At 38.4% G+C, this 61,221-nt stretch overlaps 1 protein-coding gene across 1 annotated transcript; it reads left to right on the forward strand.

The window, feature by feature from the left end:
* The first annotated feature begins 6,198 nt into the window (after positions 1 to 6,198).
* LOC104460677 (thyrotropin-releasing hormone-degrading ectoenzyme-like) lies at positions 6,199 to 39,912 on the forward strand. Its single transcript, XM_010085796.1, has 8 exons — positions 6,199 to 6,263; positions 15,525 to 15,672; positions 17,863 to 17,960; positions 18,446 to 18,553; positions 32,064 to 32,231; positions 32,755 to 32,895; positions 37,782 to 37,863; positions 39,769 to 39,912. Exons 1-8 carry the CDS (start codon positions 6,199 to 6,201, stop codon positions 39,910 to 39,912), a joined length of 954 nt encoding a protein of 317 aa, XP_010084098.1.
* Positions 39,913 to 61,221: the final 21,309 nt, after the last annotated feature.

Here is a 61,221-nt window from a genome sequence, read left to right on the forward strand (position 1 = left end):
GTCCCCAGCCAAGGGCTAACTCATCACATCTGGCCAGGTTTTGTCTACCCCAAAACCACACAGAGATTAAATGAGAAACACATTCCCCACTTCCTTTCCAAAGCAGTTTTATGGTGATCCTGCTGCTTTAGTGGAGGTAACTAATGCCAGAGAACTGTGAAGTCTTTCACAAGATTTTACATTATAAAAACTTGAGTTTCTTTTGTTAACTATGAGCTGCAGTGGGCTGCTGCTGCATTTCTTACTCATGCACTGTGGAAAAAAGTAGTTGAGCTAAGTATTTACAGTGTATACATATGTGCATACATAGATATTACTTATGAGGATATATTCTTCTAACAGGGATATGTACCTATATTGCTGTTTCTTTTAAATCTCTGTATAGACTCCTGTCAGCAGGATTACCCTGAGTACATGCCTTTCAAGGCAGTCTGGAGGAAGGATCTACATTTTTGCAAACAGTAGATTTATGCTCTGTATTTGAAGAGTAGCAATAAGATATGTGGACCTTGCTAAACTTGCCATGTAGGGTATACTTTTTGTTGATATTTTTTTACTTTGTTTATCTGTCATCTTTCCTATTTAAAAAAAAAAAAAAAAGGCCATTATAGTGATGCTGGTTAGTTAGTTAGTTAGAATCACACAGAGCCTTTCAATTTCCTCAGAAAGTCAGTGTTCAGAAGGCCACCGTTAGCCTAAAAGCAGCTTAGCTTTCCCCTCTTGGCTGTGGAGCACAGCGCAGAAATTTGCTTCACTTTCTGTTGGAGCAGTACCATGGTTTGCACATTACCTGCCTTGAGGATGCAGTACTGAGTCGTGTCTGATGCATGTGTTTCTCCCTGCCCATATAATGTTACATGATGGAGAGATTAAATGCATACGCTTGTCTCTGACTGTGACATGAAAAAAGGTGACTAACCTTATTGACCAGGCGTAGAGGTAGTAATTGGTAGTTGAGACCTGACTTCTGAGAAGACTGGCTGTTTTTAAGGGTAATTCAGTCCTCAGTTGCGGTCCCTAGTTGCACTGATGCATTATCTTGTTGTCTACAACTGTAAACACACACATTTTGAGAGACAAAAAGGAACTGTGGAATACATACTTTTATTTTAATCCCTAGCTATTTTTTTCAGTGATAAAGTAATACAAAAATGAAAACATAACTTCTTAAATTGATGCTGGTCCATTTGAAAAAAAATTCCAACATAACCAGGGTTTTTTACTGTACTGAAGAGACTGTTATTCTTCAAAATATCCCATCCTTCTTAGAAACTTCTGAAGAACTTTCTAGTGTGTTGTTGAACTTGATGCAGATAATGTCCACTCCACAACAGAAGGGTTTGACTCAAGTTTTCCACTGTTCTAATATGATATATCCTAATATGATATTTCTGTGTAGATTTACTGCTAATTTATTTTTTTTGTGGAACAAGAACAGGTCTTATCTTCAGTAAAATTTAATAATATTTAGATCTGGAAAAGATGAAAAAATTGCTCATATAAACTAATTTGAAGCACCACTTTTTTTTGTTTGTTTGTTTAAAGGTGTGTTTGATGTAATTCCTCCAAAGTGTTTATTATCCTTTTATTGTCCAGCACAATAATTTCTCAAAAATAAACAATATAAATGAATTGATACCTCCAAAGAATATTTTTAAGCTCTATAACTTTAATTTCATAAAGTTTTGCCCGTTTTATATGGAAATATATTTCTCCTTCTTCCTTCTTGGTGTGTTTTGATTCCATAAAATTAATCAAGCAGAGTTGAATTGGATAATAACAATAAAAGAAAGCTGCAACTTGCCCACTGTGTTTGAATTCTTGCAAGCTTGTTTGTTTTTCAGATTTTTAAGCGTGATTCTGTTCTCAGCTGTGGTGCATGCATGCACCCTGAGGATCTGGAGAGCTGTAGCCTTTGCAGTAACAACATAGAGTAAGGAAATACATGCCCCAAATTCTTGAGCAAGAATAGAACCTTGGCCTTCTCTCTTCCCTTGTTCTTGAATATCCTTTATCTTTTGGGGTTGTTTTATGTGAAATTTCAGTGCAATTAGAAAATATGTTGATTGTAGTAAATGGGATATATTGACTGAGAAAGCCAAGAGAAGACAAATAGAACTTTGGTTCTCCTCTAACCTTAAACTGAGCACAGGGCAGTCAAAATAGGATCATAGAATACCAGGTTGGAAGGGACCTCAGGGATCATTGGGTCCAACCTTTATTGGCAAAAGCACAGCCTAGACAAGGTGGCCCAGCACCCTGTCCAGCTGAGTCTTAAAAATGTCCAGTGTTGGGGAATCCACCACTTTCCTATGGAGATTTTTCCAATGGCTGATTGTTTTTATTGTGAAAGATTTTCCTCTTGTGTCCAGCTGGAATCTCCCCAGGAGCTACTTGTACCTATTACCTCTCATCTTTTCCATGTGACTCCTTATAAAAATGGAGTCTCCATCTTCTTTGTAGCCACCCTTCAAATACTGGAGCATGGTGATAAGGTCTCCTGTAAGCCTTCTTTTCTCAAGGCTGAACAAACCCAGTTCTCTCAGCCTTTCCTCATATGCCAAGCCTCCCAGTCTTGTGATCATCTTTGTGGCCCTTCTCTGGACTCTCTTCAGCCTGTCCACGTCTTTTTTGTGTAGCAGGTACCAAAACTGAACACAGTATTCCAGGTGTGGCCTGACAAGTGATGAGTAGAGAGGGATAATGACTTCTTTATGTCTGCTGGTGATACCCTGTTGATGCAAGCCAGCATCCTGTTGGCTTTCTTTGCACAGCAGCACACTGTTCACTCATATTGAGCTTGTTGTCCACCAGGACCCCAGATCCCTTTCCACAGAGCTGCTACCCAGCTGGGTAGATCCCAGCCTGTGCTGGGCTTCTGGGTTATGTTTTCCTAGATGCGAGACCGTACACTTTGTTGGACTTCGTAAGGTTCTTGTGAGCCCACTCTTCCAGCCTATCCAGGTCTTCCTGCATGGAGGCTCTCCCTTCCGAAGTGTCCACTTCCCCACTGAGTTTGGTATCATCAGCAAGCTTCCTCAAAGTACACTTGATCCCATCATCCAGATCCTTATGAAGATTTTAAACATCATTGAGCCCAATGTGGATCCCTGAGGTACCCCACTTGTGCCAGGTTGCCAGTTTGAAATGGAGCTATTTGCCACCACCCTCTGGGTGCGGCCTGTCAGCCAGTTCCCCACCCACCACACAGACCACTTGTCTGGACCGTAACCCGTCAGTTTGTCTAGGAGGAGGCTATAGGAAACCATGTCAAAAGCCTTGGAGAGATCCAGGTAGACAATGTCCACTGTTTGCCCCACATCCGCCAAGCAGGTTACTCTGTCATAGAAGTCGATCAGGTTTGTCAAGCATGATTTGCCCTTGGTGAATCTGTGCTGGCTTTTCCCAATTGCGTGCTTTGTTTGACTTGTGGTAGCCCCTGGAAGGATTTGTTCCATAACTTTCCCAGGGACTGAAGTCAGACTGATGCGCCTATAATTTCCTGGATCCTCCTTTAAGCCCTTCTTGTAGATGGGCATGACACTAGCCTTCTTCCAGTCTTCTGGGACATCCCTCAATCTCCATGACTTCTCAGAGATTATGGAGAGTGGCCTTGCAGCATCAGCCAGCTCTCTTAACACCATCAGGTTGATATTGTCAAGGCCCATTGATTTGTAGGAGTCAAGCTCCTGTAATAGTTCACATACCAACTCTTCCTTCACTGATGGTGGGTCTGTGTTTGCATCAGCCTGGATTTTTCTTTCCAAGGCCTGGGGCCCAACAGTGCTGGTAAAGACAGAGGTGAAAATGAGTAGTGTCACAGGAAGTAAGAAAGATCCTGCTGTTTCTTGAGAGTGTGAGTAATGTTGTCAGCTTCTCCTGTCTTTCTCTTTCCACAGGATAAGGGCTCAGTTACTGAGTAGGTGAGGTGGGATGCTTCTCACTTTACTTTAGGCATCCCAAAGGCAGACCTGTAAATCTGAGCTTGTTAGCTTGCAATGCACTGCCAGTTAGTGGAAGAGGCATTCACCTGACCTGTCAAAGCCACTTAACCACACAGGGTAAGATAAATTACTCTCCTAATGTCAGGAGTGTTGTACCACCCCTGGTTCTTCCTTGCTGGGCTCTAAATCTTCATATTCACTTCCCCTCATTAAACTGGTTGATGTAATCCAATACTACATCACAGAAATAGGTCTGATTTGTATTCAGTATTATTCAGTGTTGGATCAGATGTAACTGTGGATATCTATTTTACTGTCATCTAAAATAAGTTCTTCGGAAGGGACAATAATGTGTGTGTAACACCCCTTTGATCTTGCCTGCACCATAGTCAGCTCATTGTGTTAAGGTGATAGGAGCTGTGTCAGAAACAAACAATGACCAAAAAATATACCTTCAGAATCATCTGTGAACTGAGCGACTTTGTTGCTGCAGGTGGCCTTCAAGAGAGTTCCTCTCTCTCAGAATTTCATTCAGCAGGTTAAAACCAGGAACCTTGTGCATAGATATGATGAGTTATGATGATTGTTTTCCTGCCGTGAATCAGTTCTTCGCTTGCTTCTTTCCAAGCTGTGAGTTCTGCTGACTCTAGAAAACCAAAGACTGAGAGTAAGGGAAAAGGCAGTGTCAACCTGCCTTTCGATATATAAATCCAGATTCTCTCCCGTGACACAAATTAATCTTTAACAGCTGGTGCATTTGACTCCAAGGTTGATTCCAGAAGTAAAATACCAAAGTAAGCTAATGCTCACTCCAGATCACCTTCTCACCAACTTTAAAAGTGTAGGTCAGTTAAAAAGTAGGTCTTAGTTAACCAAGCATAGCCTTTGGGATCTGGAAAACAGTGTTTTTAGGATCCCTTGGGTTGGTTGTTGGTTTTTTTTTATTCCTTAAAAAGAAAAAGCCAACAAATCAAAGTCGACTCTCCTTATTGCTTAAGTCAGTTCCTGGATGAGTATTGCCACTCAGGCAAAAAAATCTGACCACTCAGCTACCTGAGGCAGCACCCCCCCACATAGTGATTAGCTGATATTATTTCTGGAAACTGAGAGTTGTCCTGTAACTAAGCCTCTAGTTTATACACTTCCATATAAAATCCAGAATTATTACTGCTAAATTGGAAGAATGTTTTCCTGAAGTTTCTGGTGGAAATATGTGCATAACAAAACTAAACTGTGCAGTTCAAGTGATCTTCATTGTTGTTTTCCTTCTCCAGAGATTACGATTTCATTTGTTCTAGCATTTGAAGTCTTACAACATATCTGGGATAACTGGTTCTGTGTTGCACTTGTTTGTGTAACTTAAGGTCCTGTTCAGTGTAATGTCAGGAAAAGTCAATGCATTTGAGGCCCTATTTAAAATTCTGGGGCTGAATAATAAGTAGGTGGCAAAGGTAGAAGTTCTCATTTAGCCCAATTAATGTACTTCAAAATATTTCCAAATTTCACCAGCCACATCCAGGGTTGTTGACCTGGTTTTGCTTGGGTATTCATAAACAATCATATAGGGTCCATTTAAATGAATAAACTGTAGTTTAACTCTAGCCTTCATTATAACTCCTGATTGTATTTGCTGATAGTTCAACACAGAGGCAAACAACAGATATGTTAAGCAGTCCCTTAATTAGTGCCTCTGAGTACTAGCTAAGGGAGTGAGTATTAGATTGATAGTTTGTAACATGCTTGATTAATAGTGCTATAGATTTACTTTAATAAATAAGACCTCATCTAAATTATTTCAGCAGATGCTATATTAACTCTCTTTCACTGGCATGCAAATTTTGGTGATGGTTCACCAGCAATTGATTTAGATATGGCTTACTACAAAAGTTGTTGGATTTTCTTTGACATAAATATTCTCTCAGTGGGCCATAGCAGCTGTGCCTTTTCAGAGAAAACAGAAAGCCACAAATATTTTAATGTAGCTGTCATTCATTCCATATGCTGCGTCAGTCCGTATGTTCTGTGACATATCACAGCCTTGATATCTGCTTTACATTGAGATACACATTTCAGCTAACATTTGCATATGCTTGTACAAGAAGAATCAAATCAGTTCTTGAGAATTAGCACACTAAAAGTCAATTCTGCTTTTGTAGTGTGTATCATATGTGCGTCTGATCTTGTTGCGTAGCCCAGAGCAGTAAAGGAAATTGTACAGCACATTTCGTGGAAGTGCTGATGCTGTGAGAGTATCATGGACCTGCTAAGAGTGGAGGAAGAACTTGGAGAAGACTCTTCAGCATATACAAAAGAGAAACTGTAGGTCTGAGTTCTCTGCAGAGTCTTTAGTGCAGGGGGTGGCTCTTGGTCTAGTATACACCTATACTGTAGAAGTGGTTGATGTTGTTAATCTGCATCTGCACAAAATTTGCCTATTCTTCAGTTATTTCTGGTACTTCTGCGTTGTTATAGCAGTAATTATTTTATCTTGTAAATGACATTAACTCTATTCTTAGAAGAACCCAAATTAAACTGTCAGGAAAACATGACTGTGGTTTGAAGGGAGTGAAAGAATTATTTTTAGCTAATGGTTGTTAGCCCATTGTCTTTTCAACTCATGGCCTTGGTCTGTTATAATTCAAGTTGGTCTCTGAAGTCAGCTTGCTGTGGCTGTGTCCATGTTGCTGTGCAGATGCCAGGGACTGCTGTGTAATGACAGAAGAAGGGAACAGTCTGTGAAATTTGTTTTGGGAACATTAATTAAAACAGGTCTGAATTACACTTCAAGAGAATGCTTAACTTGGAGTTTGAAGTTAAACAAGAGGAGGAAACTGGCATGAGTGGAGCTTGCTGAAGGCTTCTTAGCAACTTTGAGTTTTGGAAAGGAGGCTGAGAGGTACAAATACAGCTTCAGGAATCTGTGTGTCAGTGGGACAGGAGGAAGTCTTCATCTAACTATTCTGTGAGGACCTTGTCCTCTACTTCCCAGCATATTCCGGTTCCTTGTGCCTTCCTCTCATCTATAGACCACTTTTTCTTCACTTCAGCTGCCTGGTCAGCCCTTTTCCCTACCTCCCTCACCTGTTCTCTAACAACAAACAGCTTATTTTCCTCCTTACCTTTATCCCAGAACCCCATTACTTTTCTTTCTGAGGGTCTGGCGGGACTAGTATGGAGAGCAAAAGAACCTGCTGCTGCCTTAGTCAAGGTAGCAGCAGTGAACCACCATGAGAGACTGGAGGTGCTGCTCTAAACACCCTGTCTTTTCCCTTTGTAACAACATCAACAAAGGATACATGAATAAAAGGTAAGAACCAACTTTTCTATCTAGAAAAGACAATGCCAGTGCCTCATCAGCATAGACAAAATAATCTGCTACCATAAGCTACTGACTGTTTTGCCTACTGTTTTATCCTGACTGCACCATTGCTTCTCAGAAATGATCCTACTTTTTGGGCTCATCCAATTCCTGTTGGCCAGCATTGTTATCTAGAGGGGGTCTGGTCTATGTCAGTGTATGCTCTATACACTTAGCAGAATGTACTGCCAGGGTGAACTTTTGAATTCAAAGTGCAGGTTATTTTTTGGTCTTCATTTGGACATTTTATAAAGCAGTTTTAAACTGTAGACTAAGGTCCCTTCACTGGGTAAGATTTGAGAGAAGTCCTGGGAATCAATGTTGTGTTTATCTCCTTCCTGTTTGGCTAGTAGTGTGTTTTACTCTACCCAGAAATCATGCAACAAATAGGAAGGACAATGTTATGACTAAGGCACTGCACAGGGACTAGAGAAACCTGGGATGCTGTTTCTGCTGTAGACTTCCTAGGTGATCTTGGTAAAATCACTTAAACTGTTTGTGTCTGTTTTCTTTCTGTAAAATGGAGATAAGAGAATAGGTGAGGGTTTATGACAATTTCAGAGAGTATTTTATTATAAATATATTTATAGGGAATTGCTTTTACAGAAATAATATCCAATTCTGTAGATATTCTGGCAAACAAAATTCAGATTGTATGTGTATTTTCAAGATCAGGCTTCTGTACTTCCCATATGAAGTTTCTATCTTTTAAACGCATATTTCGTTTGACTGATATGCAAATTATAAACATTAGAGCAGGAAAAAAGAGAGATATGAAAAAGTATTGTGCATAGTAATAAACAAACTCAATTTTGAATTTGCTCAAACGTGCTCTCATAGATACCACTGCCTGTTGACAACTTAAGGAATAGAAGAACTGTTTCATTCTACCCTTCCCAACAAAATCATCAAGAAAATAAATAACACTTCTAATAATTGAGTCATCTGAAAGTGATGTCTATTAGCCCCTGAAATACATTTAAAATTCTTTAGTGAATTGAGTGTGTGAATGACATACCTCTCAAAAATCAGGGTTTCATGAGGATGAAAAACATGACATACCTAACTTGCTGCATAGTTTTAATTTTCAGCAGTAAGATTATTCTTTTTCATCTTGCATTACTCTTTTTTAATTAATTTTGTTTCATATGGGGAAGAAGAGGAAAGGAGAGATACAGAACTCCAGTTTGAAGGAATTTTTGTTGCAGTTTTGCAAACACTGAGGGTTTTATGTTTGGGATTTTTTACTGTTTTCAACAAAGGTGATTAATTCAAATTAATATTAGCCTTTGCTTATGTGGCAACTCTAAAACTGTGCAAGGTAATTTAAGCCAGGTGATACTCTGATAATTACATTGAATTTGAACTATTCTTTGTAGGATGCTTCAAATGCTCTTGTGTGGAGTTGAATGCCACTTGAAGAGTCCTCAAATATTCTGCATGTGAGACAACATAATAATAAGCAGGCTTCACTTAAAACTGTCATACTCTCTGAATCCTTTGATGTTGGAGAGATCGAATGCTGGTTAAATTTAGTACTTAAAATGAGCCAAATTTTGCTGTTGTACTTATCAAAGTATGCATTCCTCTCCTGTTTACATGTAAGTCCATAGCTGGTACACAGCATAATGCCTCCATTGAGTCACTTTGGATGTCTTAGAAAAGCAGAGTCCTTATGTGGTCCTAAATCAACCCAATCCTCGGAGTGGAAGATGAGGTAGATTATTCTTTGATACTGGAGATCACAGGGCCTTTTTACAGGTTGCCCATTAGTTTTCCATGAGAAAAGATTATTTTTACAGTTTCCCTTGTTGAACATGGATGTCAGTCATCATAAATTTTTAATCTTTGGCTTCCCAGTCTTGCAGGAATTGAAGGTGACATCTGTGACTACAAGAGTTTCCCTGTTGCATGGGTTGCCTTGCTCAAAGATTTTTCTACATGCCAGGGTTCAACATATCTGTTTTTACTCAGCTGCCGAAGAACTGCTGTTAAAGCACTGTGAAGAAAGAGTATCCTGAATACATCAGCAGGGGCACCAGTGCTTGGTAGGTCCATAAGAAGTGAATAGGGTTAGAGAAATCCAAATACATTTAAATGTAGATGTTCATTGGCACCAAGTTTCTCTGTGAATGTGGATTAGAATAAATCCACACCCTTGACTTTAAAGGTAAAGAATGAATCAATGAGTAAAGGTCCTAACTTATTTTGAACTGTCCCTTTATGGGTTAACAAGTGTAGTCTAATTATTCATATATTACACATACACAGAAAAAGAACTGGAATTAATCTGAGTTGACGTCTATGTTCTGAAGGGCTGCGTTCTCCCCCTTCAAAATTATCCAGACAAAAAGCTACTCATGTTTTACGTATTTAATAAGAAACAGACAATGCAGGGCGAGTTTTAAAGCAGCAGCAAGTAAATCACCTCATTTCCACTGTTTCAACAATGCAGACCAGTTTGCTGCCAGCTTGGATTTTCTAATTTTGATTTAAGCACATGACTTATAATGACTTTGTTGAGTGGTGGGACTAAGGGATTTATGGTGCACTTGTATGTGGGACTCTCATCACTGTACAGCAACCCTGTCGTTTTTGTGACAGTCTGTTTGACTGGTGCTGGATTTATGAGAGAAATAATTCAGAACAGAGTAATAATTTTCCCTTGGCAATTACCCTACCATTTGGTACTTTGTCCCTAAGGGGAAAATGAATGTGCTGGGATCTGTCCGTAAGTTCAGTGGCTCAGTGTAAAGAACAAATCAAGGTCAGAATGCAGCTGAATACACACTGATGTTTCATAATATAATCTAGATCTCCTGCTTTTATCTGACTCATTAAAAGCTCATGTAATTTAAAGATTATTTTTGATTGCTATGAGATTTTTAGTGGGAATTCTTTGTGAGGGATATTTCATTACCACATTTAGTACTTTCTTTTTCTGTTCATTGCCTCTTTTCTCTGTACCAGTGGCCACTCTAGCAATTTCTTCAGTGTAAGCAGGATAGTACCTAGCTAAGGGTTGGTGCTTATGGTATTATATAATGTCAAAGCCACTTAGTATCTATCTATCTATCTATCTATAAGGTTTTAAAGGTCTTTTTCCACCTCTGCCCTTGTCGTAAAAATGGGAAATCACCTTTTCACCACAGTTCATCAGCAGCCTCTTTAGACATGAAAAACCTGCTGGACCAGGATGCTTGTCTAGAGGTAATTTGTTTAATAACTGAAACAGATCTCTTTGCTAGTGTGTGTTCCTGTTCTCCTGTTCTCCACCTTAGTACAGCAGGCAACTGTGAAATTAGGAACACAGATGATAAGACAGACCTCATGTGGTGCCGTGTTTCTAATACATGTTTGTTACCTGGTTTCAGTATAGCCCATAATCAGTTATTCCCCAAGTAGTAGATGGTATTTCAATTTTCCTCTGAGATGGCTAAGCTGGTGTGCTGGTTTTGGCTGGGACAGAGTTAGTTTTCTTCATAGTAGCTAGCATGGGGCTATATTTTGGATTTATGCTGAGAAGAGTGTTGATAACACAGGGATGTTTTCATTATTGATGAGCAGTGCTTACATAGAGTCAAGACCTTTTCTCCTTCTCACACCACCCCACCAGCAAGGAGGCTGGGGTGCACAAGAAGATGGGAGGAGACACAACCGGGACAGCTGACCCCAACTGACCAAAGGGATATTCCATACCATATGACGTCATGCTCAGCATATAAAGCTGGGGGAAGAAAGAAGGGGGGGACATTCGGAGTGGTGGCATTTGTCTTCCCAAGTTACCATTATGTGTGATGGAGCCCAGCTTTCCTGGAGATGGCTGAACACCTGCTTGATGATGGGAAGTAGTGGATGAATCCCTTGGTTTGCTTTGCTTTGCTTGTTCGTGCAGCTTTTGCTTTACTTATTAAACTGTCTTTATCTCAACCCACCAATTTTCTCACTTTTACCCCTCTGAGTCTCTCCCCATCCTACTGGAGTGGGGGAGTGAGCGAGCAGCTGGTTGGTGTGTATTGCTGGCTGGGGTAAACCACAACAGTTGGAAAAGAGCCGTGTCTCTTAGCCCTGGCTCTCATGCATTTGGACTTTGGCAGGCAATATCTGATAGTAGTTTTGCTGGTCTTTAAGGATAGCAATATGATTGATGGCTAAAAAGACATAAGAAAAATAAGGTTTTCTGTCACTGACCTTCCAGTGACATTTTTAGAAGGGTGATAAATAAAGCTCTGTGTGTAGAGTATGTACTAATGTTATATTCTATAGTGCCTTTGAATAAATTTTACCAATTGCATGACAGGGAAATTATTTTACATTTTTCCCTTTGATGGGAAGGTTGCTACTGTTACTTTTCTTATTGTTGTAATGATAATTGTTAAACATTTCTGTTTAGTGTTTCTCCAGGTCTGTGGTTTTCCATCAGAGTTTACAGAGTTATTCAGAAGAGACTCATTCTTTGTCCTGCCTTCTTTCCTTGTCTTGGTTGCTATCCTGCTTCATAAATGACACAGGTGTTCTCAATTAGCAGTTTTCATCAGCTAGTGGTGTATGTTTGTCACAAGTTCTGTGACACTCATGACCATTACTTCTTACTTTGCTAGTTGCAAAAATTTTGCTTTTCCTGATCAGATCTTGTGTAACAATCTTTGAACCTAGTTCTTCCAGGCTAGTGAAGGAGAATCCTAGAAGCATGCCAGCACCCCTTAGCTGGTGAGTGAGTTTGCCACTGTTTGAGTGAGCCAGTACGTCTTGCTGGATGCAGTATCCCCTGGGAAAGAGGAGTCTTGAAATCACTCCTAGCACTGGACAAGCTTTTAGTGTAAAGTAAAAGAATATGATTGTACTCTGAAATACAAAGCTTAAGAAATCAATTGCTCAGATGAAGAATACTAGAGCATAGCTCACTGCACAGACCTGCTGCTTTGGCTAGTTTCTGACTTCTGCGGATCTGGTTCTCATGATAGTCAAGCGACTTCCAAGGACAATACACACAGCTCCTAGACTTGTGATCTGTATTTTAGGATTTTTTTTAGCCGTATGTGGTTTTGTGGTTCATGGTTTATCTCATTTATGATTCAGGATGAGAGCTTCTCCTTATATCTTGTTTTCTTAGCTATGAATATCAAAAATTACCAATCTTAGTATTTAGCATTGCTATTATTGAACTCTTTGCTTTCTTTCTGAATGAAAATATTCGTCAAGCTTTTTAAGCTGTAGTATACATTTAACATTTTCTAACATATATGTTATACACCACATTTTACACAAAAAGGTAAAACAATGAATGTATTTGTCAGTACTTCTTGACCGAAACTAGTGGCAAATAGTCTGTGAGTGCAGTGTATTTGGAGTAAGAGGTTCAGAACATGGCTTAGTGGCTGAGGGTGAAAGAATTGAGCTATCATGGTTTTCTGAAGGCATTCATACAATAAAACAGTGTAGAATAAATAGAACATTTTGTGAAGGTAAGGTTCCTGAAGCACTTCTGTTTTCTCCAGGGAAGTGCTCCTATCTTGACTGCCACTGTAAGAGGATTTTACAAATGTCTCTGCTCAAGCTCCCTCAGAGGTTCAGCCTTGCAGCTGTACATGAAGCACATCTGAGCAACATGTGTTGACAGAGTTTAACATTGATTGTAGCAGCCATGACCCCTTCCCTCAAAACCGTGATCCGAAGTGATGAATTTGTTGTTTATATAATAGTGTCATCCACAAGGATCTCCCCTCATCCCTGTCCCTGCTCTCAGGACTGATTCTGTTGATGTGGGGGGTTGATTTTGATGATACTGTGCGTAAGCTCTTCAAGGGTCATACCCAGAAAGAGAAGGAAGTTCAGGAGTGAACAGGAGAAGCTCAGACTTTGCTAGGATCTGTTTTTGTGAGAAAGAATATACCCTTAGGGAAACATTGGGAGAAGTGGGGAACAGAGGAAAGGCAGTCAGAATCAAATGTGCTGATAAATTTGGAAGTTAGAAGCAGTGAGTGACGAGAGTAACAGTTTCTACTGTGAGCAGGATAAGTATCATCAGCTAAGAATCATGATTTTGAAACTGATTAGGAAGGCTGGAAGCTCAGGAATGAGTGATAGATCTCTCTGAGTTCTCTTCTTACTTGTCTTTATGGAGAAGTTAAGCTTGAAAAGAAATAATGTTTGTTTTGCAGTGATGATTTCCCTTCTGTGCTTTAGCATAGAGAGGTTTAATTTCAGAAGCATGATCCTAAATGTCGATTAGTGCAGCTATAATAAACATTTGTCTGTTTATTCCTTAAGCACCACTTTTCCTAGAGCTATTCCTCTTGTTCCTTATTCCACACTTTCTCATGTCAATCAAATTATCAGTAACAATAATCACAAATCCCATTAGGAACTAATTACATTTATGCAACTTCAAGCTAGTTTACCTCTTTGCTAACATTATCTCCAAGCATCTAGCTTGCTTCTGGCTCCATTAATTATGGTCACACATCTTTACAAAGTATTAAAGACCTAGAACTCATCTTGATGGTATTCTGCTGCTTCAGAAATAAGAAAGACCTATCAGATAGAGTAATTTATAGTTATCTTACTTTTTCTGTCTTCAGATGCATGGAACTCTGTCTGCCACCCACTCTCAGAGCATCCCCGTTCTAGTTTTCATATCTGCTTGGTTCCTGAGTGAGCTCCCCAAGTGATCTTGTTTTTCTTGCTTGACTATGTGCTGTAACTGGAGTTGAGAACAAAGATGACAGGAAGCAGACTAGAGAGTGGGTCATCATGTGGTCATGTGATAGATGCTTTTGAAAGCTGTTACATGAACTTATTTTTTTCCTTAGAACATGAAGGAAACAGGGTGTAATTCTTCCTATACAGAGTGCGAAAAACAATGGCTTGCATGGATGTGGTGCACCTTGCAAGGAAACTGTGGTCTTGGACCATACCAAAAATAAAAATATATTATTTCAAATATTTTAGCAAAGTAGGTTTTATCTGCTGTTACAACTGAGATCAACATTTATGTCAATATGTATTTATAGGTTCATTTCCATAGTAATCTGTGTAATTTTCTTTGCTATATGCATGCATCTCTTCCCCAGACAGTGATGGAAATTAAGGGGAACATTTGCAACCAACAAGGAGCAAAAATTGTCTATGAAGATATATCATACTGTAGCCTGTGTTGAATTGAAGCTTGTGGATTCCAACTTACTGACTTTTAAGTGTTTAATGAAAACAGAATCATTATCTCCTTTCTGGGCAGGTAGAGAACTCCTTTGGGATTTAAACACATGCATCAGGAGAATAGACCTGTGTGTTTCTGGAAAGTTCACACCCACAGCGTTACACTTGGTTTCTGCAGTCTGGATAGTAAAGAGAAAATGCTGTTCTGAAAAAGAACATGAGCGCAAATCCTAAAGCTTGATGTTTCCAGTACTCAGTTTTAAAAAGCAGCTTTCAAATGCTTTTGTCTGTGTTGCATTTTACTTGTTTACTTTTAGCTATTAATTTAAAAAGCCTTCCTGAAACCCTGCTAAACTCTTTCCAAAGAGAGGTCCTTCATGAGTGTAAAAGAATAGGGCAAAATTCTAGCTGATTGATTTATAACTGCCTGAAAAAAAACATAGTTTATGTGGAAAGTGGTGAAACATCCTTAACCAAAGAGATGTCACTGAGTGCCACTTCAGCTTAATAAAATAAGTCATGCCAAAATGACTTAAGGTAGATAGAAGACAAGGCAACTCTAAAGGACAGAGAAAAGAGTGGGGAGGAGAACTGTGAAACTAAAGGATGCTTCTTCTCCATTAGTTCTTACTAATTGCCCGTGCCCACTAGAAATGTTCTCTGAAGCAAAATGCCTTGGTTTCTTGATTTTACATCTTACAAATGATCAAAGCAGCACCTTCCTTTCGGGGTTTTTGTTTGTTTGTTTGTTTGTTTTTCTTAAAGTCAGTTACTTCATTGTTCATGTCTTTTATAGCTTCAGGAATCCTTAAAAAGTGGTATAACTTGTCCAGTTTTCTTTCATATGTCTTCATGCCTGCCTTTGTTCAGTAACTGTGCTTGCACATGTGTTGGGAGAGACCGTCAGTTGCCTTTTTTTATAAGGTTGACTTTGATGTCATTAGAATGTAATAAGCTTATTGTGTTTTTCTGCCTTTTAATTTAATTTGGAAAAAAAAGTAATTTTTGTCTCATCATATATCTTCTGCAAAAACAATTTAATAGTAACTTCTTTTATTTTGCAGAGCTGGTTATTTGCCTCAGAATATTCCTTTGGAGATTCTCAGATATCTTTCAGAGGAGAAGGATTTTCTGCCTTGGCATGCTGCCAGCCGAGCTCTTTATCCTCTAGATAAATTGCTGGACCGCACAGAAAACTACAACATCTTCAATGTAAGAGCTCCCCTTCTCCCCTTCTTTCTCCTGCTTTCCCTTTCTCTTCTTTGTTTTATCTCTTTCTTTGCTCTCTTTCTTTTATCTTTCTTTTCTTACTCTTTCTCTTCCCCCCCTTTCTCTCTCTCTCTCTGCCAAGAGTTGAACTGTTCTCCAGTCAGATATAGTAAATAACCTAGGGTTATTAGCTTTCTTCCTAATTATTCTTTATTTAAAGATAGCAATTGTCAAGCTTTGGTTCATTTGCATCTGAACAGTGATAACTGTTGTTTGAGGCATATATGATTAGTAGAAGGAAAAGTAATTATTTCTCCTATGAAATATTATGACAAATAAAGTATTTCACTAAAAAGAGCCAAAGTAATCTATTTCCAGATTTTCTCTTTTGAGGATCCCCGTGGCGATATTTAGATTGATGGCCAAGCACAGCAAGGACACCAAATGCAGGCACAACTGAACAGGATGCATGCAGCCGAAGTAAAGATTTGTAGTCATTATTGCATCCAAAAAGCCATGATGAATTCAATGCAGTTGCCTTAAGTAACAAGGATTAGATCAGCATTGAGTCAGAAGCCCATTCATAATTGGGTCCGAAGGGACAGCAGTAACAGCTAGCAGTTGATAATTAAGATAGACAAGACAAACATTTTAACATTTTACCTAAAGTAAAAAAAAAAAAAAATCCTAGCTACGCTGAAGCATGTTTGATGAAGTACATGGGATCTGATTGCAGCCAGTGACAATTTTGAACTCTTGGGGTTTTTTTAATTCACTATGAATTTCATATAATCTGCATCTTTTCAGTGGCCAACATACTGTAATTTTATGGAATTTTGTAAAGCCTTCAAATGAAGGAACTCTCTAAAGCCTGAAATTCTTCAAGGTGCTTTTATCTTCTTAAACCTGTATTGGCTTGTGTGTGTGTCCAGAGACACACATGCTTAGAAAGCAGGAAGCTAGAGGTGGCTAGATGTATGTGTATATGTAGAAGTATTTAGATATATGTGTGTGTATATATATACTCACATACGCAGAGCTACCTGCTCACATGGGAAATTATTTTTGTGGGACATATACTATAGATTAATAAAGACACATTGAGATTCTTTCTTTATGAACCTACAGTGTAAGCCTACATGCAAACCAGAGCCATAATATAAAATGATGTGAAAATAACTTGCATGCTAGGTCTGTTGTTAACTGCACAGAAAAATTCTTACAAGTCTGCCGTTGTTATTTCACTCTTAAACATGGCTGTGTAATGAAAACACAATTTTAATAAATGAAACCAGTAAAATTCATGGCTGGGTTGTGTTTTATCACTACTGATGAGAACTTTGAAAGCAGAGGTGATAGCAGGGGAAATAAAAAGTCTTTTTAGTCACTGAATAACATATCTGCTAGAGAAAGCTGCACTATGAATCTCCTTTTGTGTTGACATCGTATATACATGCCCGTGCATCCACAATAATAAAATAGATGCTCTCCTATGCGGTTTTTATATCTCATTTCCCTTTTTCTAATCAGTAAATTCCACTGGCAAAAGATTACGCTGAATACAATGACAGTGGTTTTCTTCACAACTGACCAGAATATGTAAATATGTCTCCTGTATAAAAAGTAAAAGTAAGCTAAAATACATCTTGGGCTTGTTTTGTTCTTTAAGCACACTGAGAATGTAAACTTAAAACATAGTGTCATTAAATGTACAAAGCTTATTTGCATCCACATTGTTTGGTATTCTGAAGTCAATTGACTGTACTTAAGTGATGTTTTTGCCATGCCTATGGATATTAAAACAATACTCTTTTGAAAGTGGACATGTATGGTGTAGTCGAGATTGGCCATAGAGTAGAAATTGAGCTGTTGATGCTCTTGCAACTTTTTGGGCTGGTATTGTGAGTTCAAAATAGCATGTAGGAAACTCTTCTTAAATTGATGAGGTGTATAACAGTAAATTGTCTTATCCTAGGCATCTAATCAAATAGCTGTTCTATAGATTACTTACCACTATAGCAGTGAAGGAGGATTATGTGTGGACAAGTTGCTTTGCTAAATGCAAATCAAAACCTTTGAAAAGTAGGACATTATTTGCGGGTAAAAAAGAGAGAAAAAAAACTCAATAGTTTATTTCAATTTCAAATAAAAAATAAATATTAACACTGAATATATTTTTCTTTTCCCCCTCAGGAGTATATTTTAAGACAAGTTGCATCAATGTATCTCAAGCTTGGATGGCCAACGAATAATTTAAACAAATCGCTTGTTCAAGCATCCTATCAACATGAGTACTGTTATTTATTTTTTTATTATTGTTTGTTTGCAGGATATAGTTGTAATAATGCAGTTTCCTAAAATTTGGTTTAATCTTTAGCATGTCATACTTCCTAGCTTTGTCTTCCTTCTGTTTTTCCTTTCTGGGTTAGAAGGAGAGGAGCAAGATGCTGTGAGATTAATTCCTTTTTCCTGAATTTGGAGAACATGATTTCCTAAGCCTTAATTTAAAGTTTGACTGCACTAGATATTTAAGAAATTGGATTTATGTGACCACAGAGGTCAGGAAGAGTGCATAAGTGTAAATGGGGGCTGGTTTTGGTTCACAACCTTTCTTTAACTGTTGCAGCAGCTGTAGGCCTTAAGTGTATAGCTGGATTATCTTTGATATATTGCCCAACTATCAGTTGCTGCCATTATTATAAGAAATAATTTCTTGTAAACATTCAAACACATTCATTAATTAATGCAGCCTTATTGCTTTCTTGAATTTGGACAGAGAGTTGCGTCGGGAAGTCATCATGTTGGCCTGCAGCTTTGGTAACAAACACTGTCACCAGCAGGCTGCAACATTAATCTCGGATTGGATTTCTAGCAATAGGAACCGGTAAGTGGAACTGAAATATATATTTCTCATTTCTCCTACTCAGAGGCAACACAGCTGTCATGCTCTTCCTCTCCTGCCCGTGCCTCATCCACAGTGGGAGCCCAGTTCTGCAGAATTGTACAGGAGGAAGCAGAGGTCACTGGCTATTATTTAAAAATGTCTGTGGGGCTTCAGAATGAATTATTTGACTTTGCATGTATGAGAGGGTGGAAGGGACACCCATGTAGCCTCTGCCCACTCCTGATAAATTGCTGTCAGATAATTATATGCTGGAAGGTGAGAAGAAGGGTTTTAAGGAGAAGTTTAAAGGAAGAAAAATGAGTGAACACTTAATTGGCAGACAAACATGAAACCTGTGTCGGGGCAAGAGGGCAGAAGGTGCTAAGTGATTAAAGAAGTGATGGAGGTTAGAGGCAGAAGAACCAAGAAGTAAGAAAAGAGGTGAAACAATGTATTTAAGGGAAATGTTATGAAGTACTTAAAAGTGAAGACTTGGAAATTAATGTGATTCAGGAATACATGGAAAAGCTCATGTAATGTTTCAGAGAGGGGATAATGTGATAGCTGATGTGTTGAGCATTAGCAGCACTGTAGTGGTTTGACAGCAAATATGTAAGTTATGCTGTCCAGACACAGCTTTATTCAGCTGAGCCAAGGGAACACAGGCTGTGGATGGTGTATGAAGATTATCTTTTAAAGGCAAACACCTAAGGAAATACAAACATTTGAGTGTGTAGTGATCTATGGACAATGAGATGGGTACAGAGTATAGGTTAAGACCATGACTTCTTGACAAAGAATGATGTATTTCCTTATTATGTGGAATGTGGGTATAGAGGTATTTGCATAAATACATCACAGGATATTTTGGTTTAAAGGAAAATATTTTACTTTCAAGTAATAAAGAAAAAATCTTACATTTTCAGTCCCAGTCTTGTATTAGCTCTGTAAAAGGATTGGATCTCTATAGACTATAGGCATTTAAGATTTTTCAAAGACATCTTGGGCCAATCAGGTGTTTGTTTGCAATGAAAATATGTCTGTCTGTCTTTCTTTGTAATCTTTGAAAATCCTTTATAGGCATGCCCAGTTACATAAGTATCTGAGTGTCTTTTAAAACCATGAGCTAAGCATGAATGGAAATTGCATTCCCATATGACTTTAAAACTTCTGAAAAAAAAAATTATTTTGAAACTATAACTATGTACCTTTAAATAAGATGTGCGTGAGGGGGAGGGTTTACTTGTATAAGATAATACCAGATATATTTACTATGAAATATATACCCTAAGGTTTTATATGAATTCTTATCATCAGCAGCAAGAGTCAGTATGAAACTATTCAAAGAGGAGATGAAAGAAAGAATCACTGGAAACAATCTGCAAAAGTAATTTACTTAGATATTCATTTGCAAAATTAGTTAATCAAACCTAGCACCATCTATTAGCCTGCGCAGCAGTAGATTATTCAGTGTTAAAAGCCTGTCACCCTGCAAAGCTTTCTCCTACCCTCTCTCTTCATCCCTTCCAAGAGGACTGAAGAAGGAAGCATCAGGAAAAAAAAAAAAAAAAAAAGCTTATTGCTTTACTAACAATAGCAAGAGAGGAAAGGAATAAATTTAAGGAGCCATCTGAAGATTCATCTTAGCCTTTCTATGGGACCGTTTTAGGGAGCACAAGATTGTGGCTGCCAGCATATGATGAGTATTGTGATAAAAGCATCACAGCAGGGCAGAAGAAGAGAATAGCTGCTAAGCTAACAGTGCATTTCTCCAAAGGAACTGCGCAGTTTTGAAAAATAACTGGAACATATAATGTAATTACAGAATACAGATTGACAGTCAGATGATAAATAGGGATACAAGTTGCAAAGAAGACAGAAACATTTTTACTCGTTTCTTAAGATTATAGGATTTGCTCAGTTCCCCACCCCAGAATTTACCAGTTGCTATTCTCAGAGCAGTCTCACATGCTGAATGTAACTAACGTATGAGCGGACTCATTTCATGTCTGCTTACATTGAAATGACATTGCAAAGGCTACTAGTAATAGCAGCTTGGTAGACATAAAATCAGCTCGTGTTTCACAGTAACAACATTTGTAGCAGTCTGTCAATGTTCTCTCAGGAATGTTCAGGTTGCTGCTGCATCAGAGGTACCCAGTATCACCTTTGCTCAGTTTAAACCAACTCAGACTAAATCCTGAAAATAAAGCAGGGGCTGTTTTCCTTGATTTTCCACCAAGAAAATGATGATGATTCTACAATAAGAATTTAATGGACATGGTGTTTGAGTCATGCCTCTGCCTCTTTTAGCACTTCAGAGACGACAGCTAGATCAAGTGCAAAGGCCAAGCAGATAAGTACAAGATACATGCAGAGAGCATATCCAACAGGTGTCATTTTGTATTCTTTCTCATCAGTCAAGTGTTTTGCTCAGTTTGATGCCTTTAACAGCTGTTTGTGAATTTGCTGCAAACAACCATCTCTGAATTTGTAGGAATACCTCAGAGCTTGTTTCCTCAGAAAGAAGGGGAAACTCATGCAGCTCATCTGTCTCCAGACTTCTCTAACAACTCCTGGTGAGGAAAGCTGGTGACGGGTACAGAAACTATATGTGTCCTTGCCTGTTCCAGCCCTTATCAACGAGTAAAGTTGCGTCTGCTGAAGACTACTCTAAAAGTTCTTGTAGATGCCCTCCTGTCTTCTGAAACAGAACAAAGACATTGACTGATGTGTTGCTGAAAGCAACCCCAAGTTGGTGACACAAAGAACAGAGTTCCACAGAGATCAGAGATATCCTTATGTATAGGTATAATATGAATTTGACTATGAGAGTAAAAATAAAAGCTAATTTACAACCTTTCTACCTATCCCCTCCCAAAACCCTTATTCTGGAGGATAAGGTGTTTTCATACAATGAGCTCATTCACAAGCAGCACTTGTTGGAAGGAACACAAATTCTTCAAAGCAGTAGACCCCAAAATGAGACCAGGGAATTGGGCTTGTGTTCCAATATTCAAATCAATACAAAATTAGGGCAGTATTAAATTAATATGTGGTATTAAATAACACATAAATGCACAGGCAGTAAATCATGTAAAGGAGGTTTCTGATTCCCAGCAATTACTGCAGTCAAAGTTTGAATTAGCGTTAACAGAGAATGTGAAATTAATAATACTGTAGAAATGCTAAAATTCATTTTAGCCACATTTTAAGTCTGTGGCTTTTTAGAAGTTCTTCTGAGATTCTTTTTTCTGTTTTACTTGTAGCGTTTAATTATGGATAAAGTGTTGGTTAATAAACAAATACAGTAACATCTAACTCTGTTTTACCAGCATATGGCTACAGTTGCTGTGGTTTCTAGTAATTATATTTAGTCTGGTAGGTCCAGAAATTAATTACCATCTACTCTTCACTGTAGGGGATTAGAATAATCATAATGATCAGTTACTGTTTGTACTTTGTAATTACATGTTCTTTACTGTACAAATAATTTTCCCCTGTTCACCAGGTAAAATAATGGTCATTCATAGCACAAAGCCAGAGGTCCTTTTTACGTTTCCAGCACTATTTGAAAAAAAAGCCATTAGATTTCCAACTGCAGATTTTTTTATGGAATCAGTAAAAAAACCCTGTGATCTGCAGTACAGCTGGCAGAGGAGCTGCTTCTCAACCCCCTTTTAAACAGTAGTTCTGAGACTGTGGAAGAGCTTCGGTTTAGTACCACAGCCCCACATCTACCACATACAGAAGACCACCCTAATCACGTATCTGTGAGGTGTTTGGGACAGGATTAAGACACTACAACATGCTTTCTTCCTCTAGTTGAATCTCGACCACTGGGATTTACTTCATTAGCAAGAGAAATAATCTAGCTCTCCAATTTAAAGGTGACAGCATTTATCTGGAGGGGGGGGCGGGACTTGAGTGCCTGAAATATCAGGATTGCTTAGTATGCGAAGGGCAAAGTTAGTATTGCTCACTACCACTTTCTCAGGGCAAACCATGATGTTAAAACAAGGAACATAATTCTAAAAAAGAAGTTTGGCTTTACAAGGTAGAAAACCAAACACATAACATCACATATAGAAGAGGCTACAAGGAGACATATGGTTGTACTGGTCTAGGAATTTATACGATATTTTACTCTTTGCAATTGTTAAAAAAGTTGTGATTATTTCTTCCAGCTGGAAATCTGAGATCAGACTTCAGGGTATGGCTTGCTGTCTTTTCAGTCACTGAATTTAAATGATTTTGCTCTTTTTAAATGGCTCCAGCACATTTTGCTTGAAAGTCTTCATTGACTTCTGTCTTGATGGTTGCTATGAAGGCAAACATTTTCGCTCTGTTAAGTCCAGATATATGCCCCTCCTGTACTGGAGCAATATAAACCCTTGAAACTTCCATTTTGATGTTCAGAAGAATACAAACCTAGTAGAAAACATACTGGCACATTGAAATTTCCCTCATAGTTTGAGAATGTTAGGTTACTGGGAGTCAGTCAACAGCAGAATGCTGTACAAGAGAAGCTACTGTTGTCTGAAAATTAAGATGTTTGCTTCTGCCTTCATTTCACTGAGCACATCCCTGTGAAGCTCTTTCATGTGTGAAGAAATACATTATTCACACTCCTTAGATATAGCAGCATTGTGGTTCAACCTAAAAAATTAACAAAATTACCATACAATGCTTGCCTGAGTTTGAGAATCAGCCTTGTTAACCCGTTTAACCTTCACTGCCTATCTATTCTGAAACAAAAACGTGTTTCTGGGAGGACTAGCGTTTTCAGACTTTCTGCCTTGGATAGTCTGAGTAAATGTTTATTTCTGAGGTTCAGGAAAGAATGTGTAGAGAGCTGCAATCTGTAAACTCCAGACAGGAGGTGTTGTAACAATGGGTAACGTGTGAATACACACTATGATGGCTCAGAGTATAACTTATCAGTAGACGCAAGCATGTTTTTGCAAACCTCTCTGTGGGTGCAGACATGACTTTCTTCCCCCTGCTGCTGCCATCCGTCAGCTACAGGTTACCATCCACACATTTCTGCTAGCAAAGTGGACTGTGGATGCATGCTTGCTTGAGGCAAAGTTAGACAGGATAGCGTGAACATGTGAATATGTGAGAGAGCTGCTTTGAACTGAGACAGACGATTTTGCCTTCAGCAGAAAAAGGAGTGCTTGTATTCTGGTTCTGTTAGTAGAACTGTGGTGGTGCTATTCTTTTGCTAATATACAGCAGTGGGAGATGATAGAATTGCATCAGACACAATTGCATGGCAGTGTTTCTCTTAAGATGTTACTGGACCTGTTGGAAGGCTGCTAGCTAGTTGTAGCCACTTCAGTTTGCTCTTACTTTTTTCTTCTTTATAAATGTAACCATTGCTATTTATTGGGCTCTGACTTTTAAATGGAAACAAAGTACCTTAATTAATTTCCTCAAAGCCCCTAGAAAACTTAAAGTAAATGCATTTGATTGAACTGGGCATTGTATCATTTTGGGTGATTTTAGGTTTGTCGCAGTTTCTGCTATTTTTACTATTATTCTTCTGTCACAAGCACTCTGAACAGTTTTGTTTGCTTGGAATACTGCCTTGCAGATATCACCAAATTAAAAAAAAAAAGGAAAATCCAATATTCTACCACATCAAACTTGTGTAAAGTGAGGATTACTTTCTGATGTCTGCAAATCTGGTGTCTCTTGTCCTTGCACCTGTTATGCTGACCTTATGGTTGATAACAGTCTTCTAATCTTTGATCAGTAGGGCTAAGCTCACTATGCTGTTTGATAAGTAGAGCTAATGTTCAATACTTAGCTTCTTTCTAATATTTTTTTCTTTTATTTGCAATTCTGAGTGTACTTTCAGTGTACTCTTTCTAATACAGAAGATAGGAAGGCATGGGTTTTTTTTTTTTCTTTTTCTTTTTTAATTAAAGCAATGCTCAGATGAATAGATGATGTTTGCGGTGGAGTGAAGACTGCTTCACTGAATTAGATGGAAGTCAGCAACCCAGTAGCCAGTGGGTTAATGAGGTTTACATTCATCTGTCTTTGTCAATGAGGAGAAGTGGATACTGCTAGACAATCCTGACTGCAAATCCAGATATTTTGGATCTGTTCTGGGCTTTAGTCATCCAGGGTGTTCTGAGAAGTCTTGAGCTGCAGTGGGGCCAGAGATCTCTGAAAAGAGAATATGTCGTAAATTTTCCTATGCAGTCTGTGGTTTTCAAGTCAGAACACATCTGTGTGTCATTTTGCACTACAGATGAACCAACCAATTTGGTTACTAAAAAATGGAATCAGGATCTTGGATGATCGCATCCTAGTACTCAATTACCTCATTTTATCTTTTAAAGTGTAATAATGTGTACATGTGCTTTTCCAGTGACTTCTGTTTGCAATTTTGAAGGCTTTTGTCACATTGCTGTAACTATTAGGGACACTAGTTAATTCTTTATCAGTCTTATGAAAGGTACAAGTAATGAAGTAAGATGACTTCCATCATGTAATTTGAACAAAGACAGTGATAACCAGCAAGCCTGATTTGAGAGTACTAAATCTCCATACTTGTTTGTGCAGCATTTGTATTTATTCTTCTATGGACAATGGATTCATGTCCTTCCACCTGCCTAAATTGGCAGCATGCTTACTTCAATGGACCTTCAACTACTCAATTTAAATGCTACCAGAAAAACAAATCACACTGCCAGAGTGCATAGGAGACTGTACATGTCTATAAATGAAACTATCCATAGATCTGAGGGAGTGGTAAATAACAAATTACCAGTCATTGATTTAGATAATTTCAGTGAAGTCTGGCTTCAGTGATGAAAAACAAAATGTTTTTCCAAACAAAGTGTTTTTTCTTTCTGTTTCCTCCTCCCTTATTTCTCTCTGTAATGATTTGAGAAACATAATTTTGTTGCTTTGTTTCACATGGGCACACTAGTGCTGTAGCCTTGCAACAACTTATAAATGTACTTAAGTTTAACCACCTACATAAGTATTTGTGGGAATGTGGCCAACAGGTTAATTATTTTTGTTAGTTGCTTGGAAGAAGAACTACCTTTTTTTTAATTTGATGCCCATGAGCTATTTTTGGAAACAATTAGCAGCAAACATGAAAAAATGAGAGTTATTTTCATTTTTTTTACACATGAATGTCTGGTAAATTCAAAACAATAAAATGGATCCCTTCTTTTGTGTTCTCAACCCCTAGAAGTTCTAATTACTGAAAAAATTGCAGGCGTAGCTATTCGTGCATTTTGAAATGTTATTGGAGCTTTGCCAGCTAATGTCAGCCAATGTTGCTGAAGTGATTTAACTAATTAATAGGTTGTTACAACATTTGAGTAGAACCTTGCACTCAAGTCAATAAAACTGTTTAAGGAGGAAGGAAACACTGTTGAGTGCATGAGTTAATCAAGGAGTTAGTGCTATTAAAGACCATTTGGGGAGTATGCCTGAAAAGAGAGAGGATTTCGTCTTGTGGAAGACAAAACTGGGCTTAATGGGGCAGCTTGTTCAGGTAGAATTTTTACCTTCTGACTTCTGTATGTGATCACAATAAAATGACCCTATATATAGCAATTATGAATTAGGGGTAATTAATTTGCAATCCTCAGAAGTCAGACAGATTCATCTCAAATTTTCTCTTCAGAAATGACCTCTCCACAGCTCTGCAAAACAATTGAACAGAAAGGACCGTATTTTTGTGGCAAAAGCTGTCCAGAAAGGACAAAACAAGGCATATCCACTCAGAGAGCAGTCTCACAAAGAAGTGCTTTACTCATCACTCAGTCATTAAAATCAGTGTTGAAGAGCTTGAGTGTGCTTGTCACATGTTCAGTTATGGGATATTTGCTGTAGGAAGGGAAAGGAGCAATAGCAGTAACCATCACTTGACGGATGGTATATTCTCTGCCTGCATCAGTCAGACCCAGGCAATACCTTAAGCTCGGTAGCACACAACTGGGACTGAGGAGACCTGGCATCTGTGTGTAGTTTTTCCACAGACACTCTGAGTAGCCACATCCTCGGTTAATATACCCTGAATTCAATGCATGGCAGGCACCTGAATATCAAGCCCATCACAACTCTGTGCCTCAGTTTTCAAGGGGAAGTTCTGCCTTTTCTCTTCAGACTGGACATGTGCTATGGCAGAGGATGTTCCCCTCCTCTGTGTGCACAGTGGTGCCAGCAGCATGGCTTCTGGAGTTTATAGTAAAGAATGGGAGTATAAGCTTTGGGACTGCCGTCTTAGAAAATAAACTTCCTGTGGTGTTGTTCCTTATAGCAGAATCTATATTACGGATCTGCCAACAAAGTACCAATACTTCATAGTTATTTCTTATCTGAGCCTTGTAACCCATTAAACAGCACTACAAATATAGTCATCAAGAAAAATAGGCTTAAGTTAAATGTTAAATAGTTGCAAAAATAAAGAGTAATGTTTCTGATTAATTTTCTTTGTCAAATAGTACCCTAAATGGTATTGAAATTTGTCACTTAATCAAAGAACTGTCTAAACTGTGTGCAATTGCATTTTAAAAAATTAGAACACAATTTGCCCAGAAGATAAATAATTATGGTCCAATTTTATAAGTGTATCTTCCAATTGTTAGAACATACTTTAAATAGGAGCAAGTATGTACCAATTAATTATAACTTAGAAGATTATTCTTAGCTCATTGTAGAGTTTTATTATTCACTCTTGAAAAAAAAATCCCTATAAAGGCACAGCACGATTTTAATTAATTTTTTTTTGACTGTTTAATTTTTAACTTTTTTCCCAAAGTGTTTAATTTTTAAACATGAGCTTTGCTAGCTAAATATTTCATTCTCACCATCATATCTCTTAAGCAAGAAAAATGAAGTTAAATAAATTGTATCAGTATTCAAATAAAAGCCATTTAAAGTAATGCTTTCAAAAGTTAATCTTTATGTTTATTCTTCTGAAGTATCCATCAATCATATTAGCTCTTTAAGAATGAGAGCAACCTTGAAGGCCCCGATGAGGTTTAATATAACAAGGGAATACATTCTGCCGTATTACAATCTAAGCAGTACTGAAACAATGGTAATTTTATCCACTTGATTCGCTTAATACAGGGGGCAAACATTACACCTGCTGGTCTGGTGCATTGGAACTGCAATTTTAGAACAACATTTTCCATTAAGCTATAAAATTAAAAAAATCTATAGAATGGGGAGACTTCACATGTTTAGACAATGATGAAATACAGGCCTGTAATGACTGGAGGAAAGACAGAGAAAAATCCCCATAAATGGAAGAAATTAAATTAGACGACTCTCTGTTGAGGCAGCAGTTAAAGAGAAGTGACTTTTTTTGCATTTTCATAAACAATTTTCATTTCCACAAGAAGGAACCCCTTGTCTGTAGTCCTGATTACAAGCCTCTTAACATGCTTAATTTGTAGCTTTTCATAGCTGTAGGTTTTGTAGTTTCTGAACCTAAGCCTTTTAAGATCAGTATTTGTTTTGATGTCTTGGTTTGTAGGGGCTGATTTTTTTCATGTTGTCCTAATGACTTAGCTTATAGGGAACTAAAACCTTCCCTGGAGCAATTGGTTGGATGATATTGAATAGATCTGCTGCATCACTGCGAGTATGCTATTACCGATTTGGTGGTGATAGCAAGAAGGTGGTTTCTTAGCAAGAAACATGGTGAGATCTAGGCCATGGGCATGAGATCAGTACCATCACTTACCTTAAGTCCTCCCTCCTTCTTAGAGGAGGCAAATGATCCTGTGGTTACTGACTGCAGTGCTGCTAAAATCACTAGTATTGGCACTTAGAACGTAAAAGATGGAGTAGCTGGGAAAGCCTATTGAATTGATATGTTTGACTGTAAATTTCAAAAATATAAACCTCACGAGTGAGGAATGCTGACCTTTCCGGGGTTAGACATCCACTTCTAGGCATCTCTGCTGCTGACTCTACTACCCAAACACAGAGTGGTAGTCCTTCGAGCACACAGTTCCTACCTGAACTAATGGGGCAATCAACCAGAAAAGAATTACCTTTTCCAGGTGCCTTATAGTTCCTTAGAATGTCTGTTGGCTGAGTTGTATCGCTTGCAGTAAGCCAAAGATAATATTTCTGCCAGCAAAACTCAACAAGAACTACATGTGCTTCTAAAAAAATGATTTACTGCTTGTGTGTCAAGATATAAAGTCCTTCCTTCATTGAAATAAGGCTTGACTGGGTTCAGTTGTTCTTCATATTCAGTTATCATATAAGACAGATTTGGGGCAACAGCTTGAGTTGTTTGGTCCCACGGTCAGGATAGCATCCCTTACTCCTTTTGATTTAGTCTGTGGTGTTGTAGCTGTTGTCAGTGTGTTAAATCCCAAATTAAAAGCAAAAAAACACATAAGCTGATAAGGAAGTTGTGCTTTAAAGACAAATAACCTAGTGGATCAGAAAATCAAGGCACAATGATAATTAATATCACTTTCATGTTGTACGCAGTTTATGTGTATGTGGCTGCTTATTTATGTTACGGCAATAGCTGACCTGAAGTTTTGAGAGAACTGCAGTTATTTGGAAAACTTTTAGTTATTTAGAAAACTTCAGGCCTCATTCTGAATTAATATAAGCCAACACAAAGACAGCACATAAATATCTGCTCCATTAATTTTAGTATGTCTTGATTTCTTGATTTCTTCTGTTTAAATATGTAGTCTTAATTTTCTGGGATAGTCTCAGTTATATGCAGTTTCCTTTGCATGCACTTTTTGAAAGAAAGGTTAAATAGGGGGAAAATAAACTGTTGATATTCATTAACATTTGAAATATCCCAACAAGGGATTAGTGATAGAGTTTGAAGTAAGAAGTACAAATTCCATTACAGTGAAATGGAAATTCGTCGCCTAACTCGCATGGATAATTCTGCAAATGTCAACCAAACTCACATTTTACTAATGATAACTCAATTTTTGTGACTCAAAACTCTGTAGTATGGAAAAGCTGGTGAAAATGATAACTTTTCTTCTTCCCTGCCTGTGTACATTTAAACACTCTTTTAACAGATCTGGTCAGCTTTAAGAATTTTCTTTTTCCTTGGTCTTGGCATAGCAGTTCTATAAGGGACCACAGAAGCAGCTGCATAGACCACACATAAGCCAAGAACAACTGGGCCTGGACAGATAAGTTGCTAACTTTTTTCAGTGTGAGTCAAGCCTTTTAGGGCATCAGAAGATCAAAGAAAAAAATCTAAGAAGATGGAAAGAAGCATGAAGGGGGAGGAACTGTGGAACCTGCATTTTTTGGAGGACCCATCTATCTGTTGAAGACATGTAAGAATTGCTTGAGCTATGTGGTCATAACCACAGCAATGCTGATTGCCTGGCGTGGCTCGGGATGGGCATGTTCTCATGCAACAATTTGATGGTGAGAGGAAAGGAAACAATAAGATCTTGAAGCAGGCCAGGATCTGCACTGTAGCACGAATGTACACTGGCTAAATGGTAGCAGCTGATGACAGAGTTGAGACATTGCACCTCTGATTTTTCTTTCTAAGGCTCTATTGCTGGTGTATATTGAGCATAGTTAAAAGTTTCATATTCCTAGCAACTTTAAGATGGTTTACATTTCTCTTGCCTACCCTTTCAGTTTTGCTTTGGAGAGTTGTCTCCTGAATTAATGTCTGTATTTGTCTGCATCAAATGCAAAATACCTCAGCTCTAGTCAAGACAGGCCTCTGTGGCTCTGCTAGCAGGGGACTTTGCTAAAAATGCTCCAAGAAGCAGCGCTGTCCTGAGCTGTGTAAGCTCAGCAGAAGCAGAATTCCTGTGACTGTCTGCATCTAAACCTGCAGAAACACCATGTGAGCTGATGACTACACTCGCTAGAAAACACGAATAAAAGCCTCAACCTCAGGACTTTTGTACAACTCAGAAAAAAGCATAACAAAAAAGCAGTAGGCATTAATTCCCCAAAGTTCTTCAGCCAGTAGGAGTGCACTTTTTTCTCCACTTTTGCTTTAGTTTAGCTACATATTCCTTTTATTCTTTTTTCTCAAGAAACCATCATAGCTGTTGGGACCAGCTAACCTCATAGAAGCAACAACAGTTTTTAACCCTTCACAGTCATCAATCTGTAGTTTCCTACCTGGTGTACTTCCCCCTGAAGTACTGAAGGGGAAACAAAATTTTGAAATTATAAAAAGCCACACAAGTTTCATTTTCCAGGGACTTGAACATGGTGGAAGAGATCAGCTATAGTTTTTTTTACAAAAACACTCGTCACAGAGCCTGACAATAGAAGATTTCAGTGGAAGAAAATGTTTTTTTTCTGGAGAATAAATAGATGGGAGTAAAAGAATCTCTTTGATTCTTGAGTGGGATAGCCCAGTCTATGGTATAAGCCTTTGGTGAAAGTCTTATAATTAAGGTCTTGATGTAACCTTTTCTTTCTGTGTTGTGTAAGATTTGATATAAAATTTTACAGAGATAATTTCATTCTTTGTCCCACTATATTACTGCCTGGACACTGAGAGCAGCTGTATGTACTTCTAGATTCTCTAAATAGGTCTTGCATATGAAGTTCCAGAGGTGTGTCGGCCAAGCTATTAGTAAATAGAGAACTGCACTTTGGCATAATTTTTACCAACAAAAAGAGGGTATTTTTTCCTGCAAATCAGAAATATATTCCTCTGGGAACTGTCTAGCTTTATCTGCAGGAATACTCTTTATCTCACAAACGTTTCAGCTTCTATGCTTGTATAGGAAACATAAGCAGGTAGAAAATGGAAAGCCCAACTGGGATCTTTTTAAAAGAAATTGGTACATATGCACATCCTATACTAGATCTGAGTTAGACTTCAAGAAGCTTTCATTTAACTGTAGTCTAAGTTTACATTACTTGAGCAGTAATCACAGTTCACAGCCATCCTATGGCATAGCTGGTTTTGCACTAGTATTAATATGCTGAAAAAATAAACAGATCTTTCTGTTTTCTTTACTTTTGAAAACACCATTTTTAAGTAGCATTGTCTCAGCACATTCTTCCTTATACTTGTATGTTACTATGTGAAAGGTGGAGCACTTTAGAGCCACAAGCAGGGGGGAGTTTTGCTGATGAGCTTCCATTCTAAAACCTCAGTACTAAGGACAAGAAGAGGAGGTTTGGTTTAGAGCCCAGCAACTGAGTGGTGAGATCCCATGCTAATTTGGAGAGTTTATGTTACCTGTCCTGCAGGTTATGTGGTACGTTATGTCTTGATGAACTGGATGACCATGATTTATAGTCTCCTGACAATGTGACAGTGTTATGAAAAGAATGGCAAGCATGTGTTAACCATTAGGATAACCTGGAAGATTTGGTGGCAGTAAAGAGATGCAAATGTAATTTTCAAAAAAAAAAAAAATTACTCTTGCGCTTTAATTTTGGAGCCTCATAGATGTATGTGATGGTGTTCTTCCTTTGTTTCCAATATCAGGAGGCTGCTTATTTACTACACTGCTATTACTGATTTCTTTTGTAGAATCCCACTCAATGTGAGAGACATTGTCTACTGCACAGGAGTTTCACTGATGGATGAAGATGTATGGGAGTTCATTTGGATGAAATTTCATTCTATCACAGCAGTGTCTGAGAAGAAAATATTATTAGAAGCCTTAACTTGCAGTGATGATAGAAACTTGCTTAACAGGTACAAAAATTTTATATATCTGCATCCAACTATTGCCAATAGTCACTTCAGCATTTATGGATCATCACTTGTGCTTTGGTCTAAATGAAAGAGCTTTACTTTTCAAGCACAGGCTTACTGTCTGTTTCAACTGCCTGATGTTTTTGCATTAATGCATAGGAAAATTGACACATGTCTTTTCACTTTCATATTGTCCTATGTTCCTTGGAAATGTTTGAAATATGACAGTAATTGCTGTTATTTTTTGTTAGCATATCCTTTACTTAAATGTATTGACCAGTCTGATCTTATTGATTTCATAAAAATGCACATGTAGAGTTCTGAAATCCTTTTACATTAATATTTTTCTGATTCATTAATGTGTCTGGTCTTTGGAATCATAGAAATAAACCACTGAACTCACTTGGAGACTTAAAGCATTTGGCAGTGATTATTTATCTTCTGAGAGTTTTCAGAGGTCCTGTTGTTAGACTATGTGTTGGTGAAACTAAGTAGGATTTTTTTTCCTTATTTCTTCCGCTAGGCTTTTGAATTTGTCTCTCAACTCAGAAGTTGTTCTGGATCAGGATGCAATTGATGTGATAATCCATGTAGCTCGAAATCCACATGGAAGGGATCTTGCTTGGAAGTTTTTCAGAGAAAAATGGAAAATATTAAATGCTAGGTAAAGATAAGAAGTATAATTTATTTTCATTTTCTTATTTTTTTTGTAATTGATGTAAGTATTTTGTATGTACGTACTCATGTAAGTTCCTGAAGCTAGTCCATTCTCTTTTAATCCATGTCTCTAAATATGAAATATATACATATGTATCATAAATACATTTATTCATGGATTATCACACACATGCATAGAAACATTTATCTCTTAGCGATCATCTGTATATATATCTATTACTGTATTGTGTCTGCACTTATGATAATGAATTCTATTTATATGTCAAGTGCTGCAGTTCTACTTTTACATAGGCATAAAGCAGCAGTTTCCAAAGGAATTTTCCTGATTTAAGTCTGCTAGGAAAAAAATCTTTTCAAGCATGTAAGTTTAACTGGAGAAAACACCAAACCTTTTCTGAAACATTTTCATTTTTAGAAGTATGCTAATACAGTGTTATCCCTTTTCCTTCTACTCTGTGTTTCAGGTGAGTTTCAAGTAATAGTGGAGCAACATTTTGAATTAAAACCAGATGAACACGAGGGAGACAGGGTTGTTCCTTAAACCTATTTCTCTATGAACAAGTGCTACGTGCTCCTACTGAGAAGCTCTGTAAAAATTTAAAAATCCTTTTTGATTAAGATTTTTATGTTAATTCAATGAAAGAGAAATTTATTTAGTTCTTTAGGGAGACCTACATGTTTGAAAGATTTCACAACAGCTCATCTGATACTGACAGATTAGAAGGGACCATAACTCAGATGAGGTTCAAGTTCTTAAAGGCAGGTGTCCAAGAACTTCAGATACCCCAGGCTAGGCCAGTCCCATGGTGTTGGTAGAAAAAGTATTGGAGATCTATTCCATTCTGGTCTTCGGAGGAGCCATCTAATGTACCACAGAATATTTGAAATGTTATATTTAAGATGCTGTATTTAAGCAACTAAATCCTTGTGCCTGATGCGTACATGTACAAACTTACTGTAGGTTTCATGACATCAAAGGAAGAGCCAAGGAAACTCAGAGACTGTTCAACTTTCCTAAAGATTTGACATTTTGGATACTACTTTATGGTATAGGGGGTTTTAGAAGAAGCTCATCTGTGAAAGTAGGTTTGAGCTGGAATTGGTTTTGGAAGTTTATACTGCAGGAGCACACTTTTTGAAAGCAATTTCACAAAAGCCTTAAGAATGCTGAAGAGTTTAAAAATTAAGAATTCTCTTCTTCTGGTATCATTATTCCAAGAATAGGACTTCTAAACAGAAAGTGGATGGCAGACCCATTACTGTTATGCAATCCAATGCAGTTAGTTATGCTCTGGACAGCAAATAATTTTTCAGATTCCTCCAGGGCTTTGTAGAAAATTCAGGCATAAATCTGTCCAAATCACAAAGACATATGCAGAAGTTGTGTCCTGCCTTAAGAAGTACATTCATCTGACAACCTAGCTAACACCTGTGATTTTAGACATGGACAAGGTTAAGCAGTGTAGACAAATGGACAAGATTTAGAAAACTATTCCAGATGACAAATTTTTAATGTGTTTTAATTTTAAATAGCTTAACTTCACCTAAATTTTGATTTTTTTTAAATCTCATTTTCTTGTAATGCATCACTGTGTGTCATCCAAGTTCTTGGCAATCAGCAAGGCCTCATAAAAAACCTATTATTGTCCCTTTTTAAATGAGAAAATAAGAGAGTCAGTCTCTTTATGTTATCTACATTCGGTTTGATCTCCAAACACAAGTCAGACCCACCAAAAGGACTGTAGCAGTTGCATTCTTCTGAAAGGGTCGTCTAGCTGAGTTTCTACCAATTGCCAAAGTATTCAATAGAGTGGAATGAATTAGTTCATACAAGCTGTACATATGTGATGTATATTGAATCACTTTGTTATTATAGATTAAAACCTTTTAAGAGAGACTTTGAGAGGGTGGAATTAGTCTAATGCCTTGCCTCTAAAAATGTTCAGTGAAACAGTGAGATGATAGAATGCAAAATTAGGCTTCTGATTTAAGTTTGCTACACTAGTGCATTATAAAAATACAAGCTTTATTGAAGAATTATAGTTAAAGCATGTTCTGTCCCAAGGCATCTTCTTCTACAATTATAACATATTATTTAATTTTATTTAAATTAAAGTATTTTGTATGAAGCATTAATTTAATAAGGTGATATCTCAATGGTATTTTCCATAGTATTTATTATAAAGTTGTTCATGTTTGAGATAATAATATGAAATACCTGAAGGTGGCTAAGTTATACTGGAACACTATTTCCTTTCGCTTTAAAACACAGCATGTCAAAGAGTTAGAATGACAACAAAATATTGTTATCCTTTTATATTTTTACAGTATGCTTGTATTCACATTGTCCAGAAGTTGCTGGTAATGTCTAAAGTCTTAAAAATCACTCATATCTCATTTACAAAGGTGACTTAGAGATTGGGGCGCCTAACAAGTCTTTTGTAAGAAATCAGTGGGACTAAGACTGCTAGAATTCTGCAAAAGAGAACTGAAAATGCTGTGCTTGAATCCCCTGAGCATGCACTACCTTGGCTCCCAAATAATTTTCATCATGTGTGCACGTGTGTCCATATGAAAATTTAATCCAATAGCTGCCTATAAGAATTCCTCCATTTTCAAATGCTGAATCATTTGTCAGCATTTGGGAATTTCACAATATTTGGGAAGCCATTTACATCTGTCCAAAGCAAATGGACTGTGCTGCATCTCAAGTTGAGTTCGAACAAGTGCAAAGCCTGTACAGATGTGAGGCACTGGAGGTTCACATCCCCGGAAGTAAAGGAGGAGGTGAAGAGCCTGTGACTCCAGGGAGTTTTCAGGGAGCTCAGGCATGTAAGGTCCTGGTTCTGCAGTGCTGGTTTTCCTGTGAAGGTTGGGAAGACGGATACTTGCAAGACCAAACACTTTTTTGTATTTATTCCTATGTTTCATACCTGCAAAATACTGTTTTGGGAGGTGGCTTTTCTAGAATTTTTGCCAGCAGAGCAGCCCAGCTGTTATTGGCTGACTTTTTACCAAATATGCGTAATGGGAAGTAATAAGCACAGGTATTCATGAAGGTATCATTTTCAGGGGAAGGAATTCTGCTACTTCTTGTTTGTACTGTGGCTACAGTACAAACTGCAAGAAAAATAAAATCCCTGCAGCTGTTTTTATGAGGTCACTTCTGTAAAGTGGATTGGTAACCTTGTCAAAAGACCCCATCAAGAGGACCTTCCAATTTTCCAAGCAGTCAATAATGAGGCTAAGCTGAAACTGTAATAATAAAGGGCTTTGTTAGAAAGCCTAAACATGCTTAAAGGACCATGAAATCCATACTTCCCATAGGAGGCATTTGCCTCTCGATGTCTGTGTGTGTCAGTGTGACTGAAGTTTTGGAAAAAGAGATGTACTTGCTGAAATAACCATGAATAATTCAGTTATTAGTGGTCAGGGAGTAGGATTTTTCATATCTGTAACTGTGTTTCCCCTCACACAAGCTCAAGGTAGCAAACAACACAGTGTACACCTTCCCTAAAACAGAATCTTCTCCAAAATCTGTTCTCTCTCCCTCTTTCTATCCCTTTCCCTTTCTCTTTCTTTCTCTCTTTTGAAAGGACTGTGGCTTAAAGTACCTAAGCATTTAAGGGTAATTAATTTAGGATTAAAAGAAGCAGAACTGTGCTAGTTCATTTAACTTTGAATTTTTTGATTCCTCCTCTAAATCAGTTTGTAAAAGCAGTGTATGAACTGAATTGTTCCCCCAGATAATTTTAATTGCAGTGAAGTCTATTAGTATTACTTACACATATCTGACAGAAGAGCTGGATTCCCTATTTTAAAAACAGTCATGTTCAGATTAGCTAGATATTGCTTTGGATGTATGTGCAGATAAGGATAAGGATAACTATTTGTCAAGTGCCTCTTGCTATGCTGTATGACATCTAACTCGAACAAAAGACTTGCTTTTGGTTTCCCATGTAATTAAATTCTTCATAGTAAAGACTGAAAAAAACACAAAAAAACAAAACCCACATATTCCAACATGAAGTGCAAAACTTGAGGAGCAGTCTGGTTAATCTTATAAGTGATGTAGATGCTTCATTTGGGGGATCGAAAAAAAACTTGTGGAAAAGTAAGTGGAACAGCAGAATTTGACTGGCCAGTTTCAAAGCAACTCCCTGCAGAAGGTCATTGCTGATTGCCGCTGAATAACCTACCCTGTTATACATTGGCCTTTAAATATTCCTTGCCCAAGCTTTCAAATTTTCATTCCAGGTTGGTTCTTTGAAGATGCTGCTTCATGGCCCAGGGGATTATTTTAGCAGTATTATTCTCTATCAGTGTTATTTATTTTGATTATCAGGTATTGGAACAAGAGAATTTTATTCAGTTCACTTATCTAGAGGCTACTAGTAATGTAGAGGAGGTGGATTAATACGAAATGCAGAGAAGGCTGCAGCACTTCAAAAAGTCTGTTTTAATGGTACAGTCAGAAGGGTTCCTCAAAATACTTCTACGTAGCTGCTGCTCCGCTCCTTCTTTGGCACCTGTATTTTGAGCTGCTTCGTGGTGTTCCATGGAAACCTCTTTCATTAAGTGTGAGCTGTTGCTGTGCTTTGCTCCTCTCCTCCTGTGGAGCTCTCATCTGTGGCTGTGGTTAAGCCCATTCTGCTTAGTAGCATCCAACTAAAAATTAACTACTGATAGCTCAGCCTAGAAGAAGGTCTCAGTCTAGGTTTTTAGCATGAAACACCAGGATACCAATGTCCAGTTCCAGTGCTATTCCCTTAGATCCCAGCTCTTCTCCCTTACTTACAAAAGACTACTTGCTGATTTTGAGCTGGCCTGGCACTTGCACTAACTCTCTGTGCTTCTTTTTTACCCTTGCAGGTATGGAGAAGCATTATTTATGAATTCAAAGCTTATCAGTGGGGTCACAGAATTCCTCAATACAGAAGAAGAACTAAGAGAGGTAATTTTTAAAAGACTATCATCACATGAAGCTTTCTTTGTTGCAAGCCGGGAGCAGGGCAGGAGCAGTAAGCTGTTGGTTGTCCGGGAACTCTGGTTGCTCAGCTGGAGTCACAGGCCCGTGCTGCAGTTGGGCAGTGCGAGGATGGGAAACAGATTGCCAAAGCACCAGAATGGTTAGAGATGGTGTTAGGAGGTGGGTGGTGCAAGCACTTCTCTGTGCTTGTCTGGATATGTAGGTTTGGGTTTTTTCTTTTGACTATTGGTTGAGAAACTAAAGATGAGATCTTACTGTCCACATTAGTTTATGCTGCAGAGGGCAGCCCTAAAAAAACCCATGTCGAAAGCAGAAGCTGCCAGTGCCTTCTCGGTTTTTCTTTTGCCTACAGTATTTCCATGTGAGAAAAGCTGTTAGCCTGGTATTCTGGCCAAATGACATCACAATAATTTGTTCTAAATGCTAAGTACTTCTTATTTAAATTGCAAAGATTTCTCATTTTAACTTAACATCTACCCTGACTGAGGTAGTTGTATGGTTGTGTTATGCTCTGCTTAGCAGCTGCTCGACATTACCCCAAATGGATCAAATCGTTCTTATGCAGCATAATCACCATTAATTGAACTCTGATTGTGCTGTGATATTTTGTGCCCAACCATTTGTCTGCACTCAAGTCTAGTGGCCTCAGGAACTTGAGAAGAGCTGCAGCTGGTTTCCTCAAAGCTACCCAGGTGGAAAGGACAGTGCTGGCCAGATTTGAGTATCTGCATTGCTCAAGGAAGCCTTCTGTACTCTTAGTTTCCACCTCCGTGATAACATTGACTGTCTGAATTTTTATACTTCCTCTAAAAGAAACAGGCCATGTAAACATTTTGTTATAAAAAGTACAGAGATCAGGTAAGGACTGATTTCAACTGTTTCTAGGTCCCTCACATGCTTTTAACTGTGATGGGAAAGAGATAGGTGCAAGGTCAGCCTTTTCAGTTTTGAGTCCATGCACAAAGAGATGTTGTTGGAAGTTAGATGTAAATAAACAAGGTGAATTTGGTGTCACCAGGAAACAAAAATTAACTAGTTATGAATAAGTGTTGCTAAACGCACCTAATTTTATACAAGTCAACATACCCAGCAACCTACTGTGCAGATCAGCCTTCCAGTTCTCACTTAAAAAGAACAGTAATTCAAAGCACACCAGTGCCATCAGATATAATAACCCAGGTGATAGTGCCATAGTTTGAGTATACACAAGAACAGAGCAGGGGCCTTTCCAGTCTGCTGAAAAAAGATCAAAGGTTTCTCATAAAGGAAGGAATCTGTTTCAGGAATTCAAAGATTGTCGAATGAGTGCCCACTTGCTTTTCTGCCATTCTTTTCACACTACTTCATCACTTGCTTCATCACTTCATCACTCTTCATCCCTTGCTTTTCTAAACAACCAACCTGTATCATCAAAAGAGTTCTGCAAGTAAAAATGGAATAAATTTGTTATGAAGGCTGATGAAACAGAAGGGCATCAGGGCTGCCTTCTGCTGATATTTTTATATAAACCTGAATTAGAAGCATTTCCAGTGCTCCCAGTGTGGTTTCTTAGGTATAAATAAAAGTTTAGAGCAGCCCAGCTCTGTGCAGTGCAGCAGCTGGGCTACAGGAGAGAAGGAGGTAATGATATTAATGTGATCCGGCATTGACATGTCAATATCTTCCAGTGCAATTTGAAGCAATTGCATCACATATAATTGACAGTCTGCTGTCTTATTACATTTCCTATTAAATCTTTCTACACGATATTGCATTTACTTCAACAGTGATCATGGAGGGTTGTCCTGAATGCCTGACTTATTTGTGTGCACTGGAAATATTTACTTTCTTTAGTTCCTGAAAATTTAACCTGTTAAATTGTATTTCCAGCTAAAGAACTTTATAAAGAGTTATGAAGAGGGAGCTGCTGCCTCTTTCTCTCGTGCAGTGGAAACAGTGGAAGCCAATGTGCAGTGGCAAAGGCTTTATAAGGAAGAACTATTCCAGTGGCTACGAAAATCCGTGACACACTGATCTGTCTTTCCAGACAACAATTTAACATGATGCTCTGCAAGACATTCTGAAGTGTTCAGCATTAAAATGAAAACAAGATCGGATCGAAGGGAGAAGGATTTTTTCCTTTTTTTTTTTTTTTCTAATCATAGGATTTTTTTTTTTTACGTTGGGCTCTTGTGAAATTGTCAAGAAGCTTTTCAGAGGAGAAGAACATGAATGCTTGTGAAATCCAGTCCTCAGTGTACACAGCCAAACATGATACTAAGTGGTGCATGTAAATGTTGAAGAAAACAGACAAAAAACCCTTCAAAAACTATTTTGTGCATGCTTGTACTGTCCCTGCCTGTATTCTAGCATGCTTATGTATAACAGCCACATTTTGTATGTGAGTTCCAGTTACATCAAAGATGGGCATTATACAAAGCACAAAGACTATCTATGACAATCAGTGTTGCAATGAAGAAAAGGAAGGAAAGGAAAAGGAAATGCAGAAGGCTTCCAACTTGGGGCAGTATGAGATGTAAAGTCAGCTTTCCTGCTAGCTGCTAAGTAGTCTACCACTCAGATGGTCTCTTAATGATTACAAAGATGCCAGCTCATTTCTTGAGTTGCCAGTTGTTGTATCTGCAGTCTCTGTATTCCCATATTTAAATAAGCAGCATAGAGATTGAGGACAGAAAGGAGGGGGAGGGAGAGAGCGAAAAAAATGAGAATGAGAGAGAAGGACATGATCCATGCATTAAAATTACATAAATTTTTTCACTGCTGATCAGTAGAAGAGTGTAGTTTTAACTGTGTATAAATGCAGTGTTTGAGGGGAGCTTTGCGCTGATGGCACAGAATCCGTGAACCACCTCTTCTCAGCAATTTTACAGTGCAGTGGTATTCACGATGGGTCACTCAACCTGTGCTGTAGTAAGTTATGAAGCTGATAGTGCACAAGTATTATAAATCAAGTTTCAAATGGCAATTAGCAAATAGGGAGAATGTCTTGCATGCAAGGACATAAAATTAACCGAGAGGGCTGTCTTGCGTATGGTAGACCAGCTGCTGTAGCAATTTATTATAATAGACAGGTCAGGTTCCCCATGTGGACAATACTTTTACAAATATGGGATATATGAACTTAGAAATGGGATATGCCAACTTAGAGAAGTGAAATATGGAGAAAGAAGGGGGGGGGTGTGTGTATATTTGTACTGGTTAATACCAAGAACATGGTTTTCTTTCTGTTTCCTTGTATTTCACATAGACTGTTCTAGTTGAGTGACACTTTTCTTAGTCATGTTTGTTTCTTTTTTCTCAATTCTTAATCTGAAAGATCAGTGTTACAGTGGAACTGCTACTTGTACAATGACCGTCTGCACCATGGCTGATAAGTGTTGAGGATAAAACTGAGGGGGGCCAAAGTACTCTCCCATGTTTGCACCATGGAGAAAAAAAAAACCCGCAAGACTACAGAGAGTTTTCAGGAGGCAGATTGCAACAGCTTCAGAGGGGGAATGTAGGTGCATGGCAGTGTTTCTTTATCCCATCCCAGCCTATCACAACCATCTGACCACATCATGGCCCTGTACATTGGGAATATGTGGCCAGCCAAAGTAGAGAACAACCATTTTATCTGGTTGTTTCCTTCACAGGGTGTGGCAGTTACCATCATGCTTTACAGTTGCAGTTGCTTATCCCCAGTAATTTGTGAATTGAAACGTTAGTTCAAAAAGAACCAGACCCAAGCATCTTCAGATGTTGTCAGAGTTGTGTGGAGATGGTATTGTTTTCTGGGCTCTCATTCCCATGGTACTCTACTCCTCAAGAACTGGTAGACACATCCTGTAACTAAGCTGTCGTACCCATCTTGAGCCTGTCATTTTCTGTCTTTTACCACGCAGAGGGTGTTGTTTGTGGATTGGGTGCATGAAATGCTTGTGTGGGCATTTGCTCCACTGTTTGGTGCTGTTTAGCACCGCATGTTGGCTTGACCACGTATAACCAAAAGAAGAGGGAATCCTGTGCTCTTGTACTGTTAACTTTTTGCCTTATAGTAAGCCCTAAACCTTTGTGCTAGGTTGCAATGCTGGTGAACCTAGTGCCCAGAGACATTATCATGTCCAAGTTGAGTGAAGTCCTCCTCCTCCTATGTATTTTACCTACCTCACAGGGGTGTTGTGAGGCTTGACTAATGTTAGCAAGGCACTTGAATATCCTCTGATGAAAGGCATTTAAAAGTGCAAAGTATTATTTTATGTGGTTGACCAAACTCAACCTCAATGCCAGTATGTAGTGTCATTTTTTTAATTTCTACCAAACAAAATCACATGCAGATTTGTTATAATAAAAAAGCAAGCCAATTGTTCTTTAATATAAAGTCTACCGTGTAATGAAGCCCAAAATTATGACATCCAAAGAGCATGCAGAAAACCAAGCACTCAAACATTAATTGCTTTGAGGATTTCAGAGAAAAGAAGTGTGTGTATATGGTCTATCCCTTTGCAACTTTATTCAAGATTGTCTTTGATGACTTTTCTGTTTCAGCACCACAGACTAAACCACATACCTCCAGGGTACATGTAGAAGTTTCTGCTCTTTCCACTGATAAAGGGCAGACTAACAATATGCTCCAAAGTCGAAGGTTTACTTCAGCCTGTGTATTCTGCACGGTGCACAGAAATTTCCGTTGTTACTCATTTGAAGTTCTTGCACATTTAGCTGGTGTTGGATGTAAATTGATATTTTAGTGGCCTTGAGCAACTGGTCTACCACAGATATCAAGCCCTGGATGTATCTATTATATATACCTATTGATGTATTGCTAATAATTGTTGTATTCTGGTAATGTTCCTATTACTGCTATAGTTAAGGTTGAGCTGGCTTTTCCATTATAATTCCCTATTATTTTATTTTTTATATTTTGTATTTTACTGTTTTACACTGAATCAGGATTAAATTTAAATGGATTAAATCCAACAAAACCATAGCTGTTTTCTACAATATTCAACCCCCTGCATTTAATTGTATGTCTTTAGAAACTTTTTTTAATTTGAAGTTCTACACAGCTATATGTTAAAGAATACCTCATGGAAAACTCCGGTAGTCTGCTTAGAAAAATCTATCTTATTGATTTTCTTTCTCCTTTACCAGTCCTTTTCTTCCTTTGTCCTTATCTAAAGATTGGCCCCATTTTTATAATTTGGATTGTGATTAGGAAGCCAAATACCCCAAACTTTTCAGCATTTTCAAATCCAGTATTTCATCCTCTCTAGTGAGAGCAGTTGCTGCAAAATGCGGATCCAGTGTGGACATGGACCTCACCCAAGCCCTGGGCATCATTTTTTAGAGATTGATGAGGCCTGTATCTCTAATCAACCTTTGTATGACTTAGGATCCTTTGCAGTTATTAATTGTTATGGATTACTAAATCATATAGGAAGACATATGAATAGGCACAACTTAGTGCCAGCATAACAATATACCTATTGTAAAAATACCTATTATATCTTTCTTACATTGTCCACCTCAAAAATAGCCTATTATTTTGTGGCTGGTAGAATTATTCATGTATCCACCGCTAACAGCTGTTAAAATGAGGTACTAATTGTGACTAGGACAGAACAATGTGAAAACATTCTTCTGAAGTGAAATGTCACTTCTGCTATAACTGGGAGTACTTGGACATGGGTTTTGATGAAAAAAACTTCATAGGTTCTCAAGTACATCTAAATTTGTGATCTTTGATGACCTTTTCAGTGAATATAGCAAGAATTCCAATACTGTGTTGGAAACTGAAGATTAATTTTGTGTAGCTTTTGGGCTGTTGTCAATATTTCACTGAGCTTTAGAGCATCAAAGGAAATATCTCCACTGACGCAGATGGGTGCTTTCACAGCACCCATATTCTGAACCATACAATTAAATCCTTAGTAGTAAAGAAAAAAAATTTTTATATATATATATATTCATGTGAAAAATCCTCTATAGAGGTAATTTTCCCCTGAAATGACAGTAAGTCTGATTATTTGGACAGAATAAAGTGAAGTCAGTATTTGCAGATGAAGATGCCTTTTTTTTAGGTACCTGCATAATAAGGTTTTGGTTTTCCACTTGATCATCACTGATACTGAAGTCAATGAAAATTGAGTCAAATGTGCAACTTTCTCCTTGAGGAAAAGGGATGTGGCTTTGCAAACTGTTTTTGTGTGTAATCAACTTACCACCACTTCTGTTATGAGTACTCACCATATCAGGCTCCCTTTTAAGCAGGGTTCATAGCCAGTGTGTCAGTGTATATGAGCATGAAGGCATAAAAGGACCGTTGGAGAAGTCTGAAAGCTGCTGGCTGCATCATCTGCTGCTGCTGCCAGCTCAGCCAGGTCAGGAAGGCATCTGGGAACCACAGAAGTGCAGAGAGGCTCCATCCAAGTTTCTCTCAGCTATACAGGAAGGATAGAAGGTCCCTTTACTGGTTATGGCTTGTAGCTGATCTTCAGAGTTTAGCGTTATTGCCTTGTGCTAGCAGGAAACAAAGGTCCAGCTAGTGAGCCTGCCTTGCACAGAAATCTCTGAGCTCTGGTCACCCCAACTGGAAAATGTTAGCCAAAATATTTGTAAACATCTAGAATATTATAATGTCCATTCTTCAGAAGTAATTTTAAACAGTCAAATATTTTGAATTTTCAGGTATGCATAGGAACACAGACAGTCTTTTCCTTTATGATATGAGTTTCTTGGGCTTTTTTCTAACAAATGGTTTGGAAGGATGTCACTACAAATAATAGTGGTAATAGTAGTTACTGTACTAATACCATAAAAAATTTCAGATGCATGTGCAAATCTATATGGCATTAGTGACTATGCTGTTCCCCTTTTTGCATACAAAACTGTAAAAATTTGGCCACTTTGTTTCTCGTGTGACTGTGGAATCTTCTGCCTATCTTAAAACCAATACTGAAACCCAGTGAAACCACTCCGACTTGAGTAAGTAGTCCATGCTGACATGAGCAATTGAGTTTTCCATGAGAAGCAAGGGGAGAAGGGAGTGTTATGTTATAAGGATTTTTCACCAAAGTGAGGCCACATGCCCTAGTTGGAGCAGAATTTTAAAATCAAGTATGTTTTGAAAAAGCTGGTTGAACTCAGCTCCCTCTTATGTCTTCATGCTGACAGTGGAGGGTAGCTCGACCTCAGAATACCCCTACGTGATAATGCAGTTGAGGTCAGATTTTATAAAGCAGGTGTGGAGCCACTTTTGTTGAGATCTGGTTCAGGAGAATCACCCACAAGAGCAAGTGCTGTGGGTCAGACCCAGTGTCCTTTCTCAGAAAAAATGCATTTATATTTGGCTGGTTTCCAACTAGTGAATTAAGCGTGACATCGCCAAGCAGCACTTCTGAACACTTTGCTTATTTTACATGCGCTGTTTCCAAAGGATATCAAAGCAATGTTGGTAGAGAACACAGCGATGAGCAGTGTTGTGAGAGCAGAGGGGACTGTGCTGCAGCCAGCAGTCACGAGCCAGGAGGCTTTACCCAGAGCTCCCCAACGTTTCCTGGACAGCTTCACTTGGATTTGCCTGGTAAGGATAGCCTTGGTACAACAGATGAGGCCAAGAGCCAAGATGCAGTCTCAGTTCTCTGTGATCTGTTTCCGTCTGCTTAATATGTTCATTTCTGCAATTTCAAAGAAACCTGTAGCCAAACTGATGACACGTGTGTGACCGCAGATGCTCCACTGGTGCACAGTGAGCTAGATCCGTTGAAGTGACTGGTGTGAATTGCAGCTGAGGATCTAACCCATTGCTTTCAAAACAGCCCCCTGAGGTGACGTCTGGGCTGGTGTACAGAATGTTTCATGTATTTGTAGCTGTGTTTCAGTAGCACATACTGAATGACGAATGTTTTTTGGTTTTGTTTTGCTTTTTGTTAGAATAATACTTTGCACTCAGTTCCAATGTGATAAAGCTGTATAATATGTTTGGAGAACTGCAGCAAACTGTACTGTGAAGAGTGTGGCTACTACCCTCTCTTTTTCCTGCAAGCAGTAGATTTTAGCAGAGATGGACTTTCTTGGACTTAGACACTTGGTGGAAAAAAAATATTCTGACAGTTTCTAATGGAAATATAATTGTAATTACTGTATAACTACCGTGTACAGAGACGGCTTTATTATATGTGTAAATGTAATTTTGCTATGTTGTTTTTATGTTTGAGGGACAATAGGCTTTGGTGTGGGTGAGACGTATAAGGTATAGCCTTATAAAAACAGAGATTGTAGCTCCCTTTCTGATGTTTTATTGAATGGTGTTCAGTTGCTCTGTTTTTGCAGAAGATAAACATAAACCAGTTCCCTGAAAACTAATGATCTGTTCCACTACACACACGTCAATGACATGAATGGATCATACTGTTGAAAATAAAGGCTTGATAATAAATTGCATTATTTTCCCAAGAGGCTCCACATGTAAGATCTTTTGACACTTTAAGAAGAAAGAAGTCCAGCAGCTGTTAATGCTGGTTGTAATGGATGAGTCCCTCTATTAAGTCTGTCTCAGACTTAGATTAATTCTGAATACTGTAATTAGAAGAACATACTTTTTCCATCACTTCTCAAATCTCTGATCTTTGCAATTCTTGCCTTTGCCAATTAAGAGGTGGAGCAGGCTCAGTATAGATACAGTTCACCAATAGTTTCACACAAACGAGTGTTTGCAAGATCAGAATGCCATTTTCATTTAAAGGAAACATATATCATCGCATAATGTCACTGTTCTCTCTCTGTGTACCAATATAAACATGCATGTGTAGCTTCTAATTCTGGACATTTTGCTTTAACAAAGTTTTCATTGCTTATTTGTATTTAGAGATCTTACTGAAAAGTTTCAACTCAGCAAAGCAGTTGGTTATGAGGTAGGATATGAGGCTGCCACATATATAAGTATGGAGACAATCCCATGGATATCTGTGGGATTAATCAAGTGTTTCAAATTATATATCAAATCATGCATATGGCTGAAACAGTCTTTCTGGAAAATTACTTAGGCACATGTTTCAGGTACAGAATATGGTGATGTGGTTTTGCTGAATTTAAAATCACAACTTTATATAGAGCCAACTGGTCTTCTCTCTTTTATTTTTTATAAAAAACCCAAATATTTTGCACATAGAGAGGAGATACTAATTCTCAGTATATCTAAAAATGCCAAATTTAACAAGGTTTTTCATTTATTGTTAGAAGCATCCTAGGATTTGGGAATAAAAGCAGAATTAGTCTTACAATGTTAACTATGAATATGGAAAATTAATAAGCAATTCAAACTATTAGCCAAATAAAATATATTAATTTCTGTTACAGTTTACCAGAAAAGTGTTTTTCTTTAGAAATTACTCCATAAATATGGGACCACTATGTGTTCAACATAAAATTTTTTCTCCATTCTAACTGACTGACTAAATGTTGGTGTTTTTTTTTTTTAATGAGAAACTTTATCTTCTGTATTTTAAGCAGCAAATTTGAATTTTGTCTCTGATAATAAAATTTTGTATAGTAATGCGTAATTCATCACTGTCCTAATTTTCTGATGTGGAGACATGGCTAAGATAAATAATACTCATCCTTTTGATTATGTTCCCTTTTCAGTTGAGATAACAGTTTAATAATGCTGAATAGATACACTGAGGTTTTACAATGAAAAACATGCAAAAAAAAGTATTTTTTGACATGAGGAATTTTTCAAAGCACATTAAAATGCTGGGACTAGTAGAAAGCAGAGATCTACAGAAAATTTGGGCTTGGAACTACTCTTAAGCACTCCAAGACTAACAGGACTGAGACTGCAACAGAGGGCAAAGTCTGTCTTTTGTGCTTTTCTAATGATGTAAATTTTGAATAAGCAAAAAAGATCTTTTCATTGGTAAAAGTGATTTCAACTGGAATGCAGTTCAAATGACTTTTTAATAGAGTCCTTGAATTCAGGCTATTATTTTCCTTTTCTGAAGAACAGTTTTCAGTAACAATGAGATGTGAAATATGTGCAATTATTTACCCATTGGATACAATCATGTTCCCACTGAACTCAATTGGAGCTTTGACATTGACATCACTGGCAGTAAAAGCCAACCCTATATTTATCAAAATATACCTTTCAATGACAGAATGCCTTTTTTCTTTAACAATAAAGATGTTATCTTCTGTACTGCACATCTTAGACTACTGAAAAGCCTCAGGGAATTTTGAAGGTCCTGTTTCTGCAAAGCACAACAGGCAGCATTGATGCATTGGGCACAGGTAAGGAGAGCTGGGGCCTGTTTGTACTATCCTGCCATTAAACACTTCTGTGTTAGACTGGGGCTGGAGTTATGACCATCCTATATGCCCTCATACCTCTTTTTCCTGAGTTCAGGTCTGGAGCAGGAGTTCATGAGGCCTGAGGAGGTGGCTAGGGGGTTGGTAGAGAACTTTCACATAGAGGGGGGATACTGGTATGTAGGGTAAACTGTGAAAGGAGAACATGTTCCACTGCCCCCCAAAGGGGCCTTTTCCCTCCCTTTTCCACTACATACACCTCTCTGGAAGTGTTGAAACAGCTGAGATGAACTGCATGGCCACCTTAGAAGCATCCCTGTGAGAGGAGGCAGGACGTGAGGAGGGAGAAATGGCACTTCCCTCAAAATCCCAGTGGCAGCATACCTCCTAATCAAACATCAAAAAGAACATGCTTATTTCTTCCCCAGTGCGGCCACCGCAATCAGCAGCACTTTAGTCAGTGACTGAGCTGCTTTCAAGTCGAACATTTTCATACAAGACCAAATGAAGAGCTGTTTGTTTGCTCTCAGCTCAGTGTCTGCAGTAAGAGCAGAACTTTAAAGGCATCCATTTGCTTTGAAAGCTTCGCAGCTGAGCTGGAGGGAGTAGGAGGGAGTGAAGTTAGAGCCTTTGGTTTGTAAATTGGCTTGGGAGTATTTGCTATCTTAATAATAGAAAATCAGTTTTTGTTGACTAATTCGCTGATTCCTCCTATTCCTGGAAAAAATTATCTAGCTTCCTTTAAGCTGCACCTTCAGCATAGAAGCCACCGTGCAGAGTCCCACTGCTATCAGAGGCACTGTGACTCCTGCATACTGCAAGGACCAAGGCCTTGGGAGCAGGGAGAAACAATTCAGTGAGCTGGTGATAGTCCTGGCTTTTCTCAGAATCAAGCACATAAAACCTCATGTTAGAGAAACAGTATTGAGAACGACGTATTTGATGGCTGAGTGTATTATGGGTGGGATGGGAAAATGAGCACAAACTTGTCAGAAAAGTGTAATGAAGGTAAGGCTGAAATGATGTGAAATAATGAGGATGTGCTTGGGAAGTTAAAGCCTCATTATGTTGAAACTTAGTCTTTGAGTTAGCAGCCGTATCTACTGTGGCCAAAATCTAATTACAGTAAACAGAAATTGCTGAATGGTTAAAAGGAGGCACCTTGCTAGTGGCTGTTGTTTGTACCTTGGGGCTAATGTCAAACTACAGACACTCCCCTGTACTGGATCTAGCCCATACTGTCCTGTATGTCTGTGACAATTTGTCCTAAGTCAACCCGTTAGGATTTGGACTAAGTGCAAGCTAAATGGGAACACTGCATCAGCAGGGCTGTGGTGAGACTTGATGCTCAGGTACACTTCCCATGCATTGCCTCCTCCCCTTTCTGTCAGGGTCCTGCTGCTCTTCTTATGCCACAGAAACTGTAGGAACAGCTAGAGCCTGGGTATATTTTCTATGGTTTTGCCTTCATTATCATCTTGCCTCTCAGCAGTAATTAGAGGGTTGCAATGAAGAAACGAGGGTAGGAGGATCTAAGTGGCCGTGATCTTCCATGGTGCTAACCATCCTGCCCCTGACCCACCAAACTTCCTCACCATCTGATAAACTGCTGGGACCTAGGCAGCAGCATTATGGCTGGGGCCCTAGTATAGCGCTTTCATTTTGCAATGGGCTGAACACAATGTTAATTACTTACTGTAGTGCTACAGCGTTACTTTTAGCAAACATCTTTTTGCTTCTTGAACTTACTCAGGAATCGCTTCTGTCTGTTACAAAGACGATCATTTTTGACCTGCTTGTTGCAGAAGGTTAAGAAAAAGAGAGACGAGGAAGAGGGGGAGGATAATGAGATGCTATTACATGACATGTCTATTACAGTAATTCATTTCATGTGGCACAGAACTGTTTCCAGTGATAAATGCATGTTCCTGGTACAATTAGGAGATGTACCTTGAACTTTTCAACAATAAAACTGTCAAAATGTTGCAATAACCACAAGCACAAATGTGAATCCATCCCTTAAAAAGATGAAATAGCTCACAAATATGATTTTAATAAATGGTATTATTTTCAGAGAAGCACTTTTATATCCATTAACTATTTACAGTTACTACCAAAAGTGTCTATTGTTCTCGCTCTACAAGCATGGATGTAAAACATTTTTTTCTGTCCCACTCAGTTGCTTAGCTGATTGACACACCTGAACTACATTTCTATGGAGGTTAGAGTAATGGTGTCATAATAAAAGTCTTAGCACAAAATCAGCATATTTTTCCATATGGACAAGTGGAAATCAGAGCAGTTCTCTCCCTTTCAAAGTGCCTATAAGGTTTTGAGTGGTTGGTATCAAAAGTAGGTTAACTTGAGCAAGTAAGTAACCCCAAGGCAGATAAGTTACTCCAAAGGGGAACATGTTAGCTTGGAAATCAGAGGCACTTGGGAGAGGGGGAAGGGAGTCTTGATTGTTTTCTGAAGGTTTATGTAGCTGTAAAGGACAACCAGAGGAAAACATCAAGAAGCTAGAACAAATTAACACAAAGTTAAGACACAGGCAAGAATCAAGACTGTGCCTCTGAGAAAAGCTTACAAAGAAGTCACGTTAGGCTAAATGCTGAATTGAAAAGACTGAAAAAAGTATGTACAGAGGGTTATTTCATGTTGACAGGTTTAATTCAATGCCAAGAAGTTACAATAATCTCCAGCGGAACCAGTGTGATAGGAGAGATCAAGTTTTAATGTTGAAAAGTCTTCACTGGGCAATGTAATAAGATTAATAAAACATATGCATTTTAAAACATTCTTCCTGTTACCAACATCTGTAAGACAAGTTATTTCTGCTTAAGATAAACACTGTGTCACCACTAACTGTGGTGAGTTGGAGAAGCATTAAAAGATGAAGGCTTCCTTAGTGTCTTATTGTGACTGGTCTAGGCTGGTGGGCTGGGAGCCTTGGTTAGGATTTCACCCAGTGTGCTATGCAGCTGCAGACTTTTCCCTTTAGTTTTAAGACAGTATAAGCCATAAGCTGTATCATATATACAGAATGCTTGTACAATATTAAAAAATATGAACTGCTTAGGGGAAGCTCTTGCTTGAACTGAGATTAGTTCACAAAATTCAGTAGCTGATAAATGGTTGACTCAGGCATTTTTTTGTTCTGTTTAAATCTCCTTATCACTGAGGGTATTTTTCAGTAACTCAATAGCTCAGCCTGGGAAAAATAGATGAATAAAAAAACTGAAGACAAAATATCAGGATCATGGTTCATAAAAACTTCTCTGCATCCGTCTTTACATAATTAATTCTTCTGTGACCTTGCCCAATACCAAAATTTCAAAGGCATCTATAGGGTTTGTATTTTACCATTTCTGTGTGCACAGCATAACACTAGATTAAAGTGGGCAAATATTTAATTGATAGAGCTACACGGAATTTCTACGGAGGCTAAGTACTTAAAATTTTGCATATAATAAGAGGGAAAATGAAGGTCATAGGTTGAAAATTAGGTGTGCAACTGCAATTACAATTTTAGAAGCATTTCACTTGTGTTTAGCAATTGTACTTTGTAATAGGATATAAAATGGTGCTACACATTTTAAGTGTCTAAGTGATTTGTTTAGGCTACAAAAGGACAGAAGTCTACTACTTCCTTCCTACATGTGTTAAGCTTGCAGCTTCTGCTGACCAGATACAAACCTGACAGGACATAAAGGTACAAAATGGTAATTGCACTACTTTTGAAAAACTGAAGTAAATAATAAAATTTGTAAGCCCAAGGGATTAAGTGAAATACATAATGAGAACTGACTCCACAAACTTCAGCAGGTTAAGTGCAGGCGTGTGCAGACGAGTGGATAAACTCGAATAAACAGAGCTGACTCACATTTAACTGGGCAAGATACAGTTTGTCTTCCTAATAAGTAAGCATAGCCACTTTCTCTACCTTGTGCTAGCAACTTCTAATTTGTATCAGAGCTGGTGACAGAAGAATTGTATCCACTGGTCTGAAGGCACAGCAGGACTGGGACTTCCGTGCGTCCTGGTAGTAAGGATTGAATTAATGTACTATCCAGTCCTATTTCATCAGAGCTAGAGAGATTTGAACAGCTGAGACAAAGCAGTGCAGTACACTACTTCCAAAGATCCTGATTCCTACAATTTGTGTCGGATTTGCTAACTTTAATTGTCTGCTCGATAGATGTCTGCAGCTGAGCTTGTTATTGAGGATCCCTTAGTCAACATGGAGAAAAAAAACACGCAGTAAATCACATTATAAAATATGCAACTAATGCAGTAAGGTGGATAGAAACAGTGAATATAATGTATTTCAGTGGTAGAATAATGTATGCAGGAAAATTTAAGGCAAAACCTGGAGTGATGAAGTTCTTGGAAAAACTGACTCAATTTACTGTAAATTAAATTAGTAATTGAAGCCCAACTCATGGAGTTGGTCAGAAGAGGACTGTAAAAATGTAACCACCAAACCAAGTCAGTCTCAGTAGAGCTTTTTTTTTTTTTTTTTTTTTTTTTATTCATAGACCTCTGTCACTTGTGCTAGATGGGAAGCAATATATCCTAGTCAAATTATGTTTGAGGATATACACTGTCTGTTCTGACAGATGACAATCCTCTGATAGCAGGTAATAGCTGCAAAGTTGATAAATAGATTCTCTCTTATATCCTGATTTAAACCCAGATTTTTTTTCCATACTACATGTGGGATACTAGCTTTTGTTCACTTAATTAGTATTTAGAGTTTGACTGTTTACTGATGACATTACTCAGGAACAGACTTGGAGTTTTGTTTTTGGCTAAAACTAGCCTAGCTCCTGTAGTATTCCAAGGCCAGAGAGCAGATGTATTCTCAGAGCAAGCTTCTAGTTTGTTTTATTCATGAATAATACAATTTCTTCCTGACTCTTTGATGCCATGGTAGGGGAGACGTGTGTGATAAAGAAAATCCTTCATATTTCCAGGTCTTTTCAGTTTGTAATGTCTTGCATTATAAAAACAGAAGTAGTATCTGAGCACTATGCAGTGGCAAACCTAAGGTGGTGCAATGATTTTCTTCACAGTGAAGGCAATTGTCAGTAAGTTATGAACCAGGTGGCTGTAGGAAAAAAAAAAAAAAAAAAGGTAGGTTATAGGAATATAAAATAATAACGTAAGTACTTATGGCTTTGAACAAAGGCATTGGACTGAAATGGGTTAACATACCAATTTCATCTCAGACAAGAAAAGAGCGCCAGACAACTGAGTACTTACTGAAGAAACACATTAAGAGAGAAGTATGGAAGTGGAACAGTATAGTACAGCATCAATAATCTGGAAATTATGGCTAAAGATGAACTATTTCCTTTGACCAGGCAAGAAGCAGCTTTAAGCTTTACAGCCCGCACACACATTTCAAACCATTATTAGAAACAAAGTATGAAAATGGCAGAATAGAAATGGAGGAGTAGATTAAAGCAATTATTACCTACTAATGGGCTTCAGAAAATTGAAAGTGGAAGAGACACCACGATTATGTATACTTAGGCAGCCAGAGTGTTGCCCTTTAATATTAAAGTCTAACTTTGATCATTAGGATGCTAAAGAAGAAGCATTGGGGAAAAAAGACATTTCTGGACATCTGGAGGATAATGAAAGCAACAGCATTAAGCAGTGTGTATTTACCAAGTACAGATCTTGCAAGACAAACTTGGTAGTTGCTTTTTTGATAGAATTGCAAAATTAATGGATGAATTCAGAGCAGTAACTATCATTTATTTGGATTCTATTAAAGCATTTGACATCAGCTTTCAAAATTTATTCAAATTGTCTAGGGAACAAGCATGTTGACATGGACTGAAGTTGGCTGAAGAACAGGTAACAAAAGATAACGAGAAGTGGCAGTCTCTAAGACTTGGGTGAGATATAGTGCATGCCTGGGTTTGCTCAAGTTTTAATATCTTCATTAATTATTTCTCAGAAAGCAAGGAAAAAGCAGCCTCTTAATGAAATTTACAGTGTGAGGGACATGTTAGCAGTAAGGATGGGGAAAATTTACGAGACCCTACCTTAAGAATTGAATAATGGGCAGGTAATAAGATTCACCTCTAAATACAGGCTAATTCTTCAGGGAAAAGTAATTCACAAACTCACTTATTCAGTAGAATGGAGAAACCTCAATAGTACCACTGCAAAACAGTCTAGAGGAGTTACCAGAGCAAAGCAGGTACAAGTTTGCCATGAGTTATAGTAGCAAAATGAGCTAGTACCATTATGGGATCACACTGTAATGCATAATGTCATCGAGCAAGGAGTTACAATCTTTGTCTACCAATTTTGTTTTGACTGCAATTGGATACAGTTTTTCATTCTCAGAAAGAATTTGAGAAATAGGAAAGAATTCCAAGTGAGAAACAAAACAAGATTCGGGAGATAGACAGTATTTGCTCTAACTAATGTCTCGACTTGCAAAGTCCTTGGCAAAGAGATTATGAAAATAAAAAGTGTCTATGTATTTGTATGTGCACTGAACAGGTATGAAACAGTTCAGAAAGGGCCAGTAACTGTGAAAGACCAGCACCTACCATATGAGGAGAGGCTGAGAGTGTTGGGGTTCTTCACCTCATAGAAGAGAAGGCTCCGGGGAGACCTTATAGCAGCCTTCCAGTACTTAAAGGGGGCCTACAGGAGAGATGAGGAAGGACTTTTTATCAGGGAGTGTAGTGATAGGATGAGGGGTAACAGTTTTAAGCTGAAAGAGGGTAGATTTAGATTAGATATTAGAAAGAAATATTTTCCTGTGAGGGTGGTGAGGCACTGGAACAGGTTGCCCAGAGAAGCTGTGGATGCCCCATCCCTGGAGGTGTTCAAGGCCAGGCTGGATGAGGCTTTGAGCAAGCTGCTCTAGTGGAAGGTGTCCCTGCCCATGGCAGGGGGGCTGGAACTAGGTGATCTTTAAGGTCCCTTCAAACACAAACCATTCTATGATTCTATGGTTAAGACAGTCTATGAGTAACCTAAACTATATATATATGTATATATCTGAAGACAAGAAGACTCCTAATACCTATAAGAAGCATATTTGCATTGTCATCTTAAGTTATTTGGATCATTTACCTGTTTAATATTTGGATCCTTACATGAGCTATAGTAATATATGCCCTTAGAGGCAATAGGAAGGGGAAGGAAGAGGCACCACAGCTTAGTTATTCCAAATATTCTAGAATGGACAGGGTGAATCCACAAATAAGAATAATAGGATGATGTGAAGAAAACAAAACACTAGAACCAGGTGAGCATCTGGGTCTGCAAGTGCCCTCTCAGTGTTTCCACTGACTCTCCAGTCTGGAAAACATTACCAAAAAGGAATCAAAAGCAACAGTGGGTAGTAAATCTGTTGCTTCTCTGAATTTCTCCAGCTGCTGTCAGTTTGTGACTTTAGAAGATGTCTGAAGAACACCAAAACCTTCACTCACTAGCTAAAAGGTGTTTAGACTGACATCTGCCACTGGCAACGAATTGGACCTATTTGCCGATAGCAGAGTCTCAAAGACCTTGTTATCCTTACTGGGAGCTGCAAGGAGCATGGGGAACAGGAGGGTTTTGGCTTACTGTCCCCTTACCAGGGCCTGGAATCAGGCCATGACCAATCTTAGCATGATGATTGTCAGAAGGGATGGCGTGAGTAATTATTGATAAGAAAATATAAAGCATATAATTTAATTTTAATTTATTCCTGTCTTCAGTCTTTTTTATGTGATTGCAGCTGTACCTTGGAAAACTCTTATATGACTCTGATTTCTAATCCTCAGACTCTCCCAAAACCAAATTATAGCAGTGCTCAGAAATTCACCCCATTGGTAATTGAAAGCACTTTGGACATCTTAAAAAAGAGATTTTGATGCATAGATAAATCTAGTGGCACATTACGATATTCCCCTCTGAAAGCATGCAAGATATTCCTGGCTTGCTGCATATTACATAACATAGCCATTAAATGCAGATTATCTTTCAAAGGAGAGGCAGAGATTAATGAGTCAAACGAAAATGATGAATTAAATGAGCCCGATCAGACACACTTACAAAATTAGCTAGCGAAGAGTTCTATAGAAACAAGAAATATTAGAGCTAGATTGCTCAAACACAATTTTAAGAAGAGTGGCAATGCATATAAACATACATTATCACATTATAGTATTCTTATTATATTTTTTTTTCTGTCAAATACATAATGCAGAGACATTGCAGACATCACTCCTCAAACAGTACCTTGAGCAAGTAAAAGGGTGAATGCCTTCTCCTAGATTGAGTACTGAGATTCAGGCTGCTGGGTTCTGACCCACACTGGCTCTTTCTCCACTGGGGCTGGAAACTTCCGTGGGGCTCCATGCAAATCCAGAAAAATCTTCCCTTGCAGTCAGGCCAGATCAGAGCTATAAATCAAAGCCTCTAATTTGTTCTGTGTGTCTTTAGGCAGATCATTTATCCTTAGCAGAATGCAAGTCATTTAGCCTTTGCATAATAGTACTTTCCCCCAAGGGATATTGGGAGGTCTGAGTATTGAAAGGCAGTAAAAAGTTTGGAGAGCCATTGGTAGAAGCTGTTTTGTGAATACGAAGTTTTCTTGTTTTTGCAAGCTATAATGGTCAGGAAGATGGTGACTTGCTACTTACCATTCTTGGTGCTTGTTTCCCACCCGTATCTACTGGCAGATCTCCTTGTGTGTTGGCAAGGCCGTCACTGATGAAGTTGTTATTCAGCTATCACTAATACGGACCCTGCGACAGAAGGCTAACACTTCCCCAACCTCTTTACGTTCATGCCAAGTCTTCTACAAAAGGAACAGTTTCAATGCAACAGGGACACAGGTCATCTTCAGAGCATTTCATGGGACCCCCAGATTTTTGAGGCACATCTTTTGGCACAGTTCAGTACTGTGGTCCCTCCAGCCCCGCTCACAGCCTGACCCAACGCAGCCGCCTTTCTACCTCACCTCTGTAATTGCCTTGTCAGCTTAAGGGCTGCACTGTTCAAAGGTGGCTGAGCTGCTGGTACTCCTTTCTCTTCCTCAGGTACAAACTGCTCTATTCTCCCAGTCTCATGGATTCACACAGTTAAGATAAGCAGCAATCTGAACTTATCTGTAGGTTGTTCTGTTTCAAAACTAAAGAAGGCCTTTTGTACCTGAAATCTTAGGGATTTTCTCCAAATCTATCAGTAGGTTGAATAAAAGATATATTTCTGCCTGCCAGCCTTGTACAGCCTTCATGCAGACAATCCTGGCTACAATAACAGTACCTCTGCAAAAAATTTATGAACTGTATATTCAGTGGAGACTGCCAGGATGCCTTGCTGACACTACTTTAATTACCATATCATCTGATAAATGACTGCATAGCTTAGTGAGATTCCTTTGGTGAGGGAGATCAAGACACTGTCTCCACCAGACTGAATACAACCTCTTCACTTAATTTATGTAAATCTCTGAAATCAGTCATATCCCCAGCATATGTTTCTGCAACTCTATCCATCACCGTCATGATGTCTTTATCAGTTGATGCTAATACTGCTGTTTCTAACTTGAAAGCTAAAAGAAGATGTGAAAATTGATGGATAGGTGAATAGCTGCTGAACTGGAGATTTCTTATTCTTGATGGAGTTTGGGCTGATAGGTATGTGGTGAGTGAATTCGACAACATCCTGACTGTGTTTGTAATTACATTCTCCATCCTTATTTTTATAATAATACAGTATTTAGCATTAATGTTCCAAAATACTGGAAAAGAGCTGTGATATATAACACTCTAACCAGAGCTGGAACCAAGAGTAATATATTTTCTGAAAATGGGCAATAGAAATCACTGGAGAAAATTAAATGAATTCAGATGCTTGATCACTAGCAGAGGCTCTGGCCTTGGAGAATGTAACTCTAGCAAAAAAAAAGGAACATACAAGATCTATGTGTGGCTGTGCTGACTGCAGCGCTGTTTAATTAACTCAGATGACCGACCTTCCCGGATGCCTTCTAATGTGAGGGATTTTCATCATGCTTTACAAAGAAGATGGAGAGGACCCTGAGCAACATCTCTGGAGGAGTGAAAGCAGTTAAGGCAGGGAAAAAGCGTTGCTGCTGTGGTTCATGTCTGCTGGCAGAGGGCTGGAAAAAGAGGTTTCAGCCCAAAGGCGGGCTGTGGCAGAGGGGAGCTCATGCCCAGTGTCCTCAGAGAGGCACAGGGCAACTACCAGGCTGTGACCACAGATAAAATCAAAAAACGGCTGCTTTAGGGCTGCCCTCCATAAGGTGTCTGCTGCCCCTCTCCTCCCAGCAGCTTCTACCATTGAGCCATGCCAGTGGCCAGTGAGCCTGTGCCTGGGCATGCAGACAGCCAAGCCAACACCTTTCATTGACACAGGGTGCTGTGGTGAGGTGGGCTGTGCTGGCTCTGTCTGTGCCCTGGCTTCCCGACCTCAGGGCTGGACAGCCCTAGAGTTTGCCAACTATCTCACTGAAAAAGGTATCCAATGTCTATTTCTGCTGAGGAAATACCAGTAAACTTTTTCTTCTGGTACAACTTAGCTAATTTTTTTTTTTTTTTGACACTTTCATCTGTTACTGACCCAATTCTTGACACTGCTGATTCACAGGAGTTATTTGGTCCCTATAGCAGCCTGAGAGAGAGATCAGTGTAATTTTGGGAGATCCCTACCAAATCGTTGCATGTTTTCCCTTGAAAAAGGTGGATACAAAGAAATCCAACAGCAGAGCACCTCTTCCAGACTTCTGGTGCTCTGCTTCAAGGCAGAGTGTCTTGACAAAGCAGCAATAATTTCAGCGGTGCGTGATCTCATGGGAAGAGCAGCGCTGCCTGATCAGAGAAAAACTTCAAAGCACTATCAGAATTATGATAATTCCTTCATTTAAGAACTCTTTCTGGCTTCCCATCAAAGTGTATGCTTACACTGTAGCCACGCAAGTGTTATTACGGATAGCTTTAAGCTAACTATGTAGCTTTCGTAACAGGACAAATAGGCTGATACTTTTCTGCATGCTGCCTCTGAACCAAGAAACTTCAGACACTGCTCACAGGCAGTTCTCTGGTGATGTTTACAGTCTTCAGCTCATATTTTTAGTCTAATATAGTCTAACTTCATACTATGGTCATTTTCCAGTTCTTAATTGAATCTGTTGTGACAGAGCCTCCAGGGAAGACTTGTGGCTAGACATTACTCTCCCTGAGGCCTCACATGCAAATATCATCACTTCAATGAAGGCTGCTTCTGCTTCAGGGTGAATTCAGAGGTATGTTCTTCATCTAATCTTCAAGGACATTCGCTCACCTTTTGTGAAATGCAGAAAAGAAAGGTATGTTCTTTCTGGGGCTTATCTTCAAGGACATTGGCTCACCTTTTGTGAAATCCAGAAAAGCCCTGGTGCACGTTTTTGTTTTGGAGGATGAACTGACCCCGCTGGATATTTATAGCCTGAGCCACTACCTGGTGAAGGTCTTGGGATCAAGTCCAAATGACAGTAGATGCCATCATGCTGATGACTTATTGCCTCTTCAAATAACGGTGATACTGTGACAGCAATTATTAAAATGTTCCCAGTAACTGGCATCACCAGACAGAACCATAGTCATCAAAAGAATGTTATTTATCTGCCTGCAAGAATGATATTTTTGAATATTTAATCATGAGCAACAAACATAACAACTGTATTTTAAGAAAAAATGGCAAAGTAACAGTTAATGTAGTCATTTTTCTTACATTGTAAACAGGAACATTTAGCAAAGGAAGACTGTCATTTTCTATCAAATAACTTTGATCAAGACTAATAACTTTCCTTCAAACTCCCATTTTTCTTCAGATCTCCATACTTTCTCTAAAAACTAAGGTTTTAATTATATTCTTCTTCCCTAGAGAAGAACTTCTATGAAAACAAATCTTGAGCCTTGCAGCACTGCAGCATTAAACCCTTACTTCCTATTATTAGTATAATTAAACAAGTTGATTTCACAGAGCCTATGGACACATTTTTATTATACATTGCAGGCTCTCCAAGTGTACATTCTGCGGAGTTATTTCCACAGGATTCTATATTCTCTCTTCTTTCTTTGACCATGTAACTCTGGGACTCTAAGAAAATAGTTTTCAAAAGGATTGCTCTCTGCTTGCATTTTGTTGGGCAGAACAATCATGATTTTCAAAAGACCTCAGTAGGCATTGTCGTAATTCTTTTCCCATTAGGTTAATTGTAAATGTCTGTTTATTCTCTGTGAACAGAGTTATACAAAGCAACTACCATCTAAGTCCATTTTTATGCATTAAACTTGGTGAACTTTGAGCAGCTTACATGGTCGATATTTATTAAATGATCAGTCCTAACAATGAAGTGTAGTCAAAATAAGTGGTAGGCCTAAAATGCAACATTTTTGGTTACTAGAGATTTAATCAATTGATGAAAACAGCGAGGGAAAATAATGAGTGATTGAAATACTGCACATGAATCATTTTAATAGTCTAATTATGCTAAAAGTAATAACACAGCCTTTGTCAAACTAACCTGCAACAAAATGCGACCATGCTGAAACTCAAGAATCAAATTTCACATTCTCCATCACATGGTGCAGAAGAAAGCAAATTAAATTACAGCTTGAAATGCCAAAGGAAGGCACTTGGATTTTACATGGACTTACATATTGTAAAAATACAGCACTACACATTTTTTCCATCTGCAGCAACAATATGTACCATGAGAGAGAGAAGGGTGTAAGCTGGTTGAATTAGATTTTAGGGATCAAGTACTTCAAGGAGTGACAGAATTTGTCCTGCAGTGTGCTATGTTTTGAGTGTTCTGAGTCTGAATAGAGCACAAGAGCAGGCAGCGACAGTGTGTCCGTATCCCCTTATTGATAGCATAATGGAGGGTGCGGATGCAGAGTGTTTCAGAAGTTCAATTAGAAGTGTTTATACATTGTAATTATATATCATCCCATTTTCCTAATGAAATGAGTTATTTTCATAGAATCATAGAATCATAGA

This window comes from Pterocles gutturalis, unplaced genomic scaffold, assembly GCF_000699245.1.
Source record: "Pterocles gutturalis isolate BGI_N339 unplaced genomic scaffold, ASM69924v1 scaffold25430, whole genome shotgun sequence".
Classification (NCBI taxonomy): domain Eukaryota; kingdom Metazoa; phylum Chordata; class Aves; order Pterocliformes; family Pteroclidae; genus Pterocles; species Pterocles gutturalis.

Coding starts and splice junctions, on each gene's coding strand:
- LOC104460677 (XM_010085796.1), top strand. CDS start 6,199: ATGGACCTGCTAAGAGTGGAGGAAGAACTTGGAGAAGACTCTTCAGCA. Junction 18,554..32,063: donor ATTTCTAGCAATAGGAACCG/GTAAGTGGAACT, acceptor TTTCTTTTGTAG/AATCCCACTCAATGTGAGAG. Junction 37,864..39,768: donor CAGAAGAAGAACTAAGAGAG/GTAATTTTTAAA, acceptor TTGTATTTCCAG/CTAAAGAACTTTATAAAGAG.